The 72,089-nt window shown below is 38.4% G+C and overlaps 4 protein-coding genes and 1 pseudogene across 6 annotated transcripts; 1 reads left to right on the top strand and 4 right to left on the bottom strand.

Moving 5' to 3' along the window:
* Positions 1 to 14,700: 14,700 nt before the first annotated feature.
* Positions 14,701 to 15,468, bottom strand: LOC144705983 (transcription factor IBH1-like). The gene is made up of 2 exons (XM_078578868.1): positions 15,066 to 15,468; positions 14,701 to 14,744 (listed from the first exon to the last, which is right to left on the bottom strand). The coding sequence occupies exons 1-2, from the start codon at positions 15,466 to 15,468 to the stop codon at positions 14,701 to 14,703; spliced, it is 447 nt and encodes a 148-aa protein (XP_078434994.1).
* Positions 15,469 to 37,677: 22,209 nt separating this feature from the next.
* Positions 37,678 to 37,774, bottom strand: LOC144706261 (small nucleolar RNA R71; annotated as a pseudogene).
* A 17,766-nt stretch (positions 37,775 to 55,540) lies between these two features.
* On the bottom strand, positions 55,541 to 59,329 carry LOC144706084 (protein PEP-RELATED DEVELOPMENT ARRESTED 1 homolog, chloroplastic). Its single transcript, XM_078578974.1, has 9 exons — positions 58,919 to 59,329; positions 58,291 to 58,446; positions 58,123 to 58,191; positions 57,849 to 58,019; positions 56,868 to 57,011; positions 56,352 to 56,513; positions 56,206 to 56,271; positions 55,837 to 55,896; positions 55,541 to 55,757 (listed from the first exon to the last, which is right to left on the bottom strand). Exons 1-9 carry the CDS (start codon positions 59,300 to 59,302, stop codon positions 55,710 to 55,712), a joined length of 1,260 nt encoding a protein of 419 aa, XP_078435100.1. The 5' UTR covers positions 59,303 to 59,329; the 3' UTR covers positions 55,541 to 55,709.
* Positions 59,330 to 62,007: 2,678 nt separating this feature from the next.
* Positions 62,008 to 66,805, top strand: LOC144705631 (ARM repeat superfamily protein). 3 transcript variants are annotated; one of them, XM_078578402.1, is made up of 8 exons: positions 62,022 to 62,156; positions 62,413 to 62,529; positions 63,065 to 63,139; positions 63,218 to 63,272; positions 63,349 to 63,456; positions 63,539 to 63,637; positions 66,318 to 66,443; positions 66,522 to 66,805. In XM_078578402.1, the coding sequence occupies exons 3-8, from the start codon at positions 63,110 to 63,112 to the stop codon at positions 66,650 to 66,652; spliced, it is 549 nt and encodes a 182-aa protein (XP_078434528.1). In that variant the 5' UTR covers positions 62,022 to 62,156; positions 62,413 to 62,529; positions 63,065 to 63,109; the 3' UTR covers positions 66,653 to 66,805. The 3 variants fall into 3 exon arrangements, with proteins under 3 accessions (XP_078434527.1, XP_078434528.1, XP_078434529.1); XM_078578401.1 differs by lacking the exon at positions 62,413 to 62,529 and having other exon boundaries at positions 62,008 to 62,156; XM_078578403.1 differs by lacking the exon at positions 62,413 to 62,529 and having other exon boundaries at positions 62,025 to 62,156; positions 63,052 to 63,139.
* On the bottom strand, positions 66,738 to 67,668 carry LOC144705632 (Lactoylglutathione lyase / glyoxalase I family protein). Its single transcript, XM_078578405.1, has 2 exons — positions 67,310 to 67,668; positions 66,738 to 67,098 (listed from the first exon to the last, which is right to left on the bottom strand). The coding sequence occupies exons 1-2, from the start codon at positions 67,594 to 67,596 to the stop codon at positions 66,897 to 66,899; spliced, it is 489 nt and encodes a 162-aa protein (XP_078434531.1). The 5' UTR covers positions 67,597 to 67,668; the 3' UTR covers positions 66,738 to 66,896.
* Positions 67,669 to 72,089: the final 4,421 nt, after the last annotated feature.

The raw sequence follows: 72,089 nt of genomic DNA, 5'->3' as shown, positions 1-72,089 counted from the left end.
AGCATGGCGATGCTTTAGGTATCTATGTGATAGATACTTGTCTTGCAGAGATTCATCATCTTGGGTATTAGATACTAGATATGCCTCTCATATCTGCAATGACTTGCAGGTGTTGTCAAGTAGAAGAAATCTGAGCATAGGTGATGTAGGATGACTAGGACTGATGCGAGTAGGATGGCTAACTCAACTAAGGAAGGATAAAACAGCAATACGCACAAAATATTATGAAAAAAGGTGTCAACGGCAAACCCTAGCAAAGGGCATTGAGAGGCAACTAAAGGCGACACTAAAATCTTTTAAAAAACAAATCATTTTCCTCTATAATGACCAATACAGATGAAATTTTTAATAAAAGGATTTTTAAAAACATTCAAAGCTCGCAGCAGACTATTTGGAAAAAAGTCATGTTGTGGTTAAACAAACCGATACATACAAAATACATTGGCAAAAATGACCATCAAGGAGAAAGCCTAAAAAATGGGGTTGAAAAATCAACATGAACTTACAACCGACTCTTTAAGAATAGCGACTGTTTGGTCTACCAAAACCAGTACATGCCAAAACTCGCATGAAAAGGAATATTATCATGACACCCCAGAAACTGGAGTTGAAAACAACTAAAAGCCAAGAATACAAATATTTCTAACAGTCAGTATTGTGAAAGGAGAACCAGTATAATAGAGAAAGCTAGAAGATAAAATATCAACATGAAACCCTAGAAATGGATTTGTTGTTGATAAATTTAAGGTTTTTTAATACCATTCTGAAAAATTAGGTGTCAACAACAAACCCGAGCAAAGGGCATTGAGAGGCAAGTGAAGGTGAGACTGCACTCTTATAAAAAAGAAGCCATTTTACCCAATAATGACTAATACAAACTAAAATTGTAATAAATTAAATAGAAAAATAAATCCCTAGAAAAGGATTTTAAAAACATTCAGAGCTCACAGTCGACTATTTCAAAAAAAAATCATGGTTTTCGTTTAGATAAACCGATACATGCAAAATACATTGACAAAATTGACCATCAAGGAAGAAGCCTTAAAAACAGGGTTGAAAAATCAACATGAACTGACATCCGACTCTTTAATAATAGCGATTGTTTGGTCTATCATACCAGTACATGCCAAAACTGGGATAAAAAAGGAACAACAACAAAACATTCTGAAAAATAAGGTGTCAACAACAAAACCCTAACAGAGGGCATTCAGAGGCAACTGAAGGCAACACTGAACTCTTTTAAAAAATAAGTCATATTACTCTATAATTACTCTATAATGACTAATACAATGAAAAACTCTAATAAATTAAACAGAAAGAAGAATACCTAGAAAAGGATTTTAAAAACAGTCAAAGCTCACCACCGGCTATTTGGAAAAAAGTCCTGTTTTGGTATAAATAAACCGATACATACAAAATACGTTGAAAAAATTGACCATAAAGAAGAAAGCCTAAAAAATGGGGTTGAAAAATCAACATGAACAGACATCCAATTCTTCAATAATAGCGATTGTTTGGTCTACCAATACAAGTACATGCCAAAACTCAGATAAAAAAAAGCATTATCACGACACCTCAGAAATTGGCTTTGAAAACAACCAGAAGCCAAGAATATGAATATTTCTAACACTGGAGGAAGTAATGCAGAGCCCCAAAAGAGGGAAGAGTGGACCTTTAGCAGCAGCATAGTGAGTGGGTCGATGTAGAAAGTAGTCGAGGTAGTTGGTGGCGACAGCGTATGACGTACGCTTCAACAGGCTGGACGCGGATCCAGCTATAAATGGGGCACACAATTGTAGAACCACCAATTGAGGATGATGTTTATGAAGCAGGAGGGTCACAGTGCGTGGTGGGCGCAAAGGTGGCTGCATGTTGTGGCCACGTATCGTGTCCTGTGCGGGCGTACGCGACGCACGGTGGCTGCGCTGGTGGGCGCTGCGCGCGGTGGCCGCTCGGACGGGCGTAGAGTGCGGTGGCCACCTAGGGGAACACAGCGTGCGAGGTTTATGTGGCTGGTGCAGAGCGCAGGGGCCACGTGGGTAGGCAGTGTCCGCGGTGGCAGCGTCGGATGAACACACTGGCAGAAGCTACAGCAGGAAGATCTCCTCTGAACCACAACAGCGACGGGAAGCGACGACAAGCGGCGACGATGGAAGCAGAGAAGAGAATAGGGCAAGTTTCTTTAGAAGAAAACTTCAACTCCAAAGAAAAATCACCAAAGAGTTTAGTACTACAATGGCCTATTTATAGGCCTTGCAGAAAATAAAAATTTCAAGAAAATGTAAATAAACCATACGTAATTTAAATGACACTCGGATCCCGGGTCCTAAGTTGACACTGGCGATGAACCATGACACGGGACGTCTCTGGCGGTAGTGGTGCCACATCGAGTGATGATGCGTGGTCATGTACGCCACCAAAAGACGAGGTAGAGCTGAGAGTGGGGAATGTAATAAGGGTTGCTACTATCACTATGGGGACAGTGAACTTGAAGCTTCCATCTGGAGATTTCCTGTCTTTAGAAGACTATAATTAGGTTCCTTACATAATAAAGAACATCGTATATGTTTTATGTTTGGATAGACTAGAGTACATTGTGACCATTATGAATAAATGTTATTCCGTTTATTTTCATAATTAATTGGTTGCATCAGCATTATTGGCCAATGGGTTGTACTTGATGGATATTTTTTTGCTATAATCTCAGAGTAGATGTTGCACTTAAGAAGAGCAAACAATCAGTGAACACAACTTATTTATGGCACTCCCGGCTTGGGCATGTTGCAAATGGAAGATTACTTAAATTGCATAAGAATGCATACTTGGGTTCATTTGATTTTGAATCGTATGCAACCTGTGTATCTTGAATTATGGGTAAATTATCCAAATAACCACTCTCAGGGAATGAGGAGCGTGCCAAGAGCATTTTGGGACTTGTACATTCTGATGTATGTGGTCCTAAGCCCATCCAAGTTAGATGGGTTTTTTATTACTTCATTACTTTTACCCATGATTTCTCTAGATACGGATGGGTATACTTAATGAAGTATAAATCCAAAGCATTGGAGAAATTTAAGGAATTTAAGAATGAAATAGAGAAAAAATTTGAAAAGAGTATTAAAATACTTTGATTGGATTGAGGTGGAGAATACTTAAGTATAGAGTTCACTCAATACATGAAGGATAAAGGTATCCTAACTCAGCTGATTCCTACGTATACACCACAAATGAATGAGGTGTCAGAAAGGAGAAATCGAACCTTCTTAGACATGGTAAGATCTATGATGAGTGATAACATGCATTTTTAGTACCTTGTATGATCATATTAACATGATTAAATCTAATTTTAAACTGATGTTCTAAATTTTTGAAAAATTTTGTGCATTTTTGAGGAATTTTCTCACAATAGATTCTAAAAGAATATAATTTTTGAGACGGAATATGATTTTTCTGGAATCGTTTGACATTAAATTTGAAAAGATATTATTTTTCTAAGTATATGTAATTATTGGGCTTTATTCAATTTTTATGAATTTTAGAAGATATTTAAAGTCATTAGCTCATGTTGCCATGTGTGACTATTCAATTTGTCAAGTAGGAATGAATTAAAACTAAAGACAATGATTGGCGACAGCCAATCATTAACTGAGCTAATGATTGGCATCATCCAATCATTTGGCTAGCATTATCGCATTGTGAAAAGCGATGCCATAATGGCATTTAAGGCTAACAAATATTTTTATAGATTTTTTTCTCACGCATGCAACGTGGAAGAATAAAAAAGAAGCTATTTTTCTGCAATAAATGCACGTGGAGCGAGGTAGAAAATGACAAACTTTAAAATGTTTTTCTTTTCTCTGAAATAGCGGTGGCGACGTGGCCAAACCACACGGCACCACGTGTGCTCATGGGCCACGCAAGTAAATGTGATGCGCATTTGTTTGCCATTGAGTGGATGAAAAGAAAAAAAGGTAGATGTGGTGTGCGCTAACGCGGCACCACGTCAGCTGCGAGAAGAGATTTTTTTTTCTTTTTTGCTTTTTTGTCTTTTTCAAATACAGGTAAAAATGGCGCGAAACATAATAAATAGGAACGTGGAAGACGTGGAGACACAGAAACTTGGAATGATGTGATTTTTTAATCAAAAATGGAAAACAAGGAAGCGGATGATGAGGAGAGAGGAAAAATAAGGGCTAGGGTTAATCCAACTTCAAGCGGCCATATCTTTTTATCTACAACTCCAATTGAGGTGAAATTTTTAACATTGCTTCATCTTCCTCTCCTCTTACCAGCCATACCCATAGATAGATAAAGGCCTATGTCACTGTGAAATTCATCATGAACTTGCATCCTACTTGTATGGAATGATTGAAAGACTATGAGTTTCGAGATCCATTAAGTGTGTTGTTGGTGTCCTGAGTGTGTGGGAGAAGCATTGGAGAAGAGGGGGACCTTTTCGGTACTCGTAAATTGCCTTGATCTTGGCAACACTTAAGGAGGTTTGTGTCTTCGCCTTACATTTATCCTTTTCCCGACATCATAGTTTGCTTAATTAGGGTTTATTATTATCTTTTTACTCGCATTTTACTTCCTATATCCTTTTATCTCATCTCTCTATCCTTTCCATCACACCGTTATACATTCAACCACTACCACCATTCACACACTCAACCATTATCGTGTCCTTCAAGTTATCTAACTCAACCCCATATCGCTTCGCATAATTCAAATTCACTTACTTTTTTTGTTTAATAAGTTAAATTAACATATAACTTACATCCTTTTACTTGATATCACTAGCTCAGACACTCTACTCTAGTCTTCATCTCTTTTCGTGTATCATCACTATGATACAAAATTAATTCCTTAATCATCATTCCTGTAGAAACAATCCATACTCATCACTAACTCAATATTCTTAAGTATGGTTAAATATATTTTTATTGAATAATCTCAATAACAAACGATGAATTATAACCCCTAAATTTGAGATTATCAATTTGCACCGTTGCCTGGGAGATGGTACATTAAGGAGTCTATTTCTTTCATTTTGGTGATTTTATCTCTATATTACTAATCCTAATTAAAGTAGTGCAATCAACTCCATGAGACCAACGAAGACACAGAGAAAGGGTACAAGTATTTTCTTGAAAAATATTTAATTCTTTTTCAATTTTAAGGATATATCTCATCATGAACGCTAGGCGATCACTTTAAAAAATGAGAATGAAAGCGAATGAGGTAGAGGAGAGGTTTCGAAAAATCAAAATGATCACCTTGAGGATTTTTTTTTATAAATGAAGGAAATAGACAATGTAGATTAAAACAATATTCGGCTCCTCTAGGATACGAGCCACTTACTAAGATTAATGCACCTTTAGATGAGGGCTCAAATTTTAAAATTGATCATCATGTGATTCGGTTGCTCCCTAACTTTCATTGTTTATCTCAAGAAGAGCCATATAAATTTAGAAGAATTTACTTTCAGCAGTCAAACGACACGAATCAGGTTATTAAAATGTGATTATTTCCTTTCAATCTTAGAGGTTATTAAAAATGCGATTACTCTGAACTTTGATTCATGGAAATAAATGGAATCACATTATTTCAAAAATTCTACTCAGTCGGAAAGACAAATTCATATCGACGAGCAATAAGAGAATTTTTCAAGGGCCTTATGAATACATAGGTGAAGCATGGGAAATGTTTAAAGGGTTGACCCAAAAATGTCCGCACCATGGGATAGAAGATTGGGAAAGTGTTAAAATTTCTTAGGCAGGATTAATAGATCAAGACGAAAAGATGATCGACGCCACTAGTGTCGTACATTTATGCATAAATATTTGGATAAAGCACTCGACATTTTAGAAACACTAGCAAAAAGTGATGCTTATTATGATGCTCCTAATTGTGAAGGGAGAAACACAAACTGTAAGAGAGGGATGATTGATGTGAGTGCCATTAAACTCGATATGCAAATTGAGTGACAAGTAAAATCTGTTTCTGATCTAACTACACACATTGATAGTTTAAAATCACTTAATTCTTCTCATCTTTATCAAATGGATACTTCACTTTGCCATCATTTCTCTAGCGCTGATCATGTTGAAGTAGATTTTCCAATGCATGAGCAAATCATGGCAATTGATCAGTCCAAGATGAATAGACCTATAACTCAAAATTATTGGAATCTGAATAGACCTATAGCGGAAAATTCTTGGAATCTGAGAGATAGTGGCTATCCAAAGAATAACATGCCAAGGGATACATATCAAATCCTATCCTTTTCAATAGGAACAAAGAAATTTTTATCCAAGGCCGAAACGAATCACAATAACTTTTACCAAACTACTAACCCTTTGTATGATGAGCTCTACAGGAATGTTCAGGAGAAGCAAGATAAAATGGAGAAAATGCAAGCTCAAATAACTCCAAGAATTCAAGAAGGAAATGAAGCTGATGAGAGAAAAAAATAACTCAAGATCCGACTTCAAACAAAAAGGTAACATGAACGAGAATGGTTTCCATATCCATGAAACAGGTTGACTCCCAATTCAAACTCATATCAATCATATGAGTTTATATTTTATTGAAAGTCATGATGTATCTTTGCGTGAAACCATGCACACAATTTCTAAATCACGAAATGGGAAAGTTTTGCCAAATATTTCTGAAGATCAAAAAGAAGATATAGAAGTATCTCAGGAAGATAATGATTATTATACCAAAATAGAGCCTAATCCCATAGACTATGTTCCACCCATTCCCTTCCCCGATGATTTAAAAAACTCTAGAGTTAAATCGAATCCCCATGATGAAAATCTTTTTGAGATTTTTAAGCAAGTAACTATGAATATCCCATTGACTGAAGCAATACAATGTATTCCTTATTATGAAATTTTTTGAAAAATCTGTGCACACCTAGCCAAAAACATAAGAGAATTCAATTATCTGAAAATGTTAGTTCTATTTTACAAAATCTTCCAGAAAAAAATGTAAGGATCCAGGAGGCCCCCTAACCAATTATCATATAGGAGGAATGATTTTTTCTTAAGCATTAATTAATTCAGGTGCGAGTGTTAACATTTGGTCGAAAGGATTATATCATAATAGAACAATGTTAGAATCATTTTTTAAGTTTGGAGATTTAGAACAAATTTTTTAGAGTTACAATTAGCAGATTGTTCTATTAGGCAGCCCTATGGATTATAAAAAGATGATATTGTCAAAATATAAAAATGTTATTTCCCTATTGATTTTCTTGTTGCCAATACGAAGGTGACAGATGATATTAGAAATGCTCCTATCATTTTAGGAAGGCCCTTGTTGGCCACAGCTACGGCAAACATGAATTGGGAAAAGGAAATAGTATAACTTAAAGTTGGAAAAAGAAAAAGTGGAAATGGACATATCCAACTTAATGAAATATCCATAAAAATCCTCTGAAGAATTGTGTTTTCTCAATGTTTTTACACATACTGATTACGACTCTTTGTGTGAATCTTCTCAACAACTCGTAGATTCTTCAAATGTTGATATGGATATATGCTCTCTTCACGTAAATAATGATTTGAAGCCATTACCATCAACTTTAAACTCTGCATTTTTATTAGTAAAAATGATTTTCCAGTTATCATTTCATCATATTTATCTTCAAATCGAGAAAAAGAATAACTCGAGTTGCTAAGAAAGTATAAATCTGTCATTGCATGGTCTATTTCTGATTTCAAGGGCATTAGTGCATCTAGATGTGTTCATAGAATTTTCATAGAGGAAAATGCTAGATCCACTAGAGATTTCCAAAGAAAATTAAATCCCATCATGCAAGATGTAGTTACGAAAGAAATATTAAAATGGTTAGAAACTGGATTTATTTATTACATTTCCTATAGTCCTTGGGTAAGTCCTATGCATGTAGTCCCAAAGAAAACAAGAATCACCGTAACCCAGAATGATCAAGGAGAAGAAATTCAAATTAGACTACCGGAGGATATGCATTGATTATAGGAAGCTTCATGCAGTCATAAAAAATATCACTATCTACTGCCCTTCCTTTATCAGATTCTAGAAAAATTAGCAAGACAATTACTTTTGTTTCTTGTATGGATATTCAGGATATAATCAGATAAAATTTCATCCTGACGATCAAGAAAAGAATACTTTTACTTGCTCATTTGGAACTTTTGAATTTAGAAGAATGTCATTTGGACTATGTAATGAACCCGCCACATTTCAAAGATGAATGGCGGCTTTATTTTTGGATTTAGTTGGAGATTGTGTAGAGATTTTCATGGATGTTTTCTCAGTGTTTGGAGACTAATTTAGAAAATGTTTTCATATTTGCGTGGAGAGACAGCAAGTACTTAGTCGGCCATGCAGGCTTCTCTAGACGGTTCATCAAAGATTTTGCTAAATTATCAAAATGGTTGACTAACATATTTGCTAAAGATGTGAACTTCATAATTAATGATGCAGGAAAGTATTTTTTTTTTAGGATAAAGGAGGCTCTAGTGAAATAAACTGTATTGGAAACTCCAAACTGGAACCTTCCTTCTGAACTTATGTGCGTTGTTTCCGATTTTGCAGTAGGAGCGGTACTTGATCAACGAATTGAAAAGAAGCCCGTCGCCATCTACTACGCTAGCAAGACCTTAGGAGGTGCTCAAGTACAGTACACTATGACTGAGAAGGAATTTCTAGCTATTGTGTTTGCATTAGACAAATTTAGATCATACTTACTAGGTAGTAAAATAGCCATATTTTCAGATCACGCAACTATTAGATATTTAATAAATAAAAAGGAGGCAAAACCTAGACCAATTAGGTGGATACAATTAATGCAATAATTTTATTTGGAAATTAAGAATATCCGTGGTTCTAAAAAAAAAATTGTTGATCATTTGTCCCGACCAAATATTAGTTACCCAATTCCAATTATTGAAACTTTCCGTGATGAGCATATCTGATGTAACACGATGAGCGCCGTATCGGTCAGCTCATGCCACAACACAGGACACTAGGTAACAAATGAATGAATATTTTGATACCCCTAGAATGAGATAATCCAACGAGAGATAAGTGGCAAATGCTGATTTAGAAGATTGTTCAACTAAATTTCGGGAGTGGATCGTCGCCACCAGACTCTCAATGACCCAAATGGACCAACTAGACATATATGAGTGGGGGACAACAAAGTGCCCAAAGATGTCCTCTTAGTCCTCTACTAGTACACCAAGTTGCTATCTCAAGAAAAGGAATTCTACCCCTCGACAAAGATTGGCTAATCCTAATGAATCCTTGATAACATCCAAGTAATGGAGCAAGTACCAGAATACGTCACTGAAACAAGTAATAACACTGCTAAAGAGGAATGGAAACGGTAGAACCTGTCTAGGGGTTGTAGACACAGAAGTCCGAAGTGAGGAGTTATTTTCCTGGAAGATGACTGTGGCCGTGGGCGACTGCAGCGTTGGCGCACAATAGGCATCGGCATTTTGCACCCTCCACGCACTCAGTGCTTGTCGGTTGCCAATCGGAGGAGACGGTGACCTCCATCGTCGGTTGCGGATGATGGAGGTCAATGGCGGCGTTGTGCGTGGGCACATAGGGGCGCAGACCCGGGGTGCCGGCGCAGGATGCTAGCACGCGGACGCGAGGGCGCAAGGCTTGCAAGCGCAGGAGCAAATGACATGAGGCTTGCATGGGCGAGGCTGGGTGTCAGCACAGGGGATGGAGGCACCAGAGCTTCTGAAGGCCAAAAAGTCTTCAAGAACTTTCCGAGAAGATTCAAAGAGAGTCATTCTTGAAGAACCACCCACCCAAGAAAGGGATTCTTGGTGGAGGCGAGGTGAAACTGGGCTAATCGAGATGACGACAAAGCTTGGGCGTGCAAAAAGATGGCTGGGACGATCTTCTTGCTGGCCAAACAGTTCTTGGATGGAGACTTCTTGAAATGATACAAGAAAATTATGGCTGCAAAGTGGGGTCAACAAAGTGCGGTTTTCCACAGAGTGATCTACACGCGATGAATCGGGCGACCTGATGTCGATCCTTCCCACGATCTCTATCTAGAAAACTGTAAAGGTAAAACTTCCAAATCCACATAATTTCCGGTATGTAGAATCTCGTTCTTTATTTTGACGAGCTTCATTCACGCTCTGTCATTTTCATTATTACATCATCCCGATCACATGGGAAATGGAGAGGGGCCGTGGGGATAAGGGAGAAGACGGGATAGAGCCTTGATAAAATCTAGTTTGGGTGAATTTTGTTTAGGGCCTTCCCCTATTTAAACTACGCGGGTATTTTTCATAGACCCCAAAGCTTTAAGTATATCTTCAAAAGTCCAGAAAATCATTTGGGTGTGACCCTCCAAGCCCATTTATTAGTCCAAATGATCATGTGAGTTAGTAGTAATGCGTTTGGAAATCATTGGCAAAATGTTCTCTGATATTTCAATGACTTGACCAAGGACTTCATCACATCATCATATGTGATCTGCCTCTTCTCATTCCAAGGTGGCACTCCCTTCTTGACCACTCAATCATCTTCATGGACTTCTTGTTGTACCCAAACTAAAGACTATCTAGAATTCTATGATAATAATCTCATAAGACATAGCTAAAGTAAAATCTTCCATCCACAAGGTGTCTTTGATGTCTTAGGTCTAAGGACTCACTTATACAACCGTGACGTGAATCAAAGGGATTGACAATTTGGCATAATACCATTAAGGGATTCATATGGATCAATTCAGTCAACTCTTTTGCATAAAGAGTACCCACTATCTATCCTTAGCGGATCCACACTAATGGCAACGGGACTGGCAATACTCATAATATGATTGAGACTAGACAGTTTTATTGTATTCAGATACTTCAATGTCCTTCTCGAGTATCATTCAAATATGAATATTTAGAATACATGCTAGAGATATCCATATTATGATCTCATGATGATTCTCTAAGTCTGATCTTGTATTCATGAACTTCATTCTAATTATCACACATGCACTATAATGAATACATTGCATTAATGAACACTTAATGAGATATAGAATGTCAGATTGCATTGCCATCCACATACATTTTAATCAAATCCATAGGGATCGGGGATAGCAGAAGCAGAAAAATATTTTTAACATTTCCATGCCTCTTAGATAAAGCAGTTTTCCTCCTTGAGTTTCCCCAAATAACCAAATACCTTTCACCTGAGACTACATCATATATAATTTTCTACTTAAGAATCTATTTTCTACCGATTTGACACCATAATACTGATTTTAAAAGATATTATCTTACTTGAACCTACTTTGGGAAAACACTTTCGTGGCTCAGCTTTTGATGATCACCCAAAACATTTTTATGGCAATTTTAAAAGTCAGCTAGTTTCAGTCCTGCTTTTTGAAAGTTTAAAACACTCTTTTCTCAAGTTTTACTTTGGTGAACGCTGATTGAAACTGACATGAAGTATTAGTATCTTGTCGACCAATTTTACTGGCTGGAAATAAACTTTTGGTTTATCATCTTTAAAATAAAATTTATTTTCACTCTGTAACTATCTCTATCTAAAACGTTTCTATTTTTGGTCTGGAGTCTTAGGATATGCTTCTATTTATTCCAGTAATGACTTGCTAAGAGAAGGAAACAAATGGGTTGAAATAGGCGCATCCAGTTCATAAGAGTTACTTTACATCGGCATAAAAAAGTGGACGTACAAACGCAGTTAATCACGCAGCCATTGTTTAAAAAATAGAATATATATTTATTATTATCGAGTGGCCCTTATTCTCTATTCGGATGAACAGTAGATGACTCCTGTCCTTAAATTAATCTCAGATATTCCGCCAAGAGAAACAAAGACGGACAGAAAACAATACATGTACGTATCCAGGGTTGTCGATAGAGAGAGGGAGGGAGGGAGGGAGGGAGAGAGAGAGAATGAGAGACGTACTGAGAGAGAGATTGAGAGACGTATAGAGAGAGAGTCAGAGATGTATTAAGAGAGAGATTGGCAGACGTATTGGGAGAGAGAGATTGACAGACATATTGAAAGATGTATTGAGAGAGGGAGACTGAGAAATGTATTGGGAGATGTATTGACAAAGATAGACTGAGAGACGTATTGAGAGATGTTTTGAGAGAGAGAGACTGAGAGACGTATTGAGAGATGTTTTGAGAGAGAGAGACTGAGAGACGTATTAAGAGATGTATTGAGAGAGATTGGGAGAGATAATGAGATGTATTGAGTGAGGGAGAGAACTAGAGAGAGAGTGAGAGATTTATTGAGAGAGAGTACAGAAAGAGAAGTAGAGAGAGAGTGAGAGATGTATTGAGAGAGAGAAGTAGAAAAAGAGTGAGATATGTATTAGGAGATAGAAGTAGAGAGAGAGAGAGAGATGTATTGAGAGAGAGAAGTAGAGTGAGAGAAGTAGAGAAAAGTGTACTGAGATACATTTATATATATTGAGAGAAGTAGAGAGAGAAGGAGATAGAGAGGGAGCGAGAGACAGATGGAGAGAGAGGGAGAAAGAGACAGATTGAGAGAGAGCGAGATTGAGAGAGAGAGAGAGAGAGAGAGAGAGAGAGATAAATGCCTATACAGTGAACAATGAATTCAAAAGCTTGGAGTACGTGGAGATAAGCCGACTGCTCGAGAGGTACCGAGCTCTTCGTCGTCATGACGGTTATCTTATTCTGATGCGCATTCACGTACAGGCTCCTTTCTTAGATACTGCAGATGACAGGTACATAGATGTTGGACCGCCCTGAGAACGAAAAGAAGGACAGACAGGCCCTTGACAACCTCAGGAATTCTTCCATTGATGCTTATTCTACTTCAGGCGAGACACTGCTGAGGAGGACGTCGAAAACAACGTTCAACTGACGTTCTGACGACCTGTTGGAAGAAGACGATAGTCTCCGCATTTGGGAGAGATCTATTCCATATCCGTTTCTGCTATTCCCAAGGCCAAATCAAATATGGGATAAAGGAGTGATGTGACGACGGGAACAACCCATTTCCCGGAAAGCGTTAAAATAATTTGTGTTAACGAAGTAATGTAAAAATCAAAGAAGATATCGACTGAGTTACTTGAAATAGAATTTTAGCTTACTTATAGTCGATGAAAAGCATCTCATCTTTTAAATAATTATTATTTTTCAAATTACATGGATAGATGGATATCTAGACTGCTGGGTACTATGGATAACTCGATAGATGCCCAAAGAAAAGGTAAGATAGATAGAACGAAAGAAAGACGAGCTTGGATAAATAGACGTAGAGATGATCGATCGATAGGTAAGTGGACAGACTTAGATGGGGAGATAGATCGATGAATCGAAGAACAGATGGATGGATTAATAGATAGACAGATAGGAGTATCGATAGATAAATAGATAAGAGGAAATACGTGGATTAATACGACGATAGAAGTATAGACTTGGAAAAATAGACGAACAGATAGATGGATAGATAGGTGAATCGATGGATGAATAGATAAAAATGGAAATACTTAGATAAATACGACAGAGGTATAGACTCGAAAAAACGGACGAACAAATAGATGGACAGTTAGACGTGTAGGTTAACAGAATTAGAGCGACAGACTTCGACAAACCCAAGATTAGATAGATGGACCGGTAAACCCTTATGCAGGTATATGAGCATAAAGATTGATGAATAAGCAAGTCAAGAAAAACTTGGATAGATAAAACACTAGAATGAAATTGTTGGTAAATAGAAAAGCAGTCAGTTAGGTTGATGAATATTTATATAGAAAGAGTTGGATCGAGGAACATATAGATATACAGCTTGACATGAAGAGGACACACTAGCATAGAAAGATAAATAGGCCTAAAAAAAATATCAACGAACCGATAGATGGAGAGACAAATAACGAGACAGACTTGAATAGTAATGAGGATAGATAGACAGGTACATTAACGAACATATTCATGGATACATAGATTGACAGAATCATATAGATTGCATGATAGATAGGTTTAGATAAATCGAGGAATAGTAAAATAGATGGATGGATAAATAGGTAAAAAGACAAAGATAGATAGGATGATAGATTGTCTTAGATGACTAACATTTGGACATATGGATAGATAATTATAGTGGATTGGTAAAAAAGGAAGAGAGTGTGCATGGAGGACCTTTGTAAATAATGTTACAGCAAATTGTTTGAGCCTTGTAAGGAAATAAACTCGTTTATCATATTCCTGCTTTCGTGAAATCTTGTATTCAATATAGTCAAGGATGGATTTTATTTTTCATTTTCTGATTTCGGAAGATCCATTTGAAGTTGTTGTTTCAAGCTGGGTCTCAAAGGCCAGTGGCTTCGGTGGATGAAACTTCAAATTCTGACTAATAGAAGAGGAAACAACGAGCCCGGAATATTCAGAATAAAAATCCTTACGGAAGCACGTAATGAATTTAAATTTTACTTCCACAAGAAAGAATGGGAATTAATTTTTTTTTACGAAATTAAGTTGAGAAGTCATTCAGTTATATCATGCCGCTGTTTATCTCGTATTTTGTGTCAGCGAGCAGTATGGAGTCTGAACAAGCGCCGGCAATCACAGAGGCATGATAGAATATACGGTGAGAAAAGATAGGAGGAAAGAAAGACAAAATCTCTACTCTTTCAAGGGAGAAATAGTAATTCGTTAGGATGACATCTGAGTTCTTCTTTCACTGAGATGCTTGAATAGCACCGAAGAGTAACCTCTCCTGACCTAAAAGGTCTAACCAAAATAACCATAAAAAGAGGTAAATAATCCCATCAGCGGGGAGGAGAAAGAGTTGAAAGAGATACTGACGCAGTACACCAACTCTGTGGAATTTTGAACCACCGCGAAAAGCTTCGCATAGATCATGAATTTCTTGAATATACATCGAATTTAGTAAAATGGAAGCGAGGACCATCATAGACTGTTATTACAGAGATTCATACCTCCGTTATTCAATCCATCTCAGACTATTTCTACAACTTCTCTCCTCCAGTAAGTGAATATAAGAGGGGAAGCGCCTTGTAAAATCTCCAAACCTTTACTTACCCAAGGAATCAGCGATCTTTTGCATTATCTCGATCTGAGCAGTGAGGAAGTTTATGTAGTCGGCAGTTTCATCCAAGAGGCAGCAGAAGTCCATCTTTCTCGCCCCAGGAAGAAGACGACGAAGCTGCTCAGCCCTGCTCTTTGAAACCTTCATCTTCTCACGATCTTCAACAATCTTTACACGCTTATAAAAGCTTGCTCTTGAATTCTTCCTCAGGCTGAGAATTATTGAGCGGCTCCAGGCGCGACGTGAGCCTGCGGCGACGGCCATGGCGGCGTAAGCAGCGCACTGCACCCTTCGAGCAGGGTTTTTCTTCTTGAATCTCTTCAGGGCTTGGATAAAGTACAAGGCCTGCTTGTGCTTGCTGTGGTTAGGGTTTCCGGGAGAAATCTTCTTGTGCATAGTGATCAGAGAAGGGCTCAGACTGTAGAGGATTAGAGTAAGATGAATCTCTCTTCAGCCTGCGCAGAGGTTTGCAGCTGGGAATCCCTCTTCGACATAAGGACAGGGCGGCATAGATAAAGGGCACGGCCTCCAAAGACGCGTCTACCTCGACTTCTTCCGCGTGAGCAAATTTTGTCAGTCTTCTCCACTTCTCTCTCTACAATAAAACTAGACGATAGCGAGCAGATACTAGAGCATTAAATTCCACCCACGGTCGGCCATGGAAGAGAGAGAAAGAGAGAATATAGAGGGCGGCGGAGTGAGAACAGAGATTGAAGAGAGAGATATACAGAGAAAGAAAGAAAAAGAAACAGGGAACAAAAGAACCCTCACTCTCTTCTTTTCTCTCTCTCTTCTGAAGAGAGAAAGAGAAGAGAAGAGAGAGAGATGGGAAAGATGATATAATGATGGAGGAGGAGATGGGAATGAGAACGGGGAAGAGCAAGTGGGAGCTCGTAAAAGATTGGTGGGGTTGCTGGTGTTGACGGCCATGATGGAAATTTGCATAGTGAAAGACTCTCAGTCCCACCAGAAGAAGCCCCTCCACATGACTGCACATGGGTTAGCCTGGGCCACTTCTCTCCACATCTCTCTCTCTCGCTTTCTCTCCCTAACTGCTTTCCGATGTTCTCCTTCGAATAGTGGAGGATATCTTCAATGGGTCAACATCTCTCTCTCTCTCTCTCTCTCTCTCTCTCTCTCTCTCTCTCTCTCTCTCTCTCTCTCTCTCTCTCTCTCTCTCTCTCTCTCTCTCTCTCTCTCTCTCTCTCTCTCTCCATGTCTTGAAATATCCTGTCTCGTGTAATTCATGCCAAACATTGAGTGAGAGGGGGAAGAGAAGGAGAGAGGGAGAGGGGAGAGAGAGAGGGAGAGGGAGAGAGAGAGGAAAGAGAGGTGAGAGGGAGAGGGAGAGGGAGGGAGGGAGAGAGAGGAGAGAGAAAGGGGGAGAGGAGAGGAGAGAGGAAAGAGAGGTGAGAGGGAGAGGGAGAGGGAGCGAGGGAGAGAGAAAAGAAAGAAAGGAAGAGAGGAGAGGAGAGAGGAAGCGAGGGAAGGAGAGGAGAGGAGAGAGGGAGAGGAGAAGAGAGGGAAGGAGAGGAGAGGATGAGGGAGAGGAGAGGAGAGAGGGAGGGAGGGGAGAAGAGAGGTAAGGAGAGGAGAGGATGAGGGAGAAGAGAGGAGAGAGGGAGGGAGAGGAGAGGAGAGAGGAAGGAGAGAAGGAGAGAGGAGAGAGGGAGGGAGAGGAGAGGAGAGAGGAAGAGAGGGAAGGAGAGAAGGAGAGAGGGAAGGAGAGAGGAGAGAGAAAAGAGAGGAAAAAGAGGAGAGACGAGAGGGAGAGGAAGGGAGAGATGAGAGCAGAGAGGAGAGAGGAGAGAGGAAAGTGAGCAGAGAAGAGAGAGAGGAGAGAGAACAGAGGAGAGAGAGCCTACAGCTGCTGTTCCTGAGCTCATCATTGACAAGGGTACAAGGACAAACCGACCTTCCTCTCTCCATTTGATCCAATGAGTTCTAGCATTTTTTCATGACCAATATTGAAATAGGTGCTTTGACATGTTTTTTTTTCTGTCTTTAGAGACTGTCTGCTTGTTAAAGAATTCCAAATGGGCGACTGCTGACGCGACGTCATTGTATATTCGCCACTCGGACAGGTTAACTAACGGGTTTTAAATGCAAACGATTAAATGTTGCGTGGGCGGCGGCCCAGGTTGGCAGGAAAGTGTGCACACGTGTGCTAGTGACTTTCCACCCACTGTGAAAAGAGCCAGTTCTAGGGAGAGAAAACCGGTTCTATCGACATCCCCAAGAATTAAGAGGAAGAGAGAGAGAGGAAAAGAGATGGATTGAGAGAGAGACATCTTGAGAAAGAGAGCGAGAGGCATCTTGAGAAAGAGAGAAAGACATATTGAGAGAGAGAGAGAGAGACATCTTGAGAAAGAGAGAGAGAGAGAGAGACATCTTGAGTAAGAGAGAGAGAGATAGAGATTGAGAGAGAGACATCATGAGAAAGAGAGAGAGAGAGATTGAGAGAGAGACATCTTGAGAAAGAGAGGGATTGAGAGAGAGACATCATGAGAAAGAGGGAGACAGGGATTGAGAGAGAGACATCTTAAGAAAGAGGGAGCGATGGATTGGGAGAGAGGCATCTTGAGAAAGAGGGAGACAGGGATTGAGAGAGAGACATCTTAAGAAAGAGGGAGCGATGGATTGGGAGAGAGGCATCTTGAGAAAGAGGGAGACAGGGATTGAGAGAGAGACATCTTAAGAAAGAGGGAGCGATGGATTGGGAGAGAGGCATCTTGAGAAAGAGGGAGAGAGGGAGAGAGGGATTGAGGGAGAGAGAGAGACCTTGAGAAAGAGAGCGATGGATTGAGAGAGAGGCATCTTGAGAAAGAGAGAGAGAGAGAGAGAGAGAGAGAGAGAGATTGATTTTGAGAGAGAGAAAGAGATGAATTCAGAGAGGGAGACAGATGTATGTCGAGAGAGAGATGGACTGAGAGAGACATATTATGAGAAAGAGAGATGGACTGAGAGAGAGACATATTATGAGAAAGAGAGATGGACTGAGAGAGAGACATATTATGAGAAAGAGAGATGGACTGAGAGAGACATATTATGAGAAAGAGAGATGGATTGGGAGAGAGACATATTTTGAGAAAGAGAGATGGATTTGGAGAGAGAGAGTAGATGAATTGAGAGAGGGAGAGTGATGATTTGAGAGAGAATTTTTTTTGAGAAAGAGAGATGGATTTGGAGAGAGAGAGAGAGATGAATTGAGAGAGAGATGGATTGAGAGAGAGAGACAAAGAGATGTATTGAAAGAAGGAGAGAGAGATCTATTGAGAGAGACACACACACAAAAAGAGATGTATTGAAAGGAGAGAGAGATGTACTGAGAGAGAGAGACAACACAAAGAGATGGATTGAGAGAAGGAGAGAGAGATGTACTGAGAGAGAGAGAGACAACACAAAGAGATGTATTGAGAGAAGGAGAGAGATGTATTGAGAGAGAGAGAGAGACAAAGATATGTATTGAGAGAAGGAGAGAGAGAGAGAGAGAGAGGGAGAGATGTGATCAGATGGGCAGTCAGCGTCCTCAGATTGTGATTTAAGGTGAGCCGGGACAAGGAACGTCGTGTAACGTGACAACGGGGCACTGCTTTCCCGGAAAGGGAAGGATGGTCCCGGGCCTAAACCCTAGGAAAACTGACGTACTTAGGAAATGAGTAGGGTCTTGCTTATAATAACATTCCCCCCTTGAACAAAAATAAGCCGACACGTTGAGATCGAGGGATAACAGAGGCAGGAAAGAGAGATAGAGATAGAGAGAGAGAGGAATAGAGAGACATAAAAAGATCAAGGTATGGAGAGATAGAGAGAGAGAGAAACAGAGAAACATACACAGAGAGAGAGAGAGATATAGAGAGATAGAGATAGAGACATACACAGACAGAGATATAGATAGAGAGATATAGCGAGACATAAACAGAGAGAGATATGGGAGAGATAGAGATAAAGAGAGCAAGAAGCTTATCCATTGCTGTAGAGCAACAGAGAAAAAAGAGTAAGTGAGGTAGGTTGTAGGAATATGCCTATTGATATTATTGAGAGAATATCAAAAGATTGCAAGAGAGAAGAGTAAAACACTTTTGTTTAAGATGCAAGGAGTTGGTCTAGTAAAATATGAACATGGGGTGGCATATTCTGCATATATTTACAGCAGCGTCACTGATGGTACTTGTGATTGGTTTATTTCAGGAGCCGCACCGGAGATATTAAAAAAGAAAGACTAAGTGAGACTAAAGCTGGAGGACATAAGTTATCTCTCATCTCTGCAATTAGGGATCAGACATGGTTAAAGAATTCCAGCAGTAGCCTTGCGGTTACATGTCATATGAACATAAAAGAATAGGTAAATGAAACAGCATTGAAGAATTTTATCAAACAATCTCCTACACACCTTGTTGAACTCAATTCAGGGGATAATTTTAGTTGTGAGTAAATAAGGTGCATACAAACACATTTATATTTTTCTCACTTGTTATGTGGTATGGGGATGTCCTGAAGGAATCTAAATTATTGAGAGATTTATTTTTCTAAGGAATATGGAGGAAACAAAGAAGATATATGATAAGAAAATTTTATTTTAAAATGAATATTTATATTTATTACATAACATGGAAAGTTGTGGTGTATGGAGGCATGTCTGTCAATCCATATACCCTCCAATCTATACACCCACTAATCTATATACACATCAGGTTATCAATGTATATACCCATCAAAATGTGTACCAATCCATGTATACAGACGAATATATGGACCGGAGCTGTGGTTCATCCTTGACATGAGTGTTGTGAAGCCATGGCCATGAGCCAATAGAAATCTGGTGAGTGTATTGGAGCACATACATTATATAGGTGTTGTGGCGGGCAGTGGGTGTTGGTCGGTGAGCACCCCATGGCTGAAAAAGTGGAAGTGCAGGCAATGGTGAATGGCAAAAATGCAAACGGTCCACAAACATAGAATGTGAATGAGTTTGTCAAAGGGACATTGATAGTGGCATATTTTGATGCACTTGGATATGTCTAGAAATAAATTAGGTTCCTAACTAGGCTATAGCAGAGGATAATGGTAATTGCCAGGGAGGAAATTCACAAACATCAAAACTCTTTTATAAAAAGTTTTCAATTTCCTATGCAATTGAATATTCAATATAATGAGTCTCTGGCCCTCAATGTTTTGTTAATATAGCCACTGCCATGGTAAGTTGAAAAGATGAAAATGAGTGGGAAGAAAAGAAGGGATAAATACTGGATCCTCTTTATGGCCTTCAAGCCAATTGCTCATTCAACATCTGAATCAACGTTCAGTAATACAATATATTTGTTATAATGCACAAGCAATGCTTATCACTGAAGTCCATAAATTTATGAAAATGGAATTCATGAGACCATAATATGATGATCATCAGTCTTTAAACATGTACTATAAATATTTGAAGGATACTCAATAAGGGTATAAAAACACTATCTAGTCTTGCTCATGTGATGAGTATGACGAATCCAATACCCATTAGTGTGGAGAGACTGACAGATAGCAGGTGCTCTTTGTGGAAAGAGGTAACTGAATTGATCCTTGTGAATCCCTAAATGGTATTGTTCCTAACTTTTATTATGTTGGCTCATGTCACATTTGTGTGACTGATCTTAAGACTTGAGAGATCAAAGACAGCTTGAGAATGGAGGATTTCATTTTACTATGATGCACAACTCTTTAACCGAGAAGTTCCAAATGATCTGAATTAAGATACATCAATAAGTCCACAATGCGATTGCGTGATCAAAATGGGATCATTTGCCTTGGTTTTCGAGGAATCAAGGAAAATAAGTGGCTAATAATTCCCAAGGGTATTGGAAATATGAAAGAAGTTATTTTCATATGATTTTGCCTTGCATCCTTACGAACTAGAATGATTGATTAGGGTTTAATGCTTTACTATACCCTTAGTCATTCAAGAGTATTGTGTGCATGAATGATTATACATACATGATAGCCAATGATTGTAAAGGTTATCTGAGAGAATTAATACACTACTGTGTATGTTCTACAGCATGAGGTATAGCTTGGTGCCCCACGGGATAGCAAACAAAACTATAGATTAGGTTAAATTGATCCTTGATTACATAATTCTATATATTAATATGATACACCGATAAATGTAATTGGGCCATTGAAGTTTTTAACTATCTAATAAATCATTTTAGAGGATTTTTTTCAAAAACAATTCAAGGATGAGGACTATTATGAAGTTTCACTAATGACTTCTATAAAAATCTTAGAGAGTAAATACAGGCTGACACCCTCATCTGATTCACATATGCAAGTCATTTTTCAGTGTCCTCCCCTTTCTTCTCTCGCTCTTCTGAGGTATTACTTATGATAAGACTAGATGGAGAGGAAATCATATTTCCTACGACATAGCTTGGGGAAAGAAAAGGATAGCCATCACGGTAAAGACCATATGGATATATCTAGAGGTCGGATATCTGAATGACTCAAAGAGACTCTAAGGAAATAAGAAATTACATATTTGATCCATGCAAAAGTGATAACTTCTATTTATCTATACTTTTGCTTGCTATATAAATTTTTGATTTGATATTGTGATGCGAAGTTGATCTCAGATCAAGTTGATTGAGGCCATGATTCCCCAAACAATGGTGGGACAAGGTTCAATTTGAAGATCGTTATTTGGCCCTAATACTCTTAATTTAGAAATGAGTCATATATACCAAAAAGGGTTCTTCAAGTCAACATGCCTCAAAAAGTAAGAAGAAAATCCATGTTCATTATCCAAATAAAATAAAAAAGGGAACTATAGTACTTGAGGTGAAATTTCATGTATTGCCTATTCATAATATTATTAATGTGTAAGTCGTGAGATACTGCATTAATTTAGGCATTACATGCTTCAAAAGAGAGGATAAATACATTCATAAATTCATGATTATCATTAAAATAGCTTAAAATTTTATTGAATCATAAAGCATTAAAGTTTTTTGGGTTTTGTAATTTTATCTCAAATTTAGGATATCTAAATGTATCTCATCGCATTTGGTTCATTGATATTTCTAATGGACATCAATCTATGGAATTATTTCCAATTATATTTCTGAATCTTTATCAAAGTAGATGTTATCTTACCCATGATGTTTATTTTTTATATGGATTTCTCCATATAAAAGAGTACATACGATAGAAAAGTCAATTCCATGGGCACGATGCCATTACATTGTGTAATAATCAACTTGCAGATCTATCTAATGGATTGCTTAAGCTACTTTTTTAGAGTATATAAATTCATGAAATTTGTTATACAATATTATAAATTTAATTTTGTTTTTATTTTAACCTTAACTATTGAATGATGTAATAAAAATTAATTTTACTTGGAAACATCAGTAAGTATCTGTTTGATTTTTCTTATTTTATCCCATTTGTATTTGATTTTTCTTAATTAATTATCTACTGTTTTGTAATTATGATTATATAGACACCTGAGTAAAATTTGTATGAATACCCATCAGAGAGTGTCATATGGGAGAATCCTACAAACCTCTAATTGTAGGGATTTATTTGTTAACACAATATAGTCTGAATTTATATTTTTCCAATAACAAACTTCAACTAATATCGATGCATGGAAAAAATGAAGGTACCATAAAAATATTAAAAATAATGAAGATACCCTGAAAATGTTAGAAGATAGGAAGGACATGAAATATCATCATCATTATATAACTCCTTCATTGTGAAAACAAATAATGAGACTAAAATATTTGGAAATTTCACTTAATTATTTTTAATATACCTTACATTTACCTTTGATATATGTATGATAAATGTTTCTTTGTGATATCCAATAATCTTCAAGAAAAAGTATACAGGATTTTAACAGATTTATGCATTTATATAAAAATTTTAAATTAGATAAAACCACAAAAGATTTATATAACAGATTTATGCATTTAATTTCCTCCCTTTTTGATCAAGTGAATCAAAATCTTGTCCATTCCCAAACAAATTATTTGAGCTCCTCATCCTGTTCGAACTTTTCATTTATTTATTTGTTATTCCACTTTATACTTTATTTATATGCTTATTTTAGGATCAGAATTAATATTATTATCTCATACCTTTGTTGTATGATGTTGGTCAATCTATTTTTGTATGCATGGAAGGTATTGTTATAAAATTTACTTAGTTAATCATCTTTTTTATCGACGTATGAGATCAAATGAAGCAGCCTATTAAAAACTCATCTATAAAGGGTCTACCAAGAGCCAACTAACAATGGATCAATGCGATTTGGGCTTTGTAAGAAGCCCTATCAGTGCACATGTCAAGCAAGCTCAACTTTATCAACATATGCAACATTAATATGTATTATGAAGGAGAACATCACACACACATGTCACAAAAGTTTAGCAAAAAGGAAACTAGCCATTAACACAACCATTGTGCCAATCTGTATTTACATGTGTGTTTATTTAATAGGAAATGAATGGCTTTCATTCTTATTGTTTTCTCTTGATCTGCTTTTGCTTTCTACCTATGCCCTAAATATCACATTGTCATCTTCTCTCTCTCTTTCCATGATCTATAAAAGTTGGAATCGCAGCTTAGGATGGTGTCAAAGCAATATGGATCTACTCTAGCCGTCACGACTACACTCGATATTCTTCCAAAGAAGAGGATATCCTATTAGATATGTGTCCTTTGATGGAGAGCTTTGCTTCAGTTTTTGAAGAAATGAAGGCCCACTAACATGGAAGTCTTGAGTGATAGAGATGACTACGTGTGGAGCTTCTCATTGATCAACCTATAATAATCCATTAAATTTTAAGTTTTGATTGACTATGATGCTGATATTAAATTGAGAGAGCAGAAATTTGGAAAAAAAATGTGCATGGATGTTCTGACTGGCTGGGACAGTGCTATTGAACCAAAAGAGCAGCCAAGATCTATCAATCCCAACTTGTGACTTACTGGGATAGGCCATCGCCCCGTTTACAAACCTTTACACAATGAGGTTACAACTGATACTCAAGTGTTGATGTTCATATCTCCATTTTTATGTTTTCTCTTACCCATTATATTGTGAGTCCCCTGGTCACACATTAGTATGGCTAAGTGTCATGCGTTCAAATCTAGAGCTAAGAACAACACTCGGATTGAATGCACATTGGGTTAAATGATTGGGCATGAATGTTGAGCAGCCTTCACTTGGGCAGTTTAAGTCTCCTTAGAGTGCATGAGATTAATTGTGATTAAGACGGAGATTGGGTTAGGCCCATAGCATAACATCAAGACGTTTTATTACCACACGAGTAAAGATAAATAGATGATTGTAGCCATTCCTTTAGGCATAAGGACTAGACAAGAATGTAGAGATGGGTAGTGGCATTCCAATGCCTTGAGACTCGTAGCCCGGTGCATGTCTACAGGCACTTCTGCTCCAACCGTGCTTTAAGGCCGAGGGCCTCGCCACCATTGGCCATGACCCTTACTGTTGGGTTCTACAGGCCTTGATTTGGACGAAGAAATCAAAACGATTCATATTGGAAGACTTAAACAGAATTGTAATGACACCAATAAAATATCAAATGAAGAATCTGTGCACCGATTGCATCCATAAGTTCTTGGATCCAAGAGAAGTAAATTGTGCTTCTCAAGTGTGCAGCCTCTAGATGTATTCACGTTATCCTTGACACTTGGAATCTCCTCCTTCACCCTTGTGAACTCCGTTCAATGTCATCGTCGTTACGTTGTCTCGATTGCATCAGCAGTTGATATGAGGTGTGGGGAGAAGGGAGAAGAAGATGAAGGATCCTAAACAATTCTACCTTGGGTGAATTTAGTATATATGCTTCCCCTATTTATAATAATTGTGTATTTTTCATAAAACCCCCAAAACTTAAGTATATCTTCTGACATCCAAAATACCATTTGCGTGTGACTCTCTAGACCCATGTATTAGTCTAGTTAACAACTCAAGCAACCAAATTACCTTTATTGGCCTTCTGAATTAATTAACTATATCATTATATAGATTAATTAAAGTAGAATTGATTTAACCCAATCGGTAGTTTGAGTCTCCAACACATGGGGTGTCACGCTACACATGGTACTCTAAAAGATACAAAGGAGTGTTTATCGACGCAATCATGAAACATGTTCATCATCGATTACCATGTACATATAGTCCCTCATCGACTTGATGCTCCTAGGATAACTTAGGGTATAGTCCACTGTCAATCCCTAATCAGTCATCTAAGTTAGTACTAATGCATTAAAAATCATCGAAGATCTCTTCTCCCGATATTTCATTGCCTTGGCCAAGGACTTCATTGCGTCATCTTCCTTGAGCTTTCACCTCTTATACCGAGGGTGGAGGATCCACAAGACATCTTTGGTGTCTCATGTCTAAGGACTACTTACAGAGTCATGATGTGAACCAACCTGTTTAACAATTTGGTATAATACCATTAAGGGATTTGTATGGATCAATTCAGTGAACTCTTTCCACTAAACAGCACTATCCATCTATCCTTAGTGTCTCCACACTAATGGCTACGGGAACTGCTATACTCATCATATGAGTGATGCTAGATAGTGTTATTTTATTAGGATATTTGATGTCCTTCTCATGTATCCTTCGAATATGAATATTTAGAACACATCCTTAAACACTTGTAATCTTCGTATTACGACTCATCATATTTAACTAAGTCAGATCATGTATTTATGGACTTCATTATAAGCGTCACACGTACACTTTAATTAAAACGTTGTATGAATGAAAATGAATGAGATATAGAATGTGTGATTGGCTTGCAGACAACATATATTTCCATCACGTTGTGTGTCCGATGATCGCTCGTATCACACACGCTAATGTCCCTTTGAAATACCACTATTTTAAGAGCCTAACCATGTCACTCCATGTACATTCAGAACCTAATGTGATACCTCTACTACTTTGGTCCTCATTGCCACCGCTGTACTTGTTGCCCTATGCCTTGGCGCATGCAAGCCATAACACCATCCATAGGGACACATTAAGTTCCCCACAACTGTATTGGCACTCCACAAGCCATGGCTACCCGCTATAACATCTACACGCCTTAGTCCCTTGGTAGGACATGGCCCATCCCTCATAGGGTGTATCCATGGTTCCACAACGCATGTCTTGGTAGCCCATGTGCCCGACTTTGGATGCCCATGCACAAAGCGTACCCCACACACAAGCAAGCACGAGCACCGTGTAGGCATTGGCTTTAAAGATCAGGAATGGTCATCACCACCTATGGGGCGTTCGGTGGTCACACGATGAACTTGGCTTCCTATCATGAGTCCGAGTATATGGGGTTTTCCCTCGTGTGCCCATCCATGCACTCTAGGCGGTTTATATGTAAGCCTCTGTGCAAGAGTGTGGCCCTACTATAAACCCTATTTTGTTTCTACAGATGGTGTCACAACATACATGGGCCAGGGTTTAGGGCACTGAGCACAACGGGTGCCAATGAGGCACATGTCCCACCAATACAGTTGGTTTCACTTCTCTCACCTACTTACATAATCATTTTGTTTTTCTCCTACTCATGCATGGTCTCATAGGTCTTCCTTGTGGATCCTTGACTATGGGGCCATACACCATATTACTCCATCTAAAGATTATTTTATAACCTATGAACTATACGTTAGTAATAAAAAATTCAGACTGAATGGTACTCTCCCTCTAATTATGGCTTTGGGAGCACAAAGGTTGCACCTACGGGGTTAATTACCTCAATACATCACATTCCACAAGTCTGCATTAGTGTACTCTGTTCAATGCTTGTCTCATTTATCCATTAACAAATTAATTTGATGGCAGTGATGCCTATCTTTGTGAAAAGATAGCACAATTGAAGCATGGAATAGCTAGGACTTTTGAGGGGCTATAGTATGTGCACCGACCCCAGTAAAGATAGAGGTGCCTTTCCAAGCTTCCACTAAAATGCTTGGACATCCATAATTTTCTAAATGACATATTTCCAGATTTATGGGCCTATGTGCGTAGTGATCTTTTATTTGTAAAGTGTGTCAATAGCAAAACATAAATACTCTTAATAAAGCCTTTTTAAAATACAGCTTCTCATGGCATAGAGATCATGTACTGTGATGTCTAGGGAATGTCCCTCTTTGCTGAACTACATGGTTTCCGCTGGTTATCAGTCTTTATTGATGGTAAGAGTCATTTCTACTGGATCAATGCTATGAAGCATAAATCAAAAGTTTCTTCTATCATATGTGGTTTTCTAAAGATGATTTATAGGAAAAATTATTTGCAGGTCAAATTGTTCCAAACATATAGCAGCAAAGAATTTGTTTACTCTTAAATATAGAATCTCTCAAAGGAAATTGACATCGTATATGGAAATTCATGTCCGCATGTGCACCAGAAACATGGAATGGCCCAGAGAAACCAGACTGTAGTCTAGGAAAAATGAGGGCCCTCACTATTCAGAGTAATGTTCCTAGAATTTTCTTCGGAAAAGCCACTATGCTCTCCGTCAAGTTGATAAACCACTTGCCAACTCCTGCTCTTCAGTCTACAACACACTTAGAGATGGTTGATGCATGCCATCCTAATACATAAATTGAATGAAACTTGGAACGTTGACTCTTTTGATGCAAATATTATGTTCTACTGCAGACACACAAGTTCACACCTAGGCCATTATGTCTGTATTTGTTGGATATTATAATATTTAAAAGGGTTATTAATATTTCTGCCCTCCAACACACCATAGGATTACCTACAAAAAGTTCACCTTGTATCATACTGGATACTAAAACAATCCAAAGTCAACTTCGCCAAATTGTATATGTTCCCCCTTGTAATAGTACAATGCATAGGGATAATACTTCAATCCATATGGAGCCTTATTAACCTGTTACACTTCTTTCTGAGAGAGCAAGTATCCTATTGGACTCGTTCATGACCTGGTTAAATATGGACAGAACAAGCATACGGGTCTCCACTGCCACTTCATCGAGAAGCAATTGGAGCATGCTCTTCAAATTCAACAAGTACCTGCTAATCACCAAATGGCTGATCATCTCACCAGGGAGCTAACCAATATTCAGCTTGATTATCTTGTCCCTGAGCTGGGCGTTGATGAAATATACTCTCTAGATTGTGGGGTAGTGTTATTGTGGAGTATATGACTGACATGTTCTACCTACCTTTAGTCAAAACTAACCATTGACACAGCCGTGATACCTATCTATATATACACATTTACCTAATAAAAAATGAATGTTTTTCATTCTTCTTCTGTCTTTCTGTCTGTTCTTTTTCTCTGCCCATGGCCTAAGAGCACATTGTCCTCTCCTCCCTGTGTTTGTGATCTGGCATGGCTGGAATCGTCAACTTAACATACACATCAGATATCTACAGACCTTGAAGATTCTTTTCATGATAATTGATCCAAATATGATTCACGCAACATATTACGATGAAGTAAAATGAACCTTTACAAATGTAACACATCGATGATTGGGTAACTTTGTGTGAAATTAATTATGTTACAGGTTGGTTTTTAAAATAGTCATTTGGAGACTGAAGGTCATTGATTTTGACTCATTGTGTATATTTTGATGAATTTCTAAGTATAATTTAGTCAATTCAAATTAATTAGGATAATATAATATTTCAGTGGTTTCATATGGATTCAAGTTATTTTAAGTTATTTAAATGGTTTCATTAAACTAACAACTGCTTCATTCTTGAAATCGCAAGTCACATTATTACATCATTTAATATACTATTTAATGGCTATTTATGTAGGTTAAAGGTGGAACATCTCTCCCAGAGGATTTATTTATTGTAATTAATCTTTTAACATCCTCAATGATGTATTCATATCTATCTCTCTTCCATATTATATTTCTCTGAATACGAATATCAAGCGGACTCTGCCTCCATCTACAAGAGAAAATAAACTCCCATTTCATGCATCCAAAACTTCTCCATTACTCTCTCAATCAAGCATTTCTCAAAGTAGATAAAGAATATTCAGGATCATGTTACTAGATCCCTTCCTCTTTCTGGCACAGTTTCCCTTTCTGGATTTGTTGTTTTCATGAAACAAAACTCTAAAAGAGGAGATGATGAGGAGACACATTTTTAAGAGATTGAGATGCATTTAGAGAAGGACAGCAAGAAACCACAAAAATGTGAGGTGCACATTTCCAATATCTTAGTTGAAATACATCGAATTTGAGATAGACAAATGCTTGACTAAATAGAATATATAGATTAGGTAAATATAATTTTTTGGGTAAAATTGAAGAATATTTTGAAGAGAGAAAATCGGGGGTTGAGGGACAAAGATAAGAAGATCAAGAAAAAAACACATTGATTGCAAGAAATAAAACTGTGGATTAAATATAAAGAGGTTTAACATAGAGGTTTTCAAAAGAGTTGAGAAAAGCAAAGATGGAGAAATTTTAGATTGAGTAGGGAGAGATTTAATATATTCATCATATAAATAATAGTAAAGGAAATAAGAGTAAATTATGGAAATAAGGATGAAAAAATAAAGAATTAATGGGGACATTAAGTTTATTTTTGTTGGGCCAAAATTAAGGTGAATAACTTGAGAAGATTTTTGAGGAAACTTATTGGGTCAAATATGAATATTTCTATATGGATTATTAGGAGTTTGATTGGATTTTCTTATCTTACATATTTGTCATTTATCTAAACTAAACTATATGGGTCCCCTTTTTAGGAATTTTATTTGATTGTTTTTAAGTGAAATTAATTGGACAAAGTTGAAAGGCTTGTAGGCTAAAGTTAGAAAATCTTTAGTGGCCAACATTAAGTTTTTATTGGAACAAGATTTGAATCATGATAGGATTCTTGGTGAGTGATTAAATAGTTGATTGTGATTAAGTTAACAAGTGAGTTAACATAACAAAATCGAAGTCAAATTTTGAATCTCTAAGACAAAGAATTAGAAGCAAGTGGTATCATCATTTGATTATATATGTCATTTTATCATTATTATATCTTTATAACATTTGAATTGCATTAGTTCTTTAGAGGCTTGGGAGAATTCTCTGGACTATGCTAAGGGGGATAAGCAATCGACATGTGTGGCCAACCTTGAGGTTGTGGTAACCTCTTGCGGAGGGTAAGAGGACCAAGTAAAGTGACATGTGTGGTCTGAATAAGAGAAGTTGAAGTCTCTCTCATTAGACAAGGCTAGGGGGGCCAAAGACATCAGATGATCATCAACTTTTCTCTTTCCTTTGTTATACGTGTATACCCCAATTATAAAGCATTTTCTAGGGGTCTTTTTCTAACTTGGGTTAGTTAGTCTTTCATTGAACTCAAGGCAAGGATATCCCTAGGATAGGAGTAAGGGACTAGCCGAAACGTTTATAAAAACCACAATGCAAAATCTTCTCAACTATACTAAACTTATATAGTTACAACATCACATAGATAAGATAAATAAATAAAAATATTAAAAGCCTAATTCACCCCACCTCTCTTTGGCATAACCTATCCAGATAAACGGACATTATCATGTACCTAAAAACTCTATTCCCTTACAAGTAGAATGTCCTCATCATCCACTAAATATGTGCCTCCATTAATCAGAGATCATCTTCTTTTTGCTCTACTCGCACTAGGAGTTGAGAGTGCCCAAGAGAGCAAGAATAAGGAGGGGTACTCAAAGAAACGTCATCATAGGAGTTTTTTGGGCCTCCTTCCGTTTATAAATGTAAAATTTTCATAACATCCATACCTTAAGTGTATCCTCTGATGTCTAATAATCCTTATACTTTTATGACCCTCTAGGCCCACATAGCATTTTGAACAATACATTTACTTCTTTCTTGTTTGATTCAATTAATTAAATATATACTAAATATACACTAATTAGTCTTTGATTAATTAAACAGAATGGGAAAGTTGAGACTTCAATAAGTAAGGTGCCAAAATACACTATTTCCTCAACACAATACACATGATTAGATAAAATCTTTGATAGAACATTTCTATCATCAATAACCATGTATGCGTAAGTTCTCATAATTTCTTAAGTGTATCATAATCAACTATGAACCCTAATCGTTCAACCTAGTTGATTATGATACACTTAAGAAATTTTCATACTACTCACATTATATCTACACAACCTTAGTCTAGTACTTCATCACCTCATCTTCCTTGAGTTATCTCCTCTTGCACCGGGAGGGATAATCACACCCTAACTGAACAGTCGATCACCTTAGGGTACTTGTTGTTACACCCCAGCTAAGATTGAATGATTCTTGTAATAAGTATCTCAAAGGTCATACTCAAAACACAATCATCATTCTAAAAGACTTCCTTACTGTTCAACATTTGGGGACAACTTACAATATAAGAACATAAATCAACATGGGTCACATTGAAGTATTAACACCATCCAGGGATTCATGTTGAAAAATTAACTGAACTCTTTCTCTAAAGACTTCCTATTATGTATCCTTATGTCTCCATACAAATATGGTCACAGATATATTCTCATCATCAGGATGGGTTTACAGTGTCATTACATCTGGATATTTTGATGTCATTCTCAGGATACATTCTCCGGAATAAACAATCGCCATAGTAAAATATCCCCATACCTCTTTTATCATTGGAATTCATTATAAGCATTGTTGGGTTCTAGAGGCCTTGACATGGATGAAGATGATGATTCCTCGCAGGAGAAGACACGTAACGGAATAAAAAATGACATCGATAAAACCATGAAATGAAGTACCTTTACACGGATTGCATCTGTGATTTCTTGGATCCTTGAGCGAGCCGATTCGAGCTACTCAAATTTGCAGCCTCTAGATATATCCACGCGATCCTCAGCACACCGGATCTCCTCCTCATTGACGAGCCCCGTTCTACGTCCATTGTCATCGTTATGTCATCCCAATCGCATCGGGCATGGAGAGGTTGTGAGGGGAGAAGGAACAAGACGGGGAAAGTCCCTAAACAATTCTGGCCTGGGTGAATTTTGTTCACGGACTTCCCCTATTTATACTAAGTGGGTATTTTTCATGGGCCAAGAGTTTTACCTCTAGGCCCATGTATCATTCTACTTAACGACTCCAGCAGCCCAATAACCTTTATTGGCCTTGCAAATTAATTAACCGTATCAACATATAGATTAATTAATATCAAATCGATTTAACCCAATCAACAGGTCGAGTCTCCAACACGTGGGGTGCCAAGCTACACCTCGTGTTCTAGAAGATACAAAGGAGTGTATATCGACTCAATCAATGGAACCTGTTCGTCATCATTTATAGTATATGTATAGTCCCTCATCCACTTGACACTCCTTGGACGACTTAGGTATGGTCAACTGTCAAACCCTAATCGGTCATCCGAGTTAGTACTGATGCATTCAGAAATCATTGGAGAACTCTTCTTTGATATTTCACTCCCTTGGCCAAGGACTTCATCGCATCATCTTCCTTGAGATGTCACCTCTTATACCGAGGGTGGACGATCCCATCTTGACCACTTAATCGTCTTCGTGAACTTCTTGATGTTTCTTTTTTTTCTTTACCTGAACTAAGACCATTTACTAAAGTACAACAGTTTAGAATCCCATGATTAGAGACTCATTGGCCGTAGCCAAAGTACAACCGTCCGTCCACAAGACATCTTTGGTGTCTCAAGTCTAAGGACCACTTACACAACAGTGACGTGAATCAACCTGCGTGACAATTCAGAATAATACCATTCAGGGATTCGTACAGATCAATTTAGTGAACTCTTTCCACTAAAGGGCATCCACTATCTATCCCTAGTGTCTCCAAACTGATGGCTACAAGACCGGCCATACTCATCATGTGAGTGAGGCTAGATAGTGCTATTCTATCCGGATACTTTGATGTCCTTCTCGTGTATCCTTTGAATAGGGGAAGGCCCTAAACAAAATTCACCTAGGCCTGAATTGTTCAAGGGGCCTTCCCCTTCTTCTCCCTTCTCCCCACACCCCCTCTCCATCTGCTATGCGATCGAGATGACGTAACGACAACGACGGAGATTGAACATGGCTCATCAACGAGGAGGAGATTCGACCTGCCGAGGATTATGTGGATACGTCTAGAGGCTGCACACTTGGGCAGCTTGACTCGTCTCACGCTGGGATCCAAGAAATCACAGATGCAATCCGTGCAAAGGTACATCATTTCATGGTTTTATTGATGTCGTTAAATTCTGCTCAAGTCTTTCGCTGCAGAATGTTTTGATTTCTTCATCCATCTTAAGACCTATAGAACCCAATAGTAAGCACCAAATGTCAAACATGAATAAAGGAATTTCATCCAAAGAGAAATATGCATAATGATCATGTGTTGGTAAACCCACGCAATATGCATGTAGGGCACGTAAGTGTATTAGCCTGTGTGGTCTAGCAAGTGATGGCCCACAAGGATGCTTAATTGGCAAGCCAAAAATATTTCACTCTAGTGGGCCATTGTAATCATGGATCCAATCCATAGGATTGGTTAGAAGATGTTGAAACATGTTTATGGATGATTGGATGTTGTAGTTGCTTATGTGTAACGAACATGCAGACAACACAAGGTGTGATCTGGGCCCTTTTGGCTAGATCAGATGGCAGAGGTGGCACCTGACTTGCCTTTCTCTCCCATCCCCCTATAAAGGGTTGGCGTAGCCACATTCTGGCCTTTGCACGCCCCTCAAAAGAAGATCAAATGACTAGATATGACCGAGATCATCATTAAAACTTCTTGTTTGTTTTCTATGAAGGTATTATCCATTTTTGTTTCAAAATTCACCTTTCCTCAACCATAACAATGGTAAGTGATCCCTACAACTTCCTATACCTTCGTACGATGTGAAAATTCGTAGATTAGGGTAAATCAAACCTTCAGAGCACAGATTTGTATGAATGAACGTGGGGCTTGAACCTGAATCTTCTACAATGGATTTCTAGATCAAAATCCTCAATCACACATAAATTGGTTCAATTCTTCATCGCATTCAGGTTAATAAGATGTTATTCATTGAATTGACACTTTACTTTTTGCTATAGTGTTTTTGGGTAGCATAATTAGGTTTTAATTTTCTCTCCCATCACTCATCACATTCTCTCTTTAACCTCTCTCTAAGATGTTTCGATCAATCTATACCCTATTTGCATTGTTTTTGGCTCAGTGGGAAGCTCACTTTGTCTTCTTTCCAGATCTATATTCATATTTATCATCTGATCTCATTTAATCCTCAAATTTTCTGTATTTCCGTTGATCATCTGAAATCATCACCATAATCCTTTAATTTCTTTTCAAATCTTGTGAGTTGAGTTTATTTTTTACTAATGCATAAGTTCATGTTTCAATGACTGCAATTTTTTGCTCATCACTATGCAAATGAGTATTTACCTTGAATTGAAATCTTGATGGTTCTAGCGTGCACCATAATACTATTTTTTGTGTGTGGCCTTATGCATATGGCATCGACTACATTGAGAACTCTTATGTGTTGCATTTAATCTCCAACAGCTTGCTTCTCTCCATGGACATCCATCATGATTGCTCCCGTCATTAACTAGACATTGCTCCCGTCATGATCATGGTGATCAGTTTCTTTATGGAAAACCTCCTTGGTATGTAAACATTGGGGAGTCATCTCTGGCGTGTTTACTCTATCACACTCTCAACAGGCTGAAGCAAAGTCACATAATTGGTTTGTGAAGATTAAGTTAAAATGACATTTTAGTAAAATGCTTTAATATGTTTTTTGATGAATCTTCAAAGTAATGTAAGCTTCAATAAGGGTTGTGATCAAGCATAATAGGTCCTCAACCAACTAGTTGACTTATTGTAAGAGAATATAAAATAGCACTTTTAGTTATATTAATGGCTACATAGTTTGACCAAATGAACAACAAGGCAATCATCTATTTAAGACTTGTATTTTCTATGAGATAAAGATAAACATATTCTCTAATATTTTTCAAATAATTTTCTGAATTTGACCTCATTTGATTGGTTTAATAACTTTACCAAATTCATAATACCTACCTTTGGGTATTTTGATAACATGCAAATTAATATACTTAATTACTGAATTATACATTCTATTTATGTGTTTTAATGGTCATATTTGCATGTTATCATGATAAAATACATTGAAATCAGTTAACATGTCGTTTTTCTATTATTTCATATTTTTTATCATTTTTTACATGGAATTTGAGATTGTTTCAGTGAAGAAATATTTTTACATGATTTTATTTGCTTGGTTTAAGGTCAGTAAATCATCTCCTGATTTTTCTGAATTTTTCCCATATTTTTATGAATTTTTCTGAATTTTTCTCACCATTATTTAGGCAAGAAATGAATTTTATTTAATTAAATAATATATTGATTATTTATTTTGCATTTTGAATGCATTTAAAATGAATATCCACGTCATTCGCCCGAAATTCGGGCGAATGAAGGGATATATTAATTAAATAAGAAAGGAGAGAAGAGAGGAGAGAGATAGGAAAAGTCAAATAGAGTGATTAAAAGAGAGAGAGAGAGAGAGAGAAGCGGAAATCGACGCCGATCATTGGCGTTTATTTAAAACAATGATTTTTTTCTTTTTCTCTCTCTCTCTTCTAACCAAGCGAAAAAAATCACTATTTTGTCCTTTTCTGTTTTCTTAAAAAGCAGCGAAAAAGTGTGGCCGACGCGGACAACGAGGGTGCACGTGTCCCGAAACACGGAAAGCGAGAAAATCAAGCCCAGCCAATAGGAAATTCCGATTTTTTAGAGAAAATAAAAGAGATCCAACGGCCCACATTTGATCTCACTAAAACTGCGATATCTTGAGATCTACAACTCCGATTAGGCTGAAATTTTGAGGGCAGGTTCGTCTTTTCCTCCTCTACAATCTGGACGGTTGGATCTTTAAATAGAGGTCAGAAAAAAGGCGAAATTCACTTTTGGAGGCTCTCCCCAAGCAATTGGCCAGGAAGGACACAGGAGGCATTCTGGAAGTCGTCAGATCTGGATCTCTTTATCAAATTTGTAAGTTTCTGAATTGTATTTGATCATCTTCTAGAACGATTCGAAAACGCCTTGGCATGGGCGAAATGTACATGCCCTAGATTCATGTTTTGAATGCATCAGCACTTCTTTTTGATTTGGATTCGAGATCTGACTTTTGATAATTAATTCTTAATCATTTTAGGACATTTCTGCTTCATTACATTTTTAATTTAGGGTCGAAATTGGGGCTTTCCCCAATTTCTTCACTTTCTCTCTCTAGGTTAATTTGATTTGTTTCTCTCTCTAGATTTCGGTTTTTATTGTTTAGGAATTTAATTTAATATATAAAAAACCCAAAAATAAAATTTGAACCGAAAATTCATCCATTTTGAACTCCAATTCAAAAATCACTTTCTTGATTATTAATTTCCCAATTTTAATTCTGAAAATTATTATAAATTTTATTAAATTGGAAATTAATAATTATATTTTTATGAGCTTAAAATAATAATAATATTCTTATCTGGAATTATCTGATGAAATCAAAATTAAGTTTTACTTAATTTTGATTATTTTAAGAATATTATTTAATATTAATTGAATTAAATATTGCGAAATTCGAAATTACTTGACTTGATTCATAAAAAAAATTTGAAAATTCTGAATTGTTGCCTCCTTGTGGATCGACCCCTTGCTTGCTCTATATTCTTATTTAGTAATTAAGGAATTATAAATTTATTGCATAAGTCTAAAAAGCGCAAGCGACCACGTAATTTTACGTGATTTTTCGCTTATCAATTGGCGCCGTTGCGGGGGCGACGCAGTTTGAATTTTTAAATTATTCTGTGTGGATTCATTACTCTTTATTTTTTATATTAAGTCTTGGATTGAGCTGAATTTTGCAATTATTTTGTGAATTTTGATGAAATAGTGAAATTGAAAAAAAAAATTCATCATTGCATAATTAATTTTTCTTGTTCATCAAAACTGATTATTTTTTATATTGATGTGTTTAACATTGCATGTTCGGTAGGAGATCTTTAAAACCTCATCTCGTGAATCTTGAAACAGTTAGTAGAACTCCTAGTTTTGATTGTATTTTTGAAAGCTCCGAAGGTGAAAATCAGCATTTTTGTGACTTAATGGAGAATAATCAAAATTTTGGGGTTGAACAGGGTGTTAGAAGAATGAGGTTGAGAGAATTTTCTGACCCTATAGAGAGTGAAACCTACACTAAAATATCTGCTCCTTTACCAGAAAATGTTAATTTTAGAATTGACCCGAATATGATTAATCAATTGCCTACATTTAATGGAAGATTTAATGAGGAGCCTTATGAGTTTTTGGAAGAGTATAACCAGATTTGTTCTGCTTATAGTTATGCAGGTGTTCCTCAGGAAATTCTCAAACTAAGGTTATTTCAGTTTGCTTTGAAAGATAGGGCAAAAGATTGGTTTAAAGGGGTAGGTCAAGAATTTCAATCTTGGAGTGAAATGCAAGCTTGCTTTTTAAAGAGATTCTTCTCTTATGGAAAGTCATCTTCAATTAAGAAACATATAAGAGATTTTTGTCAAGGAACTAACACTCTAGGAGAAGCATGGGAGAGATTCATGTCACTCACTAGGAAGTGCCCACATCATGGCATACCATCTCATGAATTGGTTGAAATTTTTTATGGTGGATTGAATGATCAGGAAATGCATCTAGTGGATATATCTAGTGGAGGAATGTTCCTTGATACCCATGCAGATGAATCCATGAAATTGATGGAAAAATTAGTAGAAGATTGGACATACCGTCAAAGTTTTTGTACACTAACGAAGTGCAGGTCCCAAGCGTGGAGGAATCATTGGCGTCAAGGCAGTTGAACCGGAGATCAGGATTGATAAGCTAGAAAGAGAAATGAGCAATATTGGTAAAACAGTTAAAGATATGAGCAATGATATTAAATCTTTTTGCAGGAGTCTAAAGGAAAGGCGAATGCAAACGAGGGCAACAATTCCACTAACAACCCTTGTTGTTTTTGTTCTAGTGAAGAACATTCTGATGAGGCTTGTCCTATGGTTGAACAGGTTAATGCATTTGGGAGATAAGATGCAGGTCAAAACCAATGGAATGCACGACCTAATCAAAATTGGAGCAAAGGAGGAAACAACAATTTCGTCTCAAAGCAATTCGCCCCGCAACCATATCAGCAAAATTTTCAAAATTTTTCTAAGCCCTTTTACTCTCGTCCTAACAACAATAATGACAACACTAACTCTACTTTAATGGATTTTATCAGGGAAATGCAGGAAGAGAGAAAAAGCATGCATGAGGAAAGGAAGATGTTGATGCAAACTTTAGAAGAGCGCAAGAAGGAAATTGAGATGCTCAAGCGAGGACAAGGGATTCAAGCACAACAACCTGCTCTCAGGATGAAAGGTAAATCAGAAGAAATCCTTCTAAGAGAAGGACATCCAGGTCAACTCCCTACCCAACCTAATATAAATCCTAGAAATATCATGTTGTGTGTAGATAGAAATTTAGAATCATCATGTTGTGTGTCTTCCGAAATTTTAAATGAATCTTGCATTGGTGAAAATAATAATGTTGCATCATGTCATGATTTTACAAATAATATTTTACATGGCTTTGAAGAAGATATGATTAATGATGAACATGTGAGTGTGATTTCAAAATTACGAAGTGGGAAGGTTTTGTTAGATACTCATAAAAAAATGTAGGATTGTCGGAGCATCAAGATAAAGAAAATGGAGAGATGGAAAATGATCAACAAGATAAGGGTGGCCAGGATGAGGAAAGACATCCACGAATGGCAGACCCTAATCCACTTGATTATAGACCACCCATTCCATTTCCTAGTGCTTTAAATATATCCAAGCAAAAACCTGAAAATTCTCATTTGCTTGAAATATTTAAAAATGCAACCATCACTATTCCACTGACTGAGGCAATACAAAATATTCCTTCTTATGCAAAATATGTGAAGGAACTATGTACACCTTCTAGAAAGCAGAAAAGGGTACAACTTTCTGAAAATATCAGTTAAATTTTATTGAATGATATTCCTAGGAAAAGAAGAGATCCGGGTGCTCCTCTCATTAAATGTGAAATAGGAGGCATGGTTTTTAGTAAATCACTTCTTGATTCAGGAGCTAGTGTAAACATAATGCCTAAAGCTTTGTATGATAAATTTAAATTTGGTGAGCTTGAACCTATTTTTCTTGAATTACAATTAGCCGATGGTTCAATTAGGCAACCTTATGGAAAATTAGAAGATGTCATAGTAAAAGTGGAGAATTGTAAATTTCCTGTTGATTTCATAGTTGCAGATATGAAAATAACAGGAAATTTGAAACCATGCCCCTATCATTTTAGGTCGACCATTCCTAGCTATGGCGAAAGCCACAACGGATTGGGATAAGGGTACAGTGGAACTTAAAGTAGGAGATGAAAAAAATGAACTATCTATCTCCAAATTAATGAAATACCCTAAAGACACAAGTGAGGATGTTTGCTTTCTAGGGTTGGTAGAAGAAGATGATTTTGATTTTGATCCATGCTCTTATGATTTATTTTCTTGTGAATCTAATGAATGTTTGAATGAAAAATCTTCCATACCAACAAATATTTCTTTGCATTCTGAAATTGAACTTAAGCCTTTACCATCATCTCTGAAATATGCTTATTTAGGACCATGCAAGTCTTTTCCTGTAATCATATCATCATTGTTATCATCTGAACAAGAATTAGAGCTTTTGAATGTCTTATCTACTTATAAATCTGCTATAGGATGGACAATTGATGACATTAAAGGCATCAGTCCAAATATTTGTGAGCACAGAATTTTTCTAGAAGAAAATTCTAGGGCAACAAGGCAACCCCAAAGGCGACTTAACCCGCACATGTTGGAGGTTGTTAAAAAGGAAATCATGAAATGGCTAAAAGCTGATTTTATTTATGCCATTTCAGATAGCCCATGGGTAAGTCCTATTCATGTAGTACCTAAGAAAACATGAATAACAGTGACTAAAGATGAAAATGGTAATGAGGTACAAACTCGAGTAGCTTCTAGTTGGAGAGTATGCATTGATTATAGGAAGCTTAATTCTGTGACTAAGAAAGATCATTATCCATTACCATTTATTGATCAGATTCTTGAAAGACTTTCAGGTCAAAATTTTTATTGTTTTTTAGATGGATATTCAGGTTATAATCAAATTGAAATTAACAAAAGTGATCAAGAGAAAACAACATTTACATGTCCAGTAGGTACTTTTGCATTTAAAAGAATGCCTTTTGGGTTATGTAATGCTCCAGCTACTTTTCAAAGGTGTATGACTGCCATGTTTTCTGAATTAGTAGGGGATTTCTTGGAATTTTTTATTGATGATTTTTCAGTGTTTGGTTCCTCATTCGATATTTGTCTATCTAATTTAACTAAGGTTTTGCAGATATGTGTACAGAACAATCTGGTTCTAAGTTGGGAGAAATCCCACTTTATGGTAGAGGAGGGAATTGTCCTAGGCCACCATATCAGCAAGGATGGGCTAAGGGTGGACAGGGCCAAAGTCGAGGTTATCAAGAACCTCCCCCTGCCCACAACCCTAAAGCAACTTAGGGGATTTCTAGGGCATGCTGGCTTCTACAGAAGATTTATAAAAGATTTTGCTAAAATTTCTAAACCCTTAACTAATTTACTTTCTAAAGATACACTATTTGTTTTTGATGAAAATGCTAAAGCATCCTTTTTGCAGATTAAAGAAGCTCTAATTCAAGCACCTATTTTGCAAGCTCCAGATTGGGGTAAGCCTTTTGAAATTATGTGTGATGCTTCTGACAATGCAGTGGGAGAAATTTTAGGACAAAGAGTGGATAAGAAGCCAGTTGCCATCTACTATGCAAGCAAGACTCTAGGAGGAGCACAAGTAAATTACTCAACTACTGAAAAAGAATTTCTTGCTATTATTTTTGCCCTAGAAAAATTTCGTTCTTATCTTTTAGGTAGTAAAATAATTGTGTTTTCAGATCATGCAGCTTTAAAGTTTTTACTGAATAAAAAAGAAACCAAACCTAGATTAATTCGGTGGATTTTACTTTTGCAAGAATTTGATTTGGTAATAAAGATAACGAGGATAGATAATACTGTTGCAGATCATCTTTCTAGATTATCTACAGAATTATCTATTCCTATTCATGATGGTTTTCCCGACGAATATATTTTAAAAATTCAAAGTAAAAGGCTTCCATGGTACGCTCATATTGTGAATTTTCTTGTCACAGGATTAATACCTAATGATTGGGATATGAATGATAGAAAGAAATTTTATAAAGATATTAATTACTATTATTATGATGAACCTGAGCTTTTTAAATTAGGTATTGATCATGTGTTTAGAAGGTGTGTACCGGAGGAAGAACAATGGAGCATTTTAGATGCTTGTCATTCTTCTTTATGTGCTGGACATTATGCTCCTAAATTGACTGCATTTAAAGTTTTAAACTGTGGATTTTTCTAGCCAACTCTATTTTCTGATGCTTTTAAGTTTTTCTCTAGTATGCCACTACAGCCTATCATTGAAGTAGAAATATTTGACCTATGGGGGATTGATTTTATGGGACCATTTCCTAATTCAGATGGGCATGAGTACATCTTAATGGGAGTGGATTATCTTTCCAGATGGGTTGAGGCAATCCCCACTAGGTCAAATGATCATAAAGTAGTGCTTAAATTCATTCAACAACATATATTTTGCAGGTTTGGTTGTCCTAGAGCAATCATAAGTGATGGAGGAAGCCATTTTAATAATTCTCAATTCAGGACCATGCTTAAAAAATATGGGGTTCAACATAGAATCACTACCCCATATCATCCACAAGCAAATGGTCAAATTGAGAATTCAAATAGGGAGATTAAAAAGATTATAAAGAAGATCATTAGGCCTGATGGAAAAGATTGGTCTAGCAGATTATATGATGCTCTATGGGCTTATAGAACTGCTTACAAAACACCTTTAGGGATGTCTCCTTACAGGGTTGTTTTTGGTAAAGCATGTCATCTTCCGGTTGAAATAGAACATAGAGCTTATTGGGCTATTAAGAAACTTAATCTCTCTTTAGATGCAGCGGGAAAACAGCGTTTATTGCAGATGCATGAACTCCAGGAGCTAAGGAACGAAGCTTACGAAAATTCAAGAATCTATAAAGCCAGGATGAAGCACTTCCACGACAAGAATATTAACCGTAAGCATTTTCAGAAACAACAAAAGGTTTGGCTTTATAATTCAAGGTTGAAAATTTTTCCAGGAAAATTAAAATCAAGATGGGATGGGCCATTTACAATTTCTGACATATATGATAATGGAGCTGTTTTGATTTTTGATCCTAAGAAAGGGAAGGAGTTCACAGTTAGTGGTATGCGACTTAAGCCATATGTGGAAGTAGAAGATATATCGCAACCTACGGCAACAATAACGCTAAATCCGATCGAAACCACCATACAGGAAGCATAAATCTAGGATTTTGATTTCACTACTTTTCTCTTTTTATTATTGAATTTTGATTTTGCAAATAAAGGGGAATTAACCTAATTCCCTAGCTCGTAATTTTTCTTTGATTTTGTTTTCAGTTTATAGCTTTTCCGGAATAAAGAAGATGATCAAGTACAATTCAGAAACAACACGAGATGTCGACTCATCATTAGTAAGTCCTTCAAAGATCACGCCAAGCAGGTTTGCAATTCTGAACTTCTGAATTTCAATTTTGATCTTTTTCCCATGCATTGAGGACATTGAATAATTTAGTGGGGGGGAGAGAACATTTCATGTGTTTACATTGCATAATGCAAACCTTTACTTTTCTTTATGTCATATAAATTCCATGTATAAATGAAACCCACCTTTAGGAGATATTCTTCATCCATGAATTCGAATTACATGTGTAGGGAAGTTTGGCTTTATATAGCGGATCATGATCATGCAAAGATGGGACAAACTTTGATTTTGGATGATATGAGTTGATTTCCAAATGGCTAGGTTATCTAGTGGGTGTGTAGGGGATAGGAAAATCAAAGGATTGAAGCACTATGGTTCAATATGCTAGAGAGTTGAGTGAATTGAGGACCCCATCGCGCCACCAATCAATGAGCCGATCCTACTTGATTGTTTTCATTCTTCCATTGAGTCAATCTTACTGTAGGCTGGAAGATAGGCATTTCTCCAAGTCCTTAAGCACAGAACTCCCTTTTCTTGATCTACCTTATGCCATTTGCCATACCATTCTACTTATCATGCTATCCACATTATCATCTATTTATTCAACCATGAGCCAATTTTTTCCTATCCACTTGTTGAATTTTTTTCTAACCTAACAGCCTTTCATGGATGGTAGCCATCTCCCAAGCCACTCTATCTCTCTTTCCATGGGATCACTTTTATCCCACCTCTATCTCCAATTCTGTCTAAATTTCACTCTTCATATTCTTATTAACTCTTCTTCTCTCAAATGATTTTTTTCAAACAAAAAAAAATCATGCCCTTATAAGAGTCAATGATAAATATGTTTGTATTTGCTTCTTCAAAATATTTAGTAGTTTTTTTTACCCCTTTCAAAAAAAAAAAAAAATTCATTCAAAGAAAACAAATGGGGTTATTTGTGATAGGGATTATTGGTAGATTGATTTTTGCTTTGAATTATTGATTCTAGTAAGGGCATTTTTCACTATATCTTCTTTCTATTTCTTTCTCACTTCGTCTAAGTCTTGGGAGAAGGCAACTTGAAATGAGTCATCTTTGATATACCCTCCATTCGCGACCCATCTCTTCACCTTTGAGCCTACGTTTTTCATTCATTCTTATGCTCTTACCCATGCCATCACACCACTTGATATTCTGTGCTAACTGGGAGGCGGAGAATGTTTAAATTTCATCTTATAGTGGGAGGAAACTTAGTGGAGAATTTGAACACAAGTAGCCGCTACCCGTGAGAGAGTGATCTTGTTATGAGAGGGAAAGGCCCACCACTTGATGAGTGCAGTGAGGAGCATTATGGATCATAGTGTAATATCTAGAGAGAAGTACATCTTTCTACTCATTTCATTAGCTCTATCCAAACCATGAGGACGGCACTCATATTCCTCACAAGGTGGAATCCGAATTGTCGAAGAGAGTTTCGTTTAAGCATGTTATTGATAATTCTAACACTTCATGCAGATGAATAAGGATGAATGGATGAAGAAATCATCTAAAGAATTCATGATACATTGCTAAGGGACTAGCAATGATTTAAGTGGGGGGGTATGATAACATGCAAATTAATATACTTAATTACTGAATTATACATTCTATTTATGTGTTTTAATGGTCATATTTGCATGTTATCATGATAAAATACATTGAAATCAGTTAACATGTCGTTTTTCTATTATTTCATATTTTTTATCATTTTTTACATGGAATTTGAGATTGTTTCAGTGAAGAAATATTTTTACATGATTTTATTTGCTTGGTTTAAGGTCAGTAAATCATCTCCTGATTTTTCTGAATTTTTCCCATATTTTTATGAATTTTTCTGAATTTTTCTGACCATTATTTAGGCAAGAAATGAATTTTATTTAATTAAATAATATATTGATTATTTATTTTGCATTTTGAATGCATTTAAAATGAATATCCACGTCATTCGCCCGAAATTCGGGCGAATGAAGGGATATATTAATTAAATAAGAAAGGAGAGGAGAGAGGAGAGAGGAGAGAGATAGGAAAAGTCAAATAGAGTGATTAAAAGAGAGAGAGAGAGAAGCGGAAATCGACGCCGATCATTGGCGTTTATTTAAAACAATGATTTTTTTCTTTTTCTCTCTCTCTCTTCTAACCAAGCGAAAAAAATCACTATTTTGTCCTTTTCTGTTTTCTTAAAAAGCAGCGAAAAAGTGTGGCCGACGCGGACAACGAGGGTGCACGTGTCCCGAAACACGAGAAAATCAAGCCCAGCCAATAGGAAATTCCGATTTTTAGAAAATAAAAGATCCAACGGCCCACATTTGATCTCACTAAAACTGCGATATCTTGAGATCTACAACTCCGATTAGGCTGAAATTTTGAGGGCAGGTTCGTCATTTCCTCCTCTACAATCTGGACGGTTGGATCTTTAAATAGAGGTCAGAGAAAAAAGGCGAAATTCACTTTTTGGAGGCTCTCCCCAAGCAATTGGCCAGGAAGGACACAGGAGGCATTCTGGAAGTCGTCAGATCTGGATCTCTTTATCAAATTTGTAAGTTTCTGAATTGTATTTGATCATCTTCTAGAAACGATTAAGCCTTGGCATGGGCGAAATGTACATGCCCTAGATTCATGTTTTGAATGCATCAGCACTTCTTTTTGATTTGGATTCGAGATCTGACTTTTGATAATTAATTCTTAATCATTTTAGGACATTTCTGCTTCATTACATTTTTAATTTAGGGTCGAAATTGGGGCTTTCCCCAATTTCATCACTTTCTCTCTCTAGGTTAATTTGATTTGTTTCTCTCTCTAGATTTCGGTTTTTATTGTTTAGGAATTTAATTTAATATATAAAAAACCCAAAAATAAAATTTGAACCGAAAATTCATCCATTTTGAACTCCAATTCAAAAATCACTTTCTTGATTATTAATTTCCCAATTTTAATTCTGAAAATTATTATAAATTTTATTAAATTGGGAAATTAATAATTTATATTTTTATGAGCTTAAAATAATAATAATATTCTTATCTGGAATTATCTGACCGAAATCAAAATTAAGTTTTACTTAATTTTGATTATTTTAAGAATATTATTTAATATTAATTGAATTAAATATTGCGAAATTCGAAATTACTTGACTTGATTCATAAAAAAAATTTGAAAATTCTGAATTGTTGCCTCCTTGTGGATCGACCCCTTGCTTGCTCTATATTCTTATTTAGTAATTAAGGGAATTATAAATTTATTGCATAAGTCTAAAAAGCGCAACGACCACGTAATTTTACGTGATTTTTCGGCTTATCATATTTAAGGCTGAATTTATTGATGATTTAATTAAAAAATAAATTACATGAAAATATTACTATTCAAGGTGATATATTGATTAAAATAATGTACTAAACTATCTGAAAGTTACAAATTATTGTAAAGCTGAAATATTTGGCATGATGTTTTTACTCTTAACACTTGAGACATATTTTGAACTTATGGCAAAATATAAATTAAAAAATTGAGATTAAAATGATTACTTTTTTATATTGGCTAATCATTATCAATACATATGACTGTTGAAAAATTACCATTATGGCCTTTTATATTTACAAGTCTATATATACAGTTTTGAGCCCTAATTTCAAATCCCCCTTCTCCTTGCCTTTTGAAATTACAGTCCAAAAGCTAGAGAGATCTTTCTATCCTTGGAGCAATTTTCAAGCAGTTTTTGATCATTTATTTGAAGAGAACATTTGTTGCTTATATCAATCCAAGTCCATAGAATTTGGAATTGTGGTTGTGGTGTAGGGTGATTCAAAATTCAAAGAACTTCATCAAATTTTTCATTTTTTGATATTCGTGTTCAGCCCTATTTCCTAAGTGATTTACTTGGGGCATTCACACAAACACGATTAGGGCACATAATCACCTCAGAATGTATACCCACAACTAGCAATAACGGTTATCCTAAGCTATCTATAAAAAAAATTGTGTCTCCCATTTCTTCTACCTCATGTCCTACATAAAAAATCCTATGTTAAGTTAAAAATAAAAAATAATATAGCTTGAGAACCTAATTCACCCCCATCTTATGTTATTCCTTAGCCACTTAAACTAACAATATGTGAAGTTCGGATGTCTTCTCACTACCTTTGGCTTTCGTCCTGCTTCACAGATCCAAGGGCCATGATCAAGACTTTTGGGAAATTCAGGGCTTTGATCCACAATGATCCATAATTTTTTTAGTGTAATATTGAATTAAAGATGATGGAGCTTGCCCAAACGACATCGATGTAGCATCATTGCAGCCATCCTCTCCATCAACAACATCACTACGGGTCCGTGTCCAGCCCAACCGGCGCACCAAAACATTCATGAAGACGCTCGGGTTTAAATACCCTGGGTAATGCACGTCCGCGCACGTGTTCGTATTTTAATTCTCCGCTTTTTGTTCTTCAGATTTCATGTTTCGTGTTTGTCACGGCGAGTACATCATACTCGTCATGACCCATTCATATCATTATTTTTTTCCGTGTCTGTATCCGTCTGTATCATTTATTTTAGCATCGTTTTAATTTCTCTAGTTTTATCTATGTTGTAAAAGGGGGGGTCATCTAATGGGCCTCCCTAATGGACTCCATGTAAGGGGCCCATCATGGCCCTATATAAGGCCATGATGGGCACCACATTCTTTTTCAGATCTGGATTTGCATTTGTGGCAGTTACAATCATCGTTCAGATCTCACTCAAGAAAGAAGAGGAGAAGGAGAAGAAGAAGAAATAGAGTAAGAAGGCAGAAAGTCAGAAGTGATTGAACGTCCTCTCCTGCCGTGACCTTTCAACCGACGCACCAAGAATGTTCTTGGTCGTGTTCACATCGTGTGGTTTCACTCTTGTTCGGTTATCATGAGGAGTCAGGTGGAAGGTGGGTTGCGGGAATGATCTATTATTTTCTCCGCCCGGTAGTGCGCGGTTGAACGGTCATTTTGATCGGCACAACACCACACAAACCTGCTAAAGGATTGATTTTGCATGTGAGAAAAAGTCGATCGTCTCATCCCCATTTGCAGAATCCAAGTGTGGACTACCCACGCTGGCGACACGGTGAGCTCTTGCATTTACGACGGTCAACGCGGTGGCACGCTCGCCGATCCATCTGATGGTCACCATTTGGCTGTCATTTTCCCGTCATATCACGGCCTTGACGCTTGTTGGCTGGCTCGCCTAATCCTGCAGTAGTCACCCGTCCCTTTGGTGTCTTTGACAGCTGCAACAGGAAGAAATAGACAAAACAAACAGAGATAAGAGACATCAATTGGTCGCCGATACAACAACGCTTTGTGACGACCCAACCACTGGTCGCCTGGGCTGTACTTATGATTTATACCATTATTTTACTGCATCATCGCTCAGGCGATTATCTCAGCCGCCAAGGTGTCCTTTGTGGCCTTGCAACTCATTTTTACACCAGCACTGTGTCGTCAGACAACGACTCCACATGTGGCTGCTTGAAGCTTCTCTATCACACTGGTGCCTCTCGCATCGCTGGACGTGAGCTTCCTGCTACGGGTCAAGGACCTCACACCGTATCTCTGTGGGAAACATCTTGCTGCCAGCCCTCGTTTGGTGTCACTCGCCATCAGTTGCACCCACTGAGCCGGGAACAAACGCTCGAGTGACACTGCCACGGTACGTCAACAATCTTTTGCTTTGTCTTGACTATCATCTGCGCTCATCCCAACGTTGCACCTACGCCGACTGTTGGATCTTCCTCTGCTTCCTCTCGGCAAAATCTCACCGTGCCTACCCTTACCAAACTCTGTGTACCAAGAAAGACATCGACGACGAATGTTGTCGCCGACACGGTACGTCGTTCCCCTTTGCTCGTCAGTTATCTTACTTTCTACAGTATATTTTTGGCTTCACTCCACCATGCTCAGATTAGTTTAGGTGACAGAATTTATCAAAAAAAATTACGTCATGAGTGATTTCCTAGGTACGGGTCGAGCCCATCCGTTACGTGCGAGCCCATCTGTACACTCCACCTAGGACGCTACATCACGTAATTACATATCCCCCTAGTGATCTGTCTGCTGGACGATACCATTGGCGACGTCCGATATCAAAAGATGGATCTGAAAACTAAACCATCACCTTTTCACAATAAAATCCATGATTTCTTGGTTCCTCAAGTGAGCATCTTTAAGTCAGATGTTTGGCCTCCAGATGTATCCACAAGATCTTTAGAACGCTAGATCTCCTCTACTTTCCACGAACTCTACTGCTTGAAATCCGATTTAGTCTCAATCTAGTATCCACTAGAAGCATCACTCAAGGAGAAGAGAATAAAGAGGGTGCTCAAACTAACTCACATGGGTATCAAATGATGGTGCCCCGTTGATTTATACTCTCTATGAAAAAATAGTAAAAGTATCTAGGAGAATTTCACAAAGTCTCCAATCTCAAAAACAACTAATTAAAGTTCCCCAACTTAACATATATCCAGCAATGTCCAAAAGCCTTGTGCGCATTAACCTCTAGGGCATGGAGCAGTCTTGTTAATAACTTCAATGACCCAATAACCTTTATTATTCTAATGTTGTTAATTAACTATATCACATGTAGACTAATTAATCAAGGATCAATTTAACCCAATGGAATGGTTAAGTTGTCCAACTGTAGGGTGCCAAGCTACATCTCATTCCCTACAAGATACAAAAGAGTATGACAACTTTTTCATGGAACATTTAACATCATTAGTTACCATGCATGTATAATCTTCTCATCTACACGAGACTCTTAAATGACTTTGGGTAAAATTAATGGTAAAAGCAAAATGGGTCATTCTGATTAGTACTGATGTGTGGCAAAATCATCAAAGAATGTCTTCCTTGATTTCCGCTACCCTAACCAGGGATTTAACTGCATCATATTCCTTAATTCAATCTCCTCTAATACTGAGGACACACGATCTTATGTTGACGACACAATCACCTTTGTAAACTTATTGCTACATCTAGTATAGGACAGTTAGGAATGTCCTAATTAGAGATTCGCAGGTCATAGTCAAAATGCAATCATCCATCCACAAGGTGTCTTAGGTGTCTCAAATCTGAGGACCACTTACAAAAATATGACATGAATCAACCTGATGGATGAAAGGTTGAAGACCATTCAGGGATTCATGCGGCTGAATACAATGAAGACTTTCCCCAAAGAGCACCCACTATATGTCCTTAGTATTTGGATCATCTTTCCTTGATTATATCTCCTATAATACCAAGGGCGGATGATCCCCTGTTGACCACAAAATCACCTTTGTGGACTTGTTGATGCATCCAAGCTAGGACACTTGTTGATGACTCATAGACCATTGTGAAAACACAACTATACATCCACAAGGCAGCTTTGGTATCTTAGCTGTATGGACAACTTACACAACCGTGACATTAAGGGATTTTAAAACTTGCTATAATATGTTTATGGATTTAGGCATGTGTATGGATCAATTCAGTTAACTCAAGGGGAATGGTAATTCTTTTAATTTGTGTTGATGTAATTTTGGTTATAGGTAGCGATGAGGAAGGCATTTCTTCTACCAAGGTCTATCTACAACAACACTTTGTTACAAATTATTTGGGGACAATGTGCAGGTTTCTTGAGATAAAGTTTGCTTATCAATTGGGAAAATTAGTCTGTCCCAGTAAAATAAGTTCTTGCTCTCCTCTAAAACATGTGGCTATTATGCTGCAAACCTGAAACATCTCCAATGGAACCTCACCAAAAGTTTTGGGACGAAAACTAACCATTCTTGGAGGATACTAATTGCTATTGGTGGTTATAGAGAAACCTGATTTGTCTTACCATTACCCATTTTGAGATTGTGCACACAATCAATGTCATTAGCCACTTTATGCAAACATCTTGTTAGTCTTACAAGGAGGGATCACTATGAGTCCTGGCCTATATGAAACAAGCTCTAGTTAAGGAACATTTTCTGTAAATGTCATTGTCATCTACGCATGGAAGCAAGTTCTTACATTAGATATGCTGGAGACAACGAAGACTAAAAATTCACTATTAGCTACTTGACAAAATTTGAACTAGAAGGTAGTTTATAGCTTTGTGGCTGAAGCCTAATATTGTGTTATGGCTAAAATGGCTCATGAGAGGGTATGGTTGCACTCTCTTGGTAAACTTGGGGATCGTTTCTATGTCGCTTGTGCCTATGGTTTGTGATGCTCACACTACCATAATCATAGCTGGAAATTCTACATTTCACAAGTGGACGATGCATATTGAGTTGATTGACACTACAACTGGGACAAAGTCTTTGAAGGTGTTATCTCCACACCTCGTGTTACTTCATTGAACCAACCTGCGGATGTCTTCACCAAGAACCTTACAGGAGTTTCTTAAGATGTTCTATGCATCAATAGGGGCATGTTTGATTTTTATGCTCCATCATGAAGGGTAGTATTTTGCCATCATTTTCTCTCTCTCTATCCATCTTTCTATTTGTATGTGTGTTTGTCTATCTATCTGTCTGTCTATCTGTCTGTATGTCTGTCTCTCTCTCTGTCTCTCTCTCTGTCTCTCTCTCTCTCTCTCTCTCTCTCTCTCTCTCTCTCTCTCTCTCTCTCTCTCTCTCTCTCTCTCTCTCTCTCTCTCTCTCTCTCTCTCTCTCTCTCTCTCTCTCTCTCTCTCTCTCTCTCTCTCTCTCTCTCTCTCTCTCTCTCTCTCTCGCTCTTGCTCTCTCTCTCTCTCTCTTTCTCTCGCTCTTGCTCTCTCTCTCTCTCGCTCTCTCTCTCTCTCTCTCTCTCTCTCTCTCTCTCTCTCTCTCTCTCTCTCTCTCTCTCTCTCTCTCTCTCTCTCTCTCTCTCTCTCTCTCTATCTATCTCTCTCTCTCTCTCTCTCTCTCTCTCTCTCTCTCTCTCTCTCTCTCTCTCTCTCTCTCTCTCTCTCTCTCTCTCTCTCTCTCTCTCTCTCTCTCTCTCTCTCTCTCTCTCTCTCTCTCTCTCTCTCTCTCTCTCTCTCTCTCTCTCTCTCTCTCTCTCTCTCTCTCTCTCTCTCTCTCTCTCTCTCTCTCTCTCTCTCTCTCTCTCTCTCTCTCTCTCTCTCTATCTGTCTCTCTCTCTCTCTATCTCTCTCTCTCTCTATTTATATATACATATATGTGTATATATATTCTACACATACATTCTTCACGTATATTACATATTAATACGCTTTTTAGATTTTCCCTCTCTTCTCGTGTGTCAAAGATCAAAAATATCATTCTAGAGGTTAGTATTTTAAAATTATTGCTATGTTCTAGTAATAACTTAATGTTTCTTTAGATGTGGCTACCAACAATTTTCACCTAGCAAAATATATACCTCACCAGAACATTAGTATAGTGTGCAGTGAAATTATTGGCCAGAAATTTGCACTTCCTACTAGACAAAACTGCACATTGGGGGAGTATTATCATTTATTATTTTAAATTTAAATTTTAATAATCCTAAAAATATTCTATTTATTTAGTGTATTTACTATTTATTAGATATCATATAATCAATTACTTTTTTAGATATCAGATATTAGGTCATTATCATTTATTATTTTAAATTTAAATTTTATAATCCTAAAAGTATTCTATTTATTTTGTGTATCTTCTTTTTTTAAGATATCATATAATCAATTACTGTTTTAGATATCAGATATTAGGTAATTAATTTTAATAGATATCAATCAAATATTAATGTATTCTTCATAGAGAAAGAGAAAAATAAAAGAGGAAGAAAATTACCAACAATGAACCTGAATCCAAAAATGGGAGTACATTGATGAACTCAAATTTTGAAATTTCAGTCTTTGATGCTATTTGAGTTAATCAATACTTGATTCATAAAACAAGATGACTAGCTAGTGATATAAGGCTTGTCTCCATAGACAAGATATATTATGGAAATAACACATAACTACAGACTAATTAGGGGGTGAGAATATATATTTTATAAAACAAGAAATATGGTGAGATCATAAGGCTGAGAAGGATACATATGTAATAATTTTTGAATATAATTTTTTATAAAAATTAAATGAGTAGATAACGATGAACAATGATGATTGGTGAATTAGATATGAATGAGCGATATGGACAAGATGGATATAAGCGAATGGGTGACATGGATAGACAGATGAGTATGGATGGATATTGTATATGATGATGATGAACAAAGTGAAATGATACTGAAATTGAACTTCTGTCCAAAAACTCCTAGATCATCAGATATAATGTTTTGAAGTTGGATCATTCCGAGTTGCTAAAATTTCCCTCTTATCAAATCCAAATTTTTTTATTTAAATTACATAATTCTGTTATGCTGACTTGTTTCTCACTTGATCATAGTTTTAAAAATAGAATTTATTTAAAATTATTTTTTTATTTTTTTTCAGGCCATGCGCCTTCACATTTAAAATGAAGGGAAAGTCAGCTCATTATTGCCTATTACGGCACCACAATTTGCAATGTGATAATGGAACCTTTCTTCAATGATTGTAAGGCCAATCGTTCGTCACCAGTGTGGATTGGCCATAACGAAATGATTAGAAGAAACTTTGTTGCTGGGCTGAAAGTTTTTTGCCATCCCTTACAGTGGCAGAATACGACACTAGCAATCCGCCAAGTTCAACTAGGTAAAGAACTGGTCAGTCAGAATTAGATTGAGAAAAATCATAACAAGCTTCATATGGAATCACATTTTTCTTGTTCATGTCCACATAATTAAGTGCTTCTTTTAACATCTATTGTCTATAGAAACCAATCTATATACTCTTATCCTTATGTTATCTCATCTTGTGTATCTTAATTATATCAGTGTATTCTCTTGTGATCTAATGTATCATAAAACATTAAATATAATAATAAATTTGCATCACTTATCTTTCTTATTCAATATCATCAAATTCATGTTAAATACTATCTTACAGTCTATGTGCATTCATACATTAAATATTATAATTTATATAATCTTATTAGCTCAATAAATACACTTAAGATATTTTTATCATTATACTACTATCCATTTTCTTAATGGCTTATTGCAATTTTCTTAATGGCTTCTGCTTTATCAATCATCCACCAGTACACCTCAATCATAAGTGCTGACATTTATTTTTGGAAAAAGAGGTGGTTGTCAATCTGTAGAGGCAATGGATTCATTTTCACAACAATTGTGAAAGTTAAAGATGCTCAAGTTACATTTTAAAAGGAATGATGGAGATTGGTGTGTGGCACCTTGTATGTTGACTGTGCATCCCCTCTTATCCCGTAGAGTTAAGCAGAATTGGGAACCTCCTCTTACATGTAATTCCGTTGATATTATGTTACTACAGTATACTAATAGTATTATTATACTAGTATTAATCTTCACATGTCCACCTACTTATTTTCATGCTATACATTATCTTTATTTTCTTCATACATTAAAATTCTCATATAAATATCCTTGGTCTTATAGTTTTGTTTTACCATTTTTATGATTATATTACTATATGAATGCACTCTTATTTGAATTATAAATTCCATTTATCTAATAAAATAATTTTATTGAGATTTCTGCTCTTGAGTCCACCGACTTAAGACTTTTCAAATAGTGATTCTCCTTCCCTGTTGGACTCTGTTGAGCGATGTATCTAATTTGTATTTGTTGACCTAAGCCAAATCATTATTGCAGCAGTAAGGCTCCACCTACGCGTTTATTCATCAAGTTTTTTTTTTTGGCAAAAAACACGCTGCTGGGTACGGCCAACCTGACGGTTGTGCCCATAGACCGATCCATCCGTGCCCTGGATGCCACCCAGGGGGATTTTATATATAAGTGGAGTGTTTATAAGTGTTTATAGGCATGGAACAAGTATAAATATCCCAATTACACTCGGATCCCACTCATCCACGCCCATGTTCAGAAAAAAGAAAAGATACATATGTGATACCTTGCAGGTGCTTGGAGAAGTGTTCGTGTCGACGTCCCACCGTAGCCCCCCGCGAGTAGTTTTGGAGATGTCCTCGCCTCCGTCAAGTGGTATCGATGAAGTGCGTGGCGAGGTCTTCAGCCGAGGTGGGCGCAGGCCATCCCTCTAATTTGAGTCAAATAGCTGGGAAAGTTGAGAGTATATGGGGAGACCTGATGCTGCTCGCCAAGACAGATAGGGAATGGCGGAGATAAGCTTATGAAGAAGCCTCATTCCGAAACAAAATATCGATCCAACATCACATCTGAATATTCCATCCCATTCAATCTTGCAACAAAATATTTATAATAAATACATGTTTTGGTTATTATACTACATTGTGTGACATTACTTTTATTCCCCCTAATTATTCTCATTGAAATCTATTTTGAATACCCTGACTGATCACTATACACTTGAGTGAGATTAAAGTTTTAAAGAAATATATTTTGGCTGCAGTGAGTTAAAAACGCAAGGTCATCATTTATTAGATGCCAATTCAAAACATTTATTAGATCTCTGATAGGTGCAGTACGAGAAAAAGAGAGACCTTGTTCCATAAAATTGATTCAAATTACAATATATACTTGGTGGGATTGATGGGCTATCTGTGCATACTGTCTCATCCCATCCCATCCCATTTTGTGATGCACAACTCCCAATTTAAGTGACATTTTCACTACGACATTTCTGAGTGAGAAAAATTATGAAAAGGCTTATTATTAAAGGCTACATGAATCCTTTTTTTGGGCTGTCCATCTGCTATGTCCAAAGTCCTGGGGATAAACCCAAGATATACATATGAGTGAGCCACAAGTGGAAGATTAAACACACGATTCTCCGGAGGTTATTTAGCACAAGGACTCACTGAAAAGCCATCTCTTGAAGAATTAGGAGAGTCTTTTCGTGGACCTGCAAAGGAACATCTCAAGAATATTCAGATTATCAGTATAACCGAGAAGTTTAAAACTGCAAACTCTTAAACACCCACCCATTCAAGATGTTGAGCAGTCATCCCTGAGACATTTCCAGAGTAAACCCCGCCTAACACCTGACCATTCAGCAAAATAAAGATTGATGGATGGATGGATGGGGGTTCTATGGATGGATGGATGGATATATGGATGAAGAATGGACAGATGGGCAAAAAAATGGATGGATAAATGAAAAGAAGTGGATGGATGGATGATGTGTCGAATGGACGGATGGATATACAGATGGAAGTCGATGGATGGAAATAAACAAATTGATCAATAAGGATAAACAGATGGACAGACATATCCATGGACGGATGCATGCATGGATGGATGCATGCATGCATGGATGGATGGATGGATGGATGATGGGGGGATTGGCATACCTTTGAAACTGTTTCCAAGAACATTCCAGGGCGAACAGGGCGAGGTTGACGACCTGTGACACTTCCCTGGACAATTGGAGTGAAATTTGGCATGATCTATCATAGGATAACATTGGAAGATTAGAGGGATTAAGGAACTGGCTCACCCTTCCAGCGATCCCCCCAGATGCGGCTCGTCTGATCTTCGAGTCCTCATTATCATTGCCCAAATCTTCAGCACCTTCGTCTTTTCCGAGCATAACATTTTTAATCATTTTCTGAACAGCCTCTCCTGGCTTCAGAGAAATCAACTTGGCCAAAAAATTCACCTAAGGACAAGAATAAATAAGTATTTTAACAAATACCTCCGCATGAAAAATAACTATTTTAAAAAGAATGCCTGAGCTCAAAAGCAATTTTTTAAAAAAATAACCGGATAAAAACTTTTTTATAAAAATCAGCGGAATTCAAAATAAGTAAATATTTTAAAAGTACATCTGAGCAAATGCCAAGAGAAATAGAAGAATACTGCAGGAAGATGAGTGATTAATTAGAACAATGGTCAAGTTCAACTCGCAACAATCCCAATGCGTCTAAGAAAGGGCATTTACTAGAACACAAACAGGAGTGAACTAGAATTAAAACACATGATAAATGAAATATATATTTTAGGAGACAAGGACCTCAGCTTCAGGCAAAGTTTTCAAGCCACGATCATTCCGCTCATCCAGTATTCCACCGCCCATCATGCTCCTGGCTTCCTCCCTAATCAAGACAAGCCTGGCAAGAAGCTTCCTATCAGGAATGCTGGTTCTCGACTCCATTGTCTGGAAAATAGAGCAAGTCGATAAAACGAGAAACTCAACATCAGAGATTTTCCTGGAAGATGAACGCCAAATGAACTCGAAATAGATCAAAGCTTATCACCTTGCCTCAAGTGTCTACTAGATTTCTGCATGTCCTAAGGGCAGGTATAGCCAATAATCAAAAAATAATTCTCCGACAAAGGTTTGTACTGACTAAATTCTCAAGAATTTGCTTAGCGTGGCGAAGTGGCTACCACAAGTAGGGAACTCAAAAGTTATGCATGCTGTGATGGAAGCAGTTCGGGGATGGGTGACCAGGAGGGAAGTTAGTTGGCAGGATTCCACCAATCTAAAAAGTTTTGCGAAAATATAATAGATCACACGATGTATTAATACCCATTCGCATGTAAAAATTCAGGGCAAAATAAGTATCTTTGAGTAACCCAGAAAATATCTTTAAAAAGCTAAAACCTTCGGCACTTTTTGGTTGAACTAAAATATAGACGGAATGGGCCTCTTTCAATTCTTCCTGCCCACTATGCTTTACGGCGCCCGAATTGAAGGCTCCAGAAAGGCAGAAATGACAGGAAATTTAATAATACAGTAGATTCCTTTCAAGAATGAGTGCACAAAAAATATTGAATATTTAAGTATCACTGACCTCATCAGGAAATAGGCACAGAAGGTGATTTATTCATTATCCTTTGAGGAAAAATCAAGGATTTCTCAGAGGAACCGGTGAACCCATAAACTAAAGATTAACAAAATGCGTATTTCAAGGTTCTTTAATTTACCACCAATGGACATGCAGTTAAAACAGTGAATAAAGATAACAAGTAATGTGCACAAATGTTTAACCTCCAACAAGTCATCAGCCTGGTTCGCAATATCATTGAGATTCGCCCCAGGGAGGTGAATCTTGGCACCGTTCTCATTTTTAAATACACCCCCACCAGCAGCGACCCGGCGTAGTAGCTCATGTCTACTGTCTTTTTCTGGAGTTCTGCAAAGCAGGCCAATTACTTGAACCTATTAAATAATGGTAATAGGCATAAGTAATTAGGTTTTGAGCTCATAAGATCTCTGCAAATTATGATGATACAATCTCTCTAGTAAGTAAAAAAAGACTCACATGTGGGGGGCACTTCTGTGTCAAATGATCAAGAACTGTTCTTTTAATCACCTCCAGAAGCGACTTTCTCTGGAAATATGAAGCACGGAGACCAGGACACAGATTAGGGAATTAACAAGGGATAAATCAACAAAACATTAACTGAAAACGAGACGAAATGTTCCAGACCTGGTCATCCTGGTCTCTTTCGGCTAGCTTAATCATGTAATCAAGGGCCATCATGAATCCAGCCTCCATCTCATCGACCCGTTTCCCAATCACTCCTTGAGCCGCAATCTCTATGGCAATGGCCTCCGAAGACTCATCCATTTCCGTGCCCTCCAGCTGAGAACACGATAATACAATAAGAAATAGAGATCTTTGTCGATTAATTCCTTTTTCCCTCACCTCAGTTTCCAAGAACAAGAAAGACCCTTTGCCATTTTTAATTTGTTCATTCGGAATCCGGGTTCTTCTACTTATTTACATTGCATATTTAACTTTATTTTTATTATGTTTGCTTTATACTCTATTTCATTTCAATTTGTTGTCTATCACTCTCGTTTACCTATTCCTTAAGTTCCATAGCTCTGATATTGCAGAATCCGACCCGTTTTCAAATCGAGAGACAAATCCTAAATTCAGAAACATATATTGCAACATACAAGATTATGCGACCATTTTTTTCCTCAGTGAGAGAAAACTCCTACATTCAGAACCGTTAATTGCAACATGCAAGATTAAGCGATCATTTTTTTCAGAAACGTAGAATGCAACAAGCAAGATTATGCGACCAAATGGACAGAATCTTACGTACCAGCTTCGCCATCTCCTCGAGAACGGAGGTCACTTGATCCCCGCCTTTGAGCAGAGCTTCGTACTTGGCGGAGTCCCATTTTTCGATCTCCTCATCATCCGGAAGCCCAAATCCCCCTTCTCCAGTAAAACCGCCCCCAATTGAGCCCACGCGGCACGCAAAAGAGGAAGAGAAGGCCGGAGATGAACTGGGCAGCTTATCCGTAACCATTTTCTTCGCCAAGAAGTTCGATCGAATTGGGGAAAACACCGCGCAACGGCAATTCAGAGAAGAAGAGGAAGAACAGGAGGGAAGGATATTGACGCCGTTGATTCTTCCCCATTTGAAGGAAGAAGATCGGAGGAGGGGTTGCTGGTACGACAGGAGAAGAGAAGAAGACTCCATGGCTGCTCTCGCACTCCATCTCCAAAAGCCCTCCTTAAATCCCAGTCTACCTTCGCCGTCAGCCTAGTGCAGAAACGCGGACGGGACGGTAATTTCGTCCGTTGACGAAAAAAGTCGTCCCGTCTTGGGCCTTGGGTGGGGGACGGGACGATTATTGCGTCCTGACATGTCCACCTGCCCGACGCACGTGCTGCGCCACGTGTCAATTTCTTAGTTGTCTAATTCTGATGCATGTCCTGTTTCGTCCTGGGACGTTGGACGGACAAGAATTTCTTGGACGGGACGGTTTCGGAGGGGACGGGAAGTGGACAAAAAAAGGGACAGGACTAACCCTGGACGGAACGATTTAGACGAAATTCAAAAATTGGGACGAAGGATGGGATGAACTTCGTCCCATCCCGTCCATCGTCCACGTCCCAGACGATCCGGAACTTTAGCCGTCACCCATCAAGATGACGATGATGACTCCGTAGTCTATCCCATACGAACAATTTTGTCGTCCGCCTATCATCCTTTCTCTATAGTACAAGCGTGGACGGCCAGACGGGACTGATGGGTGCATAGTGCATGTCCGATGTCTCGTCCGACGTCCAAATATTTAGAGTTTTGTCTGAGTTGTCCCATCCATAGTCCATCCCATCTCAAATATTCTTGTTCACGTTCCGTCCCATCTAATCTGTCCCGTCCTAGACATTCTTGTAATGTATGGCATCCGGGACGAAGCAGTGCGTAATCTGACCGTGTGTTAGCATTAGGCCACTCAGAATTTGACACATGGCACATCACATGCATCGCCCAGCTGGAGCTCTCAGGCTCCTACTTAACTCCCATGGGATGCAGAAACCATCCCGTCCACCGTCCAAGGACCTATTCAGAACGATTATTTCGTCCATGGATGTAAAAATTGTCCCCTGCGAAGACCGGTGATGGTTCTATGTCGTGTCATTCGTCTGAACTACCTGACAAGACAATTTGTTGTCCATATATAAAATAACTGTTCCGTCCGCGTCCATGTTATAGGTGGGAGGCGCGACTTTAGGAGCGATGACGATTAAGATGAAGGTTATCTAACGAATAAAGAAGATGCATCTGAATGTTATGAAGTCAATGAAGATGAATACGAAACAATGAAACAAAGTCAAGTAAATTTATTTATCTTTTCTGTCAGTTCTGATTTACTTCGTAACGCTCCTGCTCATAAAGTCGTGCCTGAATCTTCATCTTCACGCTCCTAAAGTCGCTTCATTTTGGTAAGGGACTCAAAACCGTTCCATCCGCAGGCATTCGAAAGCAGACGGGGACAAATGTAATAAATATCCATTTTACAATTTTTCCTCAAAAATTAGAACTTATACGATTCAAAATGTCTATTTCTCTGTTCCCTAAGACAGCCTGCATCAGGATGCCAGGGCCCTGCCATTTTCCCAACGGATGTTACCTGTACGAGATGCTTCTGAACAGGACAGCGTCAGACAATCCAAAAAAATATGATGCGGGACGAGACGAAAACTGTCTCAAACCATCCAACCAACCCATCCGACATGATAATGCACTATACTTCCCTCATCAGTCCGTTATGGCCTATGAAGAAGACGATGAAGATGATGTGAGACGATGACGTTGACTGCAACGGATAATCGGCAAGGACGTGATCATCGTCATCAAATGATGTGTGTTTATAATGTGTATTTATTGGCTTGTTTTGTTTAAAAGTTATATGTTTTTTGTCACAATATCATATTCAGAGAAAAAATATCACGGCAATACTGGTGACGATCACTCAGGAGAATGGCGAGTGAGACTCAAGATATGATTCCAAATGGGGGACTAACACCAATTTAGACAAGGACAACAAATTTTAGGGACTCCACAGACAAATGATACAAGCATGTTAATGATGACACCGTCTCTTTGTGATATAGTAGCACAATTTTGTGAGACTGGTGCGATTTCCTTGCTATGTGTGGTGTGGAGCTCCCTTTCCTAGTCCTACTTCATGATGGACTTTTTGGATGACGATGATGAAGAAAAGCCTAAGACGAACGCGAGCTAGCAGGCTGGGCTGTAATTATCTTCTCACGCTCGGCTCGGAAGAACTCTCTTTCAACTATAGTTCTAGATCGTCCGGGACATGGACAGTGGATGGGAGGAGATGAAGATCGTCCCCTCCGACATACGCAATCAGTGCTGGGACGCGTCCCTACTTTGCCAGTTTAGTCTCGTCTGAAGAAAAACCATCCCGTCCCTCGTCCCAGACAAAAAAATCAGGTTTTAAAATTTTAATGTACGTTTATAAGTTTATTTTGAAAAAATATGGAGGAGAGAGAAAGCGGAGGGACACAAGTAAAATTACTTTTGGGCGGCCTCATTTGCGCGCTAAAAAAAACAAGGACTTTGATGCAAATTGTCAAGGAATTGATAAAATGATGTCATGTGGCAAGATCTCAACTGTCAAAAGCGTCCATCCCTCCCTTACTGTCCATTGTCCATCCCTTACTTTTCATCCATCCCTTACTGTCCATTGTCCAAGACCTCCAGACGGGACGGTTTTTTAGTCCGACAATAGGAAAAGCGTCCCGTCCGTTCGTCCAGGGACGAATTTCCGTCCCGGTTTTCGTCCAGTCTCGCGGATGGGATGGTTTTTCGTCCTGAGACGAAAAGATCGTCCCGTCCGCATCTCTGCACTATACTCTCAAACTAAATGCTAAGATTTCTGTCTCCAGTCCACTCTTGCGAACAAGGATTGTGGACTTTCTTTGTGTTTTTCAGTCATTCATCGAACTACTTGGTTCTGCGGGGGCTCCATTCGGCGATCCGCATTGCGTTTCTGCTTCAGTTTGGAGAAGATTCAGAGGTTAATCATGTTTCAATTTTCGTTTTTCCGAGGAAAATCGGAGGATAACGTAGTTTAAGCTTGATCGTGTTTTGATCTTGATGAAGATTTATCATTCGGCCGCGGTTTTACGGCGATCTGTTCTGGTTTCCGCTAGAGTTAAAGTAGATTCAGAGGTCATATCATGTTTTTATTCTCGTATTTCCTTTGCTTCCACTGAGCGGAAAATCGGAAGATCATGAGCTTTAGGCTTGACCTTCTTTTCGTGTTGCTTTAGGTTTCTTGCTCGGCTGCGCGATTCTTGCTGCTTTTCAGCTTATGCGTGGAGTAGAATCAGCGGCTATGTCACGTTTCTATTCTCGTAGATAGATTGCTACGCGCTGAAAGGAGAATCGTACGATAATGAGCTGGAGGCTTTACCTTCTTTTCACGTTGCTGGAAATTTCTTGTTTCGCTGCGGTTGCGCATCGATCGGAAACGCGTTCTGTCTCGATTTTGGGACAGATTTGAACTTTAGATCGTGTTTCAATTATCAAATTTCCATCGGTACCACGTGGGAGAAAATCAGTGGATAATGATCGTTCTCTTGTGGCATTTTCTGTTCATGTTTAGGAGAAGAATCTAGTCTATATGGAGAAAAAAATTTGGATAGAAAATATTTTGATTGTAGGATTCTCCGGTTTTGCTTTAGAAAAAATATCGATATGTTCCTTTAGATTTCTTGTTCACCTGTCGTTGTAATTTTCTCTTTCTCGATTACGACGATTTCGTCGCGATTTCCGGCTCGAGCGATGGCTAAATTCACAGATTTGATTCTTCTTCTTCTCTTTCTCCCATTGCTATCGCAAAACGAAGAGCAGTTAGCAGAAAAAGGACGATAATCTTGAGAAATAATTCTGTGTTTTTTTAATTCTAGTTTTTTTTTCTAGATTGCTCAACATTCCTGCAATAAAGAGCATCCTTGATCAGAATCCATGGACAGATTGTTGTCAAATATTAGGACGGTGAGATTTCTCTCGTTCTTCTTCGACTTCTTGAATCCAAGTGATCGGCAAGCTTTTTCCTCCTGTTCTTGTTTATAGCGCCTGCGTATAGGAAATGATCAAATCAAGCGCCTCTCGTCCGTCCATGGAAGAGGTAAAATTCTCATTTCTTTTTCCAAAACAAGGATAAATGATCGATGGTCAAACTCTTTTCTTGTTCAATCTTCCAGAGGAAGTTTCGATTGAAGAAGAAGCAGAAAAAAAAGCTGGGTGGCTTTTGAAAATAATTTTCGTGGGATCAGCTTCGTACTTGGGGTTCCAGTTCTTCCCATATATGGGTATGTATTTACACAATCGGAACTTTTTGTTTTCTTTTGCTTTTATTATCGTCTGAAAAAAAGAGATTTTTTTTTTTATCAGGAGATAATCTTCTCCAGCAATCTATCTTTTTACTACAAGTAAGAGACCCCCTTTTTAAGCGAATGGGAGCTTCCAGACTCACCCGTTTCGCTGTTGATGGTATCTATCCTTCATTTGTATCCTGCATGGATCTCTCTCTTCTCTGTTGCGTGAATCTTTCTTATGTTGATGATGCACCTCAATCTCCTCTAGGTCTTAGTTTAGCCATCAATAGAAAGTATCATCCGTCATGCCTTCCATGGGTCTCTTTCTCTCTTATGGTTTCCGTTCATGCTTGGCATGGATCTCTCTTTCTAAAGGGTCTCAGTGTCGAGATGGATGCTATTTACTCACCATGCCTATCATGGAACTCTCACTCCTAGCTTAGATCCCTCACTCATTTTTGAACACATCTGACGTGTATGTCTATGCCATGGTCTATGTTTCGCCATCAATGGCACTGGGGATCGGCATGTCTCGACGATGTGTTGACAACAACATTCTTTCATTCACTTTGACCACAAAATCACCACATTGGCGCCTTTGTTAACAGCCCTTCACGTCGTCCGCCTGCTGACTCTCTAAAATTAGTCTTCATTCACTTTGACGTCAACGTCAACTGTGCTGACCAATGTCGTCAAGGTTGAGGAGCCTTCCCAGAGAACATTGGTTTGCAATTCCCACGCCTCAGGTTGATGTCAACATCATTGACGACTTCCGTCAAGGTCAAGGAGCCTCCCCGAGAATTTCGGCCCACAATTCCCAGTCCTGACCAAAGTCTCTCTGCCACCACCTATTGACATCAATATCATTGACGAATGTCATCGAGGTCAGGGAGCCTGCCAGGGCAATGCAATGTCGATCTGCAATCCCCAGAGTCTCTCCGCTGCCTCACGTTGACGTCAACATCATTGACGACTTTCGTCAAAGTCAAGGAGCGTGCCAGAGAACATCTGTCCGCAACTCCCTGTCCTATTCAGAGTCTCTCTCCCACCTCCCATAGACATCAACATCACTGGCAAATGTCGTCGAGGTCAAGGAACCTGCCAGGGCAATGTCAGTCTGCAATCCCCAGAGTCTCTTCGCCGCTAGACATGGTAGTTCTGTTTTTTTTGTGTGAATTTGTGCGAATTGTTTGTTCTGTTCAGTTTACTGAACAAAACAAAAACAAATTCAAACAGAACATCGCACAGACCCGTGTGTGGTTCTTTTGTTCACTTCTTGCCACTTTTGTTGTAGTTTTGTGCTAATGTCCAAATTTGTGCGAATGTGCGAATTTTGTTCGTTTTTGAAAAAAAAAAGAACATAACAAAGAACAAGGCCTTGAACGGTTCTTTTGTGCGAATTTTTTATTCGTTTAAAACGAACAGAACAACCATGTCTATTCGCCGCCTCATGTTGACGTCAACATCATGGACGACTTTCGTCAAAGTCAAGGAGCCTGCCGGAGAATATTGGTTCGCAATTCCCTGTCCTGCCCAGCATCTCTTCGCCACTTCACATTGACGTCAACATCATTGGCTTTCGTCGAAGTCAAGGAGCCTGCCGAAGAACAACATCGGTCCGCAATCCCCAGTCCAGCCCAGAGTCTCTCTGCCGCTTCATGTTGACATCAACATCATTGACCAATTAGCCATCAAGATCAAAGAGTCTGCAATTCCCAGTTATAGTTCCGGATTGTCCCGGATGTGGACGATGGACAGGATGGGACGAAGTTCGTCCTTGTCTGACGTCCAGAGTAAGCTCAGGGACGAATGGGACGGTTTTTCGTCCAACGATATAAAAACCGTCCTATCCAATCATACGGGGACGGGTTTTTGTCCCGTCCAGTCCTCCCAGGACGAATTTTTGTACCAAAATTCGTCCCGGACGAAAAAAAACCCATTTTATATTTTTAATATATAAATACATATTTTCCTATGTTTTCCAAGGGAAATATGGAGTAGAGAGAATGCAACTGGACATTTGTACAAATAATTCTGAGCGGCATCAGTTTGTATGCGCAAAAAAATATAGGGACCTTGATGCAAATTGTCATAGCGAGGCCACATGGCGAGATCTCAACCGTCAGATGTGAATCTGGCGGTTTTTTAGTCCACATCTGTCCATCCATTGTTCAAGACCTTCGTACAGATGGTTACTTCATCCCACGGACGAAAACTGTCCTGTCCGGTTGTCCCCGGGACAAATTTTCGTCCCCGGGACAAATTTCGTCCTCGGACTGGACGATTTTTTCGTCGTGGGGACGAATTTGCCGCCTAGTGCACGTCCCTGAACTATATTCCCAGCCCTGCCCAGAGACTCTATGCCGCCTCACATCAGTATTGCCGATTGCCCAGAGACTGACCGTTGTCCTTCACCCTCTGACTGACTCTTGATATTTTTCTCCAAATTTCAGTAATATTATGACTAAAACATGGTTTTTCATAAACTCGACGAATGAAACGACTTCAACTATCCTTGAAGGCACTAATTTTGCATCGTGACTCAAAATGTATCTCTCTTCTCTGTTATTAGTTTGACCATCAAAGGTGCATTTCGTCAATCACATGTATCATGGACCTTTCTCTTATTGTCTATGCATATCTCTAGCTTTTCCTGTATTATTTTCTGTATCTTTTCTCTGTTATTAGTTTAACCATCAAAGTTGCTTTTCGTCAATCACGTTTATCAGGGATCGCTCTTATTGTCTATATTTTGCCACCATAGTATCTACTATATATCATGCTCATCTTTGATCGTAGAAACCATCCACTAAGCATCTCTCTATCTTATACCAAGTTATTTACTGTATCGACAGATGGAAGGAGGCTTAGGGTCATAGAAATGGGCGGGGCGCGGCCCTTGCTGGAGATGCTGGACGGCGCCAAGGATGACCGCACTCGTCGTGAGGCACTTAAAACTCTCGCCGCCCTCGCTCGATCTGGTCAGCATTTAATAATCTTTTCTTACAGGAACATTCATCAAATTCTCATTAAATTTGTCCCACTCGTGAAAATGTCAGACGAAGTATCGGCGGCCCTTTCCGCGGCGGGGGCAGAACGAGTCGTTTCCAAGGTCCCAGACTCCTCGGAAACGCCGGAGATCCAACGGTTCAAATCAGATCTCATCAAAAGATTTCGCGATCTCAGGTAATAATAAAATATTACCGAGTTTGACCAGTCGGGACCGATCGATGAACATCAATCAATTCCAACAATAATTCGCAGAGAAGACAAAATTACCAGAAAATTATACCCAAAAACTGTTCGATGGAATCCCAAGCGTTTTTCCAAGCGTGAAATTAAAGTTCAAAGAAGAGACTTGCAGTAAGTACCTCGGTTGGCGCTCAAAAGCTGCCATTTCCTCGAACGCGGTGAAGGAAATCTCCGCGAGAATCTTAAGCGTCGAGGACGCCGGCCTCTTCTATGGAATTGATAATCCAGACGTATCCGAAAGGGTCCTTGAGTTTTCCAGAAATAGCTCCATTGTCCTCGGCGAGATCTCCATCAAGAACAGCGCCAGCTTTCACCGCCTTGTCTACTGCTGCCTTGGCTTCGTCCGTCTCCAAATGAAATGCCGCTCCAACGCCAACCGCTTCCCTGCACCGATCAACTTCAATCTCGACAGTACTCAAGAACACATCCGCGATTATATAAAACCTCGATGATCAGTTGCCACTATTGATCTGTTATTGGAATCGAGAAAGGAAATCGCTAGACAAGGCCGTCTCTAACACCGGTGAACGTAGGAATGATGAACATTTAAGACAAGAAACAGAAAGTAGAGGATTATTTGGATTAGAAAACTGACTCGGAGTCCTCGCTACGTTCGCAGATGATGAGAAAAGCGGATCCGATCTTGATCTCCGCCAAGTGGAGAGAGGGGATCTCCTGGTCGGCTTTCCGCTTGGGGCCGCTCACTCTGAAAACTTCCACCGCTCCGAACGCCTTCTTGTAGAACTCCACAGCCTCTTCGGCCTTCTGAGCCGGAACCGCCAACTGCAGCTTCAACGAGTGGAAAACGACGACATTGGCGACCTCGGCAGATCCGTTCAGCTCTACAGCGTCACCTCCAGCTTCGATTTGCGCCTCCGCCATGGAAAAGCTGAACTTCAAACAGAGAGAAAGAAGTCCAAGCTTAGAAGACGACAGCAAAAGAGAATAGAAGACACTCCGAGGAAGACGATGGAATTGTATTTATTGGCCTCGACTAGGAAAGTAAACTTTGAACCTCAGAGTTGACATAAATTACGAAAGGACCATGCCCCTCGACAGGATTCCGTTATGCACAGGATCGGTTTGGCAGATCCAACGGTCAGGAAGGAAACAACGAGCGCAGCAATCGAGGAGAGATGGTATTTGCGTAAATAACGGGTTTAATCAGTGGTATTTATGTCATTTTCAGAGGCTTCTTTAGCCCAACGTCACGGTTATTTGCCTCTTTCCTCCTGACAGGGACAGGTGGCGAAGCGGGGCGATGCCGTCGCGGATAGGTAAGGGGTATTGTTGTCCTTTTACTAACGGCTTTTGACGACCGGCTGTCGCCCGTACTAACAGTCTTCTTAGCCGGTAATCGCGCTCCGACGTTGACTGGTCTTCTGGTTTGAATTTCCCGCCCAAATGAGGGCTCGATGTCTCTCCTCTCTCTCTCATCAGGAAAGAGTACTTAACTGGCACGAGAACTTTGAAATTCACATAGAAGTTGGCGAAGGATTTCTACACGTTAGAGTCGCTCCGTTGAAATGGATGTGGATCCGATGCGACTTGTCGTTGCGAGTTAAGTGGATTTGCTCCATAGGTTCTTCGAGATTTTTTGGTAATTAGTTATTGGATGTGTTTGATGTATGATCTGGTTGAGTTGTCTTTTCTGCGTGATGGAATCTTGTCTCGGTTTCTCCACGTCTCTGTATTTGATGAGCGTAGTTTTTACATGGATACCAAACTATCGGATGCGTTTGAAGTATGATATTCGTGAATTGCAGTGTCGTGTAATGAAATCGGTTCGGCATGCGACGATTCTTAGTTTCTCCATGTCTCTGCATGTGCGGGCGCGTAGTTTTTATATGGATAATTAACTACCGGATGTGTTTGAAGTATGATATGCTTGAATTGTACCGTCTGCGTGATGAAATCTGTTCGGAATGCGAGATTCTTGTATCAGTTTCTCTATGTTTGTGTATATTTGCACAGAGTTTTTTTATGAATAATTAACTAGCGGATGTGTTTGAACGGTTTCAGCATCTTTTATTCAATATCTATGATTCTATATGTAGTGAATCATCTCCATTTTCTTATGAGGATTTTAAAGGAAAAATATTCATTCTAAGTTCATCAATTGAGAGTCTTATCAACCCTGCATGATGTGCAGATGAACCTTCTAACCATTCTATTTGGAGACAATACTTACACATCACTAGTTATGAATATTTTTTGTGAGTAAAGGTGTGTAATTTTTATGTACTAACGGCGTGGGTAAAATAAGTCCACGATGGGTCGGATAAGCCTATTGGGCCTACTCTAATAGGGGCATCATCGCAAATATATCAGAGATCCAAATATATTTAAACTGATCATAATGAAAAATTATTGTATGAAATATATTATACCAATGAGTAAAAGATAGATCTCGAATGAAGAATGAGACAATATGAGAATCATTATGGGGACCTCTTATCCAAGTACTCCTTAAAATAACGAATCTAAAATCTGGTAGCTTGTGTGATCCACCAACATGGTAAAGGAGGCGGAGAGGGTAGTCTTTGTTTGCATAATGAAAAAAATGACTACTGTTTTACTTTTTATAGGCTTGTTGAGACCTCGCAATTAAAACCTCAGATTCATACTAGAACTGAGATGATTCTTCAATAAGGCTAAAAAGCTCAAAGGTTCTCTGAGTAAGTTTGATCATCATTTATTTAATGAATAGATGTAATGACTCAAATTCATCCAGATAAATAGTTTTGCTTCCAAGATAGTTATGAAAGGTTGTAACCAAAGCATACGAGGTAAAGAGATTTTGATGTTCTTGCATCAATGGTAGAATAATCATGCTCCATACTTCAAGAAGAAGAAATTAAGGATGATTATTACATATTTAGATCACTTTTACACTGTACTCATTATCTTAAATATATGCTAGTGTCATTATTATACCATTGATGCCGAAGTGCCCACATTATTCTTCATGAATAAAAACTCTAGCTAGTGGTTCACTATTGTCCAATATCACGTAGTCAAATCCGGAGCTAAGAACAGTGCTCGAAGTAAACATGTGTAGGCCTCAACGCTTGGGCAAGAATGTTGAGTAGCCTTCACTTGTACAACAGAAGTCTCTTTCGAATGCTTAAGATTGCTCAAGGTTTAAGGAGAGAGGTAGGGCTAGCCCTTAGCAAAATATCAGGACATATAATTATCGTGACTGGAATTACATAGGTGGTAAATACAAAAATACGAAGACAAGGTGCAGCTCACGCCGTTGGGTAGTGGTGCTCAAGCACTTTGATGCACGCATCACCACGCGCGTGTCTACGGGTACTGTTGCTACATACATGCCACTGAGCCGGAAGTCGTGCACTCGTGGACCATTTCCCTCAATGCATGTCGGCTGATCATTCCACGCACCTCTATCTCCACGCGCGGCACCTCTATGCGAGGGGGCCCAGCCTTGATGCGTATGTGCCTCAAGTGCCTGTGTTGACACCCCAACTGCTTTGGTCCGCATTGGTGTCACCTTGCTCAATGCCCCAAGCCTAGACGCCTGCTCACCATAGTGCTACCCATAAGGACATATGCAGTACCCCGCAACAGTGTTGGTTCTCCATGTGCTATGCGCGGGAGTACCCCCGAACTGCAGCGCATGCATTTGTGGCTTGCACAACCAATGCATGCCGCCCCTAAGGTATGCCCTGATCTGTCATGCATGTGCATCGATGAGCACAAGCACCATGTGGGCATTGGGTTCATAGGGGATGGTCGTCACCACCCATGATGTATGTCATGTCCACATGTCGAGCTCTGCTTCTTATCACGAGTCCAACTATGTGTGCATACCCTACACAATTACACAATCATCTATACAGGAATGCCACCTACTTTAGGGCCTTACATCTAGATATTAAGTTCTCAACAATTTTGTTTCTACATTAACTTTAAATAAATAATCCATTATTACTAAAAACTGAACTTAATATTAAGGGTTTTTTACCAAGGAAAGAAGCACTGATTATTTAATGAATCTTTTTTACTCAAAGTCATAATGGTTATTTGATTTTTACGTTGATATGAGTTTTGTGTCAAATTATTCCTTGAATATATTTTATTACCCTTCACACTAGCGAGGTATTTACATTGAGATGACTTGACTGCATTGAACATTTAGCCTTAGATTGGGGTCAAATTTTTTTATTATCCTATTTCAAATCTAGCCATGGTGGACTTATGTGGTTACAATGCCAATATGATCCAAAATTTGATTTCAATATTTTATCAAAAATTTCAATCAACTTTTAATTGATGAATAGTTTGACATAGATCTACATTGATAAGTATTTTTAATCGATCAATATTTCATAAGATTTATGGAAATGTGATGAGTCTATCTATGTTTAGTGATATCGTACGTTGTCGAGGACGTCGTTCGGTCAGGTACTGAGTCAATGCTTTAAGACCAATTTGATGGCGGACGTCGTTAGAGACGTCGTTTGACGGTACCGTGACAATGCTCAGGTACCAATATGATGGTGTCGGCCGTCGTCGGTGACATCATCTGAAGAATAAATCCCTAACAAGGATATGTAACTATTTGATGCGATCATCCTAGGTGGATGCATGTGCACGCCCCGACTTGTGGGGATTCACTGAGCTTCAAACTCCGAGGTGGCGACCGATGACGGTGACCTTCTATCTCTTGTCAGAGCGACGACGATGACTACGGTGTCAAACAGAATAATTTTGTTGGCTCTCGCATGTAACGGACAGGCTCGACCCGTGCCAGGGAATTCAAGGAAGGCGTAGTTTTCTCGATATATAATCTCTCACCTAATTTTAACTCGAGTACGGTGGAGTGCAGCCAAAAATATACTAAAGGATGTAATATAACTAACGAGCAGGTGCAAGTAGGTAGGCGGAGGCGTGTCGTTGACAAGCGCGACTTGGCTTGATTGGCGGCAGAGTTGCGGCGCAAGAGGTATAGCCATAGGTTGGAGGAAAGAACGAGTTGGAAGAGGTGTACGGCAGCGAAGCGGCTCAAGTAATCGGTCGGGGCCAGCGGGACGACCTCAGGCGGGTCAACACGGTCGAATTTGGGCGGCGGATGCGAGCGACGGACGACAGTTTGAAGGCAGGTGTGAGCGATAGCAGTGGTCGTTACGATTAAAGGCAACGACCAGGGAGTGGATTGGTCAAGCAGCCACACGACAACTCAGGCGGCAGCTCACCATGCGTGCACAGTGCTCGCAGTGTCACACATATGCAAGGGGGCTTGATTGGCGGCAGGCTGGGCAGCTCACGGCGCTCTCGCTATGTCAGTGCACAGACGGTGCAGCAGGCCAAGCGAGCGGTATGGCTGGCGCGGTGGCTATGTGATGCTAGCG

Source organism: Wolffia australiana, chromosome 7 (assembly GCF_029677425.1).
Source record: "Wolffia australiana isolate 7733 chromosome 7, ASM2967742v1".
Lineage (NCBI taxonomy): Eukaryota > Viridiplantae > Streptophyta > Magnoliopsida > Alismatales > Araceae > Wolffia > Wolffia australiana.
Note: the sequence above shows the minus strand (reverse complement) of the source record. Positions and strands in the feature narration are given on the sequence as shown.

What these genes read in the sequence shown, in the direction of transcription:
- LOC144705632 (XM_078578405.1), bottom strand. Translation starts at nt 67,596, where the DNA reads ATGGCGGAGGCGCAAATCGAAGCTGGAGGTGACGCTGTAGAGCTGAAC. An exon ending in GAACGTAGCGAGGACTCCGA is followed by an intron (nt 67,099 to 67,309) that starts GTCAGTTTTCTA and finishes TGATCGGTGCAG; the next exon opens with GGAAGCGGTTGGCGTTGGAG.
- LOC144705983 (XM_078578868.1), bottom strand. Translation starts at nt 15,468, where the DNA reads ATGCACAAGAAGATTTCTCCCGGAAACCCTAACCACAGCAAGCACAAG. An exon ending in AAAGATCGCTGATTCCTTGG is followed by an intron (nt 14,745 to 15,065) that starts GTAAGTAAAGGT and finishes TAGACCTTTTAG; the next exon opens with GTCAGGAGAGGTTACTCTTC.
- LOC144705631 (XM_078578401.1), top strand. Translation starts at nt 63,110, where the DNA reads ATGGACAGATTGTTGTCAAATATTAGGACG. An exon ending in CCAGTTCTTCCCATATATGG is followed by an intron (nt 63,457 to 63,538) that starts GTATGTATTTAC and finishes TTTTTTTATCAG; the next exon opens with GAGATAATCTTCTCCAGCAA. An exon ending in CACCCGTTTCGCTGTTGATG is followed by an intron (nt 63,638 to 66,317) that starts GTATCTATCCTT and finishes CTGTATCGACAG; the next exon opens with ATGGAAGGAGGCTTAGGGTC.
- LOC144706084 (XM_078578974.1), bottom strand. Translation starts at nt 59,302, where the DNA reads ATGGAGTCTTCTTCTCTTCTCCTGTCGTACCAGCAACCCCTCCTCCGA. An exon ending in TCGAGGAGATGGCGAAGCTG is followed by an intron (nt 58,447 to 58,918) that starts GTACGTAAGATT and finishes TCGTGTTCTCAG; the next exon opens with CTGGAGGGCACGGAAATGGA. An exon ending in AAACTTTGCCTGAAGCTGAG is followed by an intron (nt 56,514 to 56,867) that starts GTCCTTGTCTCC and finishes TCTTGTCCTTAG; the next exon opens with GTGAATTTTTTGGCCAAGTT.